Here is a 72,089-nt window from a genome sequence, read left to right as displayed (position 1 = left end):
GTTTAACCTTTTCTTCTTATTTCCCTTCTTTCTAGGAGCTCCGGATTCGAGGCGGGCGTGGCAGAAGACTGGATGCTGGACTGACAGGCACGGTGAGCGTTATGCTGCAGGATGCAGAATAACGCGAAGCGTGTGCTCCTCATCGGGCGTGGTTTAAATAGCCTCCAAAGTAGTCCCAGGTAAGAAGTTCCCCAAGACCACACCTGAGTAAAAAATAGTCCCTGAAACAAAGTAGTTCCTTTCAGGCCTCACGTTGGCTTGAATTCTTTGCAGCATGGTCTGCATGATGTAAGTTTTTTCATATGAGCCTGGCGCCTATGGCGCCAGGACTGCTCCCATATATGAGCCTGGCGCCTACGGCGCCAGGACTGAACCCAGATAGCCCCTAGGCGGGGTGGCTGGGTTTTCAATAGGTGTCTGGATGCCTGCTCCCTGGACTGATGGACTTGTTCTGGATGTCCGGGGGTAGGCATCATGACACTCACATGCACAATGAGGTATGTAAATACTGGTAAGATAATGGATCCTAGGTTGTAAAGCCCAGGAAGGTGGAAGGTGTGTATATTAACACATTATTTTGTCGATATTCTTGCTCATTTCAAAAAATGTTCATTATGACAATTCAAGATCTTTTCTTTTATGAATTTCTCATGACATCGGCGTAAAGTTAAAATTGGTATTTATTTTCAAAGACACAGGCGTCCAATGCATTTCGGTCATCACAATCTTCAGGGACCCAATTTTGTCTGCTGTGTCAGTTTGTATGCAACTATCACTGACTTTATTAACTGCAGAACCAAACATGTAGTCTACGCAATTGTTTGTGTCTGTCAAAAGATTTATGTGGGAAGCACAATCAGACAGTTACGAATCAGGATAAGGGAACATCTGTCAAGTCTCAAGAAACAAGACAATCTATTACCACTGGCTAGCCACTGGCAGGAATGCCATCAAATGGATAATATGGAAGATATCCGGTTCATTGGATTAAAGAAGGCTACCATGGGTAAAAGAGGTGAAGATCTCAAGCTGAAACTTAGACAGATGGAGTCCAAACGTATCCGTAACCTGTGCTATGTACTTCACGGTCTAAACACGGATCATGAGATGAATGTTTTTTAATGAAATTGTATATTGACATATTGAAGGGTATTCCATGAATGTTGGCACCAGAGTCCTCAACTATCATTCCCCGTTGCGAGACACCAGGTATGTCATTTCAGTGTTTATTTCTGATCTGACTTACCAGCCATTCAGCATCTTTGTGGTCTTCCCCGTACTTTGTGATTACAGGTTTCTAGCCCTATCTATAGGGCCATATAATGATTTGTTTTAGTATCATTACGAATAGTTTTCGTGACTCCCTCTCATTGCATTATCATTAGTGATCTCATTTCAGCAATTTGATCACACATTCTATTTAGAGGATTTCCTAACAGTATTTTACGAGTTATTCCCACATATATGGTTTCCAATCCTTTGATTGGTGCCTAGTATTTCACTTCTATACTCTCTCCTCTAGTACTATTATTCTAGTCCAGATTGGGCTCCTCAGTTTTCTGACTATTCTTTTTGAGCACCTGTTCTTTAAAAAAAGTATTTCTTCTGTCTCCTAACCTGCCGCACACAATTTGTCTGCCAAGATGTGAATATACAGATCAGGGCACCCCATTAGATCCACCACCCCTCATCCAATTCTGATCTCCCAAGAGAACAGCACAACACATTTACTTTAGTCCCTACCTCATCTACAATTTTTGTATTCACTCTGATTTCCCTGCTATCTAAAAGTGGAGTCAATATTTTGGAACACACACCCTGCAACAATTCGTTTTCTATGTTTTCATGACGTTTTACCATCCCATATACTTTACTATAGAGCATATCCATTTGCTGCCAATCCCGGGCCATTGCACTTTATCATTCTTTCTCCAACATCCAGCCCATGATGTCAAAATCATTATAAGATATGATATGATATGATAGTTTATTTATATAGCGCCTATACACAATGTGTTTCAAAGCGCTTCAAGGCAAGGGAGGGAACAAGGGAAAAAACAATGACATTCTTACAAGCCATGAACAGTAAGGATGTGAAATTAACTATCGTACTCGGCCTGACAACATTTCAGATAGTGCAAGAGCTAAGACATAGATAAGGAAGGGAGGGGGAGTGTGGGAAGGAAATGGAAACAGACAGGCGACTACCGTACTAGGCCTGATGACATTTCTGGTAGAGCTGGAAAAAAAACAATAGGTGAGGGAGAGGGGTGCAGAAAGGGAGGGGAGGAACAAAACAAGCGACTATCATATTAGGCCTGACGACATTTCAGATAGTGCTGGAGGGGATGTGGGGAGAAAAAAACCAGTAAGGGGAGGCAGGAGGTTACAGACAAGGTTGCTATCAGACCCTAGGTCCAGGGACAATTCTGATAGAGTAAGTGCATCGAAGAAAGTAAGGGGAGGAGATAGGAAAAGGAAGAAGGGAAAGGAGGAGAGAACAGAGAGTCAGCAGCCAAAAGAGTGGAGAAGCAAGAGGGGAGAGTGAATACAATTGCAGAAGTCAGTAGTAACACATAATGTTGCAAGCCAGGATACAAGATGAAGATGGGAACAGCATGATTCAGGGCCACCATGAGTAGAAGATGCAAAAGAAGTTCAGCATGAGAGTTGAGAAAGGGTGACGCATCATGAATGAATGAAGTCCATAAAAGTCAAATCCATCATTGTCCACAAGACGATGATGGTGAAACCAGAATGTATCAAGACAGACTCCTGCAGAAGTAGGCTTGAGTGCGGTGAGAGGAGAGCAGGGTAGAAGAATCAAGGAAAACAGGCAACACCTGTGTGCGAGAATGGGGGGCACAAGGGAACATCACGGGGGGACCAGAGGGAGTAACACATGTTGGTGCATGCTTACCTGCTGTCTGAGCAGGGGGTCGGGCCCTGGGTCCTCCAGGTCCAAACAGGAGCTCCCCTTGAGCAGTTGAGAAGGAGGGAGAGCAGGATGACAAATATATGCAACAATGCTTTGCCTGAAGGTCAAATGTTTAGGGTTTGCGCAAAGGACTTCCAAAATAATTGTATGTGTTAATACTCCGACGGACTGGGGTGGTGGATGTGTCCCTGAATCCCCAGGATTACTCTCACCCCTCCAGATTCTAAGCCTTACCCCCCCTCCCACTACACTACCTTGACTCAGTCGACCAAACTTTAGTCTTTCCTATTCATCATAAAAGGTTGGTCGCTCAGAATTAATTCTGAAAGTCCATCTTAACATCTCTCTAAAAAGAAACAAAAAAAAAACCAAAACACATGTAGCAAAGACTGCATATAAACATTTGTAAAAAAGGACATTGTCCAGAACACAGCTTCATCAAGGATGTGCATTTGGGTAAAGGATTCAGTTCAACATTGCCCTTCCCAAAATTCTCCATCTCCAACAAGAGCATCTTGCGTATAAGCATCTAAAGTACATAATTGTTGGGAGCCAAGTCATGCATAGCTTCTGCCCCTCCCCCGACCCAATACCCCACAGGTGAGAACTCACTGAGGCAACTGTACCACCCTTATCCCAGGCAGGTACAGCAAGACAGACCTTTTAGACTGAAGATAGAAAAAGCAGAAAATGACACAGTGAACAGTAATAAGCACACGCATAAGACACGAAGCTCACATGCACTCCACATGAAGAAACGCAGAAATGAGGTAAAATCTGCATTTATAAATGACATGAAGTACACTAACAGAAGCAAAGTACAAGTTATATGCAACATGAAAAACATGCAAATATAGCTAACTAACACAGAAGCAGCAGTATAACCAGGCAGCCATCTTCCAAGGCATAAAACAAGCAGTGTCGCATAGCAATTTGCTATGCAATTGTGTAGGTTTGCTAATCAAATGTGCACTTGTGTAGCAAAGTTAGCCATTTAAGTTGCCCTTGTCAATTAAAGCACCACTTGCCCTGCATTGCTCTCTTGTCCTCTGTGCTCTCTTCGCCCTTTTTTCTCTGTTCACTTCAAGTGCTAATGGAGAGAAAGTGCAGCAGTAATCACCTCCTCCACTCTTAAATACCAAAGGCATGTGTGGAAGTGCTAGACAAGAATTTCTTTTTCAAATAATTGCAAACCAGAAGTAATCAGGGTGATACTTATATTCAGCTTTCAATATCCTGTCTGGCAAAGACCACTATGTGTCAACTTTATATTTCTTTCTTTAAAGAATCATTTAATGCCAGTACTAAAATGTAAGTTGTTACATAATGCATAATTACAGTATTGATACTGCAAAACAGTAGTCCCGGGAGGATAGCTCAGCGGCAGCGTGCGCGTCTTGGAAGCAAGACGACACGAAGCAACAACGTTTGATCCCCGGGTCCGCGCTTAGAAACCTCTGGGTGTTTAAGCGCGTTATAAATACGTAACTAAGAAAAAAAAAAGCACAATTACGCAACTAATTCCTGTAACAGCGCCTCGATGCCTGCGGGCTGTGTGAGCGCTATATAAATGTAAAATAGAAATAATAAAATAAAAAACACTGCATCATCTCGATGGGGTTCCTCATATTGGAATTGCCTAGATACACGGCATACATAAATGTATAGAAGCCATTGGTTGTTTACTTTTGTGATGTCACGGTCACACTACACGCACGGACGTCATCACGTACGTGCGTATGATGTCACGCGCATGCGCGTGACATCAGACGCCATTTTTCCTTAGCGCTATTGCGTTTACAGAACTAGACACTTCTGTAGCAGCGCCAGGGAACCCACGCTCCTGCAGTTCTTGGGCTTCTATCCCATATATACTATTCCTCGGGTATGGACTGCTCCTTATTACTTTTGTTATATATTTATTATTTTTTGTAATTCTCTCATCAACAATGGACTATGGACCATATGTTTATGCTACCCCTATGGACAGATGATGGCTCAACATCACATCATTCCATGAACTTGTTCCAACGAATTTTAGTGCAATTTGAATTTTCTTCTGAATATACTTTTTATCTGGTACTCACTTATGTGATACATATTATTTAATACACCAGATGACTCAGGCACTCAATGGCTACTACTGTTTATATCATCCATTGGTATTGTTACCTTTTAATAATATGGCATCTGAAATATCCCACTCAACTAGATGACTTAAGAACTGAATGGCTACAACTAATTTGTATTACCGGATGACTCAGGCACTCAGCGGCCAATACTGTTTATATCATCCATAGGTATTTTTACCTTTCAATAATTTGACATCTGAAATATCCCACTGAACTAGATGATTTAGGCTCTCCATGGCTACAAATATTTTTATCATCCATAGGTCTTGACACCTTATATTTTATTGGCATCTGAAATATCCCGCTGAACCCTACTGAAAGGCTTAATCTTCGTATCAATGGGGCTCACACAGCATACCCATTAGGTAAGCATAGTACCTTTATGGTACTTTTTACTCAACATAAGCTTTATTTACTCCCTTATAATTCACCATATTCAATTGAATACTGATCTATTTGTTTTTTCATCACGCAATTTTTAATTAGCCATTCTGCTTTCCAGGTATCTGTCTAGGAGACACATGTTTGTATTCCTGGATTTATACAAATACTGTTCTGTTGAGGGACATATCCCTTTTATCTCTTGGTAAGTGCAACCAATTTTATCCCTTGCACTAGTTTCACGTGACTTCTTTCACGGGCTCACCTTTCGCCATATCACAAGTAACTTCTCTGGATTTGACACATCTTACCTCTTTTGAGTGGCACCCTTTCTAAGCATCTTGTGGGAATCACCAGTACATGGCCTATTTAGGGTAACTCACCTCAGAAATGGCATCTGGTGGGTCCCTACACGGACTACTTGAAAAAAGTGCATATTAAATGACACAAAACACTAGTTAATAATTGTGGGTAATGACCCTTTACTAAGTTTACCTCCCTGTCTTCTCTCCCCCCCATCTGCTCACTGTATCCATCTGACTATTGGACTATGAATTGGAAATTGGGTATGTACACCCACATTGCATAACTCATTATTTTTGAATGTTTAATTGAATGAACATGTGCATTTTTGATATTTTTGTAATATATTTATGATTTGTTATTCGATTGGCTTTATGTTATATGCTATGCCCTCCTTAACCCCCCCTTTTTTGTAATGTCCACGGACACTTTTCAACATATGTAACATCCTTGAGGATGACCCCTTGGGTCGAAACACGTGTCGGCTGTGAACACAATTAAAATCTCCATTCACAAATCTGGATGACTGTGTTTTCGAATACTGAATGACTTGGCGACTTGATACTTTGAACTTTATGTCCTTTGCGCAGTAGAACTACACACCATTTCTGTGTTTGTAAAATGCTATGTTATCATGGACATTCTGTAAGCTTTCTGCTTACTTCAAATCGAGTGCTCTTTATGACGTTGGCTCTTCCCAAATCATCCCGGGCACCTTCTCCTCTCCTACTGCCTTCTCCACCTGTGGTTTCTCCCAGGGTTCTATCCTCTTCACCTTGGCTCTTTAAAATCTACCTTACCCTGCTTGCACACCTCATCTCCTCCTTTTCCTCCAACCTCCAGTGTTAGACAGACTACACAGAGCTCTTTTTCAAACTTCCTGCTGACCCTCTTGCACCCTCCATCATCCATGATGCCCTATCTGCCATCCGGTCCTGGTGTACCTCCAATGATCTCTGCCTCGACACCTGTAAAACTGAGATGCTTGCCATTGGGACCCCCACTCCCTCCTTCTTCCCTTCACTCTGGCCTTCCTCTTTGGGCTCTCCCCCTGCTCCTTCTTCTGAAGCCAAAAACCTTGGAGTCATCTTCGAATCCTCTCTCTACTTCCTCCCTCACACTCAGGACATTGCCAAGAAGTCCCACTTTCAGCTCTTCCTTCTCAAAGCAATTCTATCTTTTTTCACTTCCCCCCAGAGGCTCAATATTACCTGAGCCCTGGTTTTCTCTAGGCTTGACTATTGCAATAGCCTCCTCCTAAATCTACCTTCTTACACTTTGTGACCCCTCTAGCTAATCCAAAATAGGGCAGTGAGACTTATCCTTGGCCTTACGCCCAGGGACTGTATCTCTCCTGCACTAAAAAGTCTTCACTGGCTCCCGGTTGCTGCATAGATTAAATTCAAATCCCTCTGCATCATCCACAAGGCTGGCTGGGCCCGGGGACCACATTATCTACAGTTTTATTTTACTAAATACTCTGCCTCTAGACCACTACGTTCCTCTGGCACCAACTCTTCGTGTGTAAACCGTTTTGCTAAATGGAGGGTAGGTGGTCGATCACTTTCCCCAGCTAGCTCCCTTCTATGGAACAGCCTCCCCCTGCCTCTGCGCCTTGAGCAGGACTTCCTTAAATTCCGGAAGCTGCTCAAGACTCTCCTCTTTACATCATCCTTCCTTACTTCTCTTCTCTGCTAATTTCACAGTTGCTGTCATTGGTGTCCGGGGCCCTTATGCATCCTCAGACCCCTGACCTCCTGCACCCAAACGGCCCAGCTCCTGTCTTCCCTCAGCACTTGCCTTGGCACACCCTCCACCCTGGAGGTTTCGCACTTACCCCTAGCATGGCCCCTGGCCATGTAGCACTCAACAACCCAAGAACTTCATCTGTGGGTCACCCATGAGCCCGGACTCTCCAGCACTTACACCCTCTTCCCTCTTCCTTGCTGCACTTGCACATTCTGAATACTCACAAGACATAGTAGGTTTGTGCTTCCTTCCTTTTTCCCTCCACTGCTCTTATTATATATCGTGTTTTGTAATGTATTTCCCTCCCTTGTTCCCTCCCCTCGCCCTGTGGGTGCTTTGAAATAGTATTATACTTGCTGTATTAGCACCTAACATGCAAATAAATAAATAAATCAATATATGGCGACTTGTTCATGTTCTGTCTTTCAACTCCTCCAGTGGTATTAATTTGCGTGTGGTAATACTTGCTCCAGCTTTACCCATATTGACATCTCACACATGAGGATTTGTGCAAATTCTGTCTTTCTGATATACATGGTCAATTTTCAAAACAAGTTCTTAATTGCTCACATGCCTGTCGGTACACCCTAGGGTCCCCAACATCTGTGGGCAGACTCACCGGAGTCTGGTAGCATTCCTGACCTGTGGCACGCTGCTGCAGTGAAGCTTTCTCTCTGGGATGGCGTTTCCCACTCTGCAGACCTTCTCTCAGCTCTCCCGCCGGCTCTGCATTCACCTTCCAGTAAGACTGCTGCTGCTTGACACATCCGTGCCCCCGGTAGCTCTGCTGTTGCTGCCGGCTCCCCAGCGGTTCTCCCACAGTGCCTACTGTGTCTCCTTTGGCCTCGCGCCACGCCAGTAGGTAATGCTTATGAGCAGCAGCTTGGAAGCACCTGCCTTCTCCAGCACAGTCTGTTCCCGTGCTGCTGCCTTCTCCCTCGGTTCTGCATCCCACTTTGTCCGGTCTACTTCTCTCTTCTCCAACTCCTGTTTGAATGCGAATGCCATTTTTAAATGCCCCAAGCTCTCTGGCTTCATTGCAACAACTAGTCTGCTTGTTCAGTTTGGTGTTTCCTTCAATCCACATTAACTCCTTATTCCTCTTCTTCATCTCAGTACTTGAAGCTTTATGGGAGTTGGAGTCCATAGGATTTATAGGACTTCTGAAGTGATATTGTTTAGGATTTTTGTTTAGAACAAATATATCAGAGACATGTGATGTTAAATGTGTATTATTTGTCTATGAGGAATGAACGGTATTCTGCTCAGAGTGTTTTGCAGCAAACGGGTTTTGGGTTTTGCAACGGGAGGGATTTGTAAAGTGACAACAAGCCATCAAGAATTTAGGAATTATGAGGTCTTCTTCTCTGGGAAGGGAAAAATACTGCGTCTCCTCCTGATGGGATCACCACCTTTCTCCAACTGCCGTCTCCTCCCATGTGATCCTCCCTCATAATACCACCCCCAGGGTCAGTATCAGGTAGCGGCTGCCGTCCCGTAGCCACATGGGAGGATATCTCTGGCTGGGGATCAGCGATCACACCTACTTTACAAATCCTGAAAGGAAAACTATAATTTACAGAATGCACAATATTGAAAGTCTGAAGCATCTCCTATTTTATTGAACACTTCTGTCCATTTACAACGTTATGACACACACTAAAAGAAGTTGTGTAATAAACGTTGGTATGGAGCTTCTTTTTCAACAAGCGTCCAGTTCATAGCCCGCTGAGAGCTTTGCTACAGATGATAGAGAGCCACACTGGGCTCTATGCCAAATAATATTCAGACTCACTCTAACCTCCTCTGATAAAACACAGCCCAACTCAGAGCTTTACTCATGAGAATATTCAGGTTCTGCAATATATGTGCTCAAGATTAAAAAAATAAAAAAAGTGTTTCACTCTCAACCGACAAGCACGTTTACTTTCTGAAAATGCTATTTCAAAGTGCTCCCCCTGAATATACATATTCTCTATGCTTTGCGTGTGTGTTATGGTCAGATGAGGCAGATAGACTCAGCGCTTGATTGGTCTTGGATGAGTGCTGGGCTTGCCTTACTTTTGTGCTTCAGGCAGGCTGGTGTATAGTGGTTGTGTGCGCTGCTAGATTAGGCTAGGCTGGGATCTGGATTTGTTATTGGTTGGGCTGGACTGACTTTCAGTCTTGGGTTGACTAGACTCCCCACTGGGCTCTAGACAGAAGGTGGTAGCTAGACCATGATGTGCTCTAGAAAGGATGAGATTTAAACAGTTTGGATACTTACCAGGGCTCGTTTGCGGACAGACTGCGTGCCAAGCAGAGCTCTGTGCAGGACTGGGCTGTAGGATGGGTTAAACCCTGAGCAAAGAGCGAAGATGTTCTCTGAATGGGGTGTATGTTGTTTCCTCAAATAAGCTTCAATGAAAATGAGCAAAAACTCTCTAATTTAACACAGAGATTACAAAATCCCACTTCAAAGGTGACTAAAGTATAGATGATGACACGGGAAAGAGATACATTGATGGGGGTGGGTGGCAAGTGGGATAGCAGGCAGAGTGTGGAAGGAGAGCCCCCATTAATGCAAGTGGTGAGGGGAAAGCAAAATCCTAACAAATAATTTTTTGAAGTAACCTGAAGTTGAGGCAACCACATGCATGAAAGTTGGGCTCCTTACTGGGCAGGAATCAATATGGGGTGCGGTCCTGATTGGCCTCCAGACAGTCTAAGTCAGGCAATAAACCCCAAACTTGCAGAACTCATCTGTCAGCGCCAGGTGCCTACCTCAGCTCAGATGACAAATGCTTTTCCATCGGGAAACGATTGATAAAGCTGCACTTTGAAGGTCTGTGCTGTCTGTTTCCCGTATTCAAGTCTCCTCATCCCAAGTTGGATTTGAATATTGTCCTGAAGGCATTGTGCCACAAACCTTTCAACGCAATGGCATCCTTGGATATCAGGCTGGTTGCCTGGAAGACGGCCTTTTTGGTGGTTTTAACTTCAGCCAGGAGAATCAATGAAATAAAGGCCTTAGCGGCGGACAAACCATTTACTACATTCCATCGAAATAAGGTGGTGTTACCCATACACCCATACTTTCTTCCTAAGATTGTGTCAGAATTTCACATCAATCAGGAAATGTGTCTTCCGGTGTTCTCTGTCCAATTTTGTTGCAGGCACCGCCTCCCTAAGCCTCGCCTCCGGCCCTTGCCCTTCAGTCCTTTTTGACGCACCTAGGTTGGGCATTTACTAAAGATGGCATTTTTAGGGTGATGGAGGGAGGGCATATGGTGAAAATGGGACTGTGGACTAGGAGTACAGCAGTAACTATAGTGAGTAACGTTTCCTTACTCCTACGTCTCGTCCCTTTTCCTCCATACTTGTAGGAGATTCTATAGCACATGTCTCCCAAGGGGCGGAACGTTTTATTTATAACCCTAACTGAAGTGGATCTTCAGCACTGCCTGCCCAAACTGAGCCTCCACTCCTGGGCTCATGTCCAGGTAATAGTGCTTGCAAAAGGAAGATATTGAAGCCCGTGTTGCTGCTTTTGCGATAACACCCCAAGGGACATGCTTTTGAAAAGCTACCAAGGCTGCTTTTGCCCTGAGTAGATGAGCGTGAAGTCTCTTCGGGTGTAGCTTTTTCTGTACGGAATAACTTTCTAGAATCACTGCCACAATCCATCAGGCAATGGTTGCTTTAGATGCAGAGGAGGCCTTATTTGTGCCGCCAAGAGTCACGAAGAGCTGAGGAGATTTCGGAAAATCCCTGCTCCTATCCAGGTAATACTTTTGATTTGATTTTTGATTTGATTTATTATTTATACCGCGCACAGGGTATCCGAAGGCTTATAGGCGCCACAAAAAACAGAACAATGTTACATGATACATACAGCTAGACATCTTGGCATGAGATCCAAACAGCACGACGATTAACAAGAAGCCCAAAACAAAGATAGAGAAGATACAGGAACAATCTGCGTACCAGGAGAAAACCAAGTCAACGAATTCCATCTGAAGGAAACCAAACACTATGGCGATAGAAAGCAGACTCTTGGCAGAGACGACTGTATAACATACATTAAACAGCAGAATAGCAATAAAGGGAAAGACTATGGCATTTAGAGAATCAAATTGCATTTCGTGGCACCTTTGGGCAGATATTTACAGCGTTTAAGAAAGGTAGGTAGGGTGCTATCCCCACATCCAACTAGGATGCAATCACTATTAGATTGTGAGCACCAATCGCTCTGATCTATCTTCCGTGTGATGATTAAGTCCAGGCGTCTAACCACCCCTGTTGCTGTTCTTTGACGTAACCAGGCTTGAACCTTGTTACGCAAGGCTTCTTTGGATTCTTTGCCTTCGATCCTCTGGACATTGGTTATAATAAAGTTTCTATGATCTTTTACGAAATCATGTAGATTTACGTCCTTTATTTTTGGCATTTGTATCTTATTCTGTTGTAGATTCCTAAAAAGGGTTCTCTTCAGTTTGGAGTTCAGATTTAATGGCTGACTTTCCTCTTTGTGTGCGATGTTCGACTCATGTCGCGGCATCGAGGGAGAACTTTCCAGTGGACCCGCTATTTTAGGAATAGGGACCTTTTCCTTACAGTCACTGACTGATCCAATAAGTTTGGGTGTGTCCATATTACCCCAATCGGTTTGGGACCCTTGGTCTGTTATTTCCTTTTGAATGAGCTTTAGAGCCCTCTGGACATTACTATGGCATTCTGAGGTCAAAAGAGCTCTTGCTTATTATGTACTGAGCATTTTGAATATATGCATGATAGGTGATTAAAAACACAATGGGTGCATAAAGCAGCATTATGTGTGACACAATGGCTAAAATCAGTTGCATTTTGTTTAACTGTGCTTCTTTCCAGACCCAGAAGTGATTATTTAAAAAACATTTTTTTAGGTTTACTTTAATCTGCATGCCAGTAATTCTGTTCAGAATGGGGAACTAAAGCAACAAGCATACTCTTTTTGTTCAACTGTGTAGTCAGGGTGGTTTAATAAATTGTTTGCGCCTTTCAAGTCATCTCTCTAAAACATAGGGCCTCATTACAAGTCTGGCGCTAACCGTGCCAGTAAAACCGGCAGGCTGCCACCGGACTTGCAAGATTTTCTGGCGCATGGCTTGCCGGATTTACCAGGGCATTACAGCCCTGGCGGTCCGGGAAGTCAGGCGCCAGAAAAGGTAAATCCTCAATGGGAATGGGGAGCATGGAAGCACCAGCACCGTGTGCAACAGTGCTGGTGTTTCCATGTAAGTCTGTGAGCGGGTGCCGTCCCGCCCGCCAGGTCAGACCCGGCGGGCGGGACGGCAGCCGCTCACAGACTCGGAGTGTGCCGGTCTGGTAACAACGACCAGCACCGTTGTTACCGGACCGGCACACTTGTAATGAGGCCCATAGTGTTATTTTATTCCTGGGTTTTTACACGCTTACCAAAGCTAGCCATGACTCCGCCCCTAACCCTGCCCTATCAATCCCCCACAATCCCTCTATACTCCGCTCCACGCTCCTCCTCTCTCTCGGGAGCTCCTGAGTAATTTCTACCCATGTCCGGCGCTGCAGGCAGTGCAATCAAGCAATAGGTTTCTTTGGGTGAAGGGCAGACTGCTCAATAAACGCCTGCTCTCCTCTTATTATAATGTGAAAGTCAACCTGACCGATCCGAATTCGCAACCATCATACACAGTATGAGAGGGAGTCCCTTCTAAGTACTTTACACACAGCAATTAACCTCTACAATACTGCTGTGCATGAGGCTTGCCCCTTATTGAGCCAGGTCCAGAAATCAAACATCAGCTGGAAATAAGGCACGTGTGTGTGCTGTGCAGCCAGCAGGGGCCGCCTGTGTGGTGGAGGCACTTCTCTCTCGTCACGTGCTTGCTCTCATCGTGTGCACTCCACAGTGGCCTCGCAAACTTTCAGAGTCAGCGGCTGTGCTGAAATTCTCCTGAGTTGCCCATAATACAGCGACACAGCGCTTTGCCGCTTTCTGATGTGTTCAAGGTATTCTACTTGTGTGTTTGTGCAGTTAGATGTTTATACAGCACCGGCCCTGAACAGTTTGCGGGAGGCATCATTATTAATCCAGTGTGATGTGATGATGGGGTACTAGGTTCAAAGGTCGAAAGAAAAAAACGACTACCAAAAGGGGTACTGCGAAAGGTCGGCCGGTTCAAAGGTCAACATAGCAAAATATTTTGGAGTCAAAAAGTCAACAAAAACGCCACAAAGGAGTAGTATTGGAAAAAGAGTCAAACTTAATAACACATTATTTACAAGCTAACCATGGAAACACACGAAGAAGTTAGATATAGGGAATGGTGGTCATGGGGGACCATCATTTAAAAAATACCAGAACAATCTAAAAACAGGGTAATGCACTGGCTCCGTGTGATTTCTTTGGAGGTAGTGCATTAACATCTTGTGGTTTGTTGCAGGAGGGCATTGGCTTGATGTGAATTTTTGCAGCTAGTGCATTATGTATTGGAGAAAGTACTTAACCATGTGTGTTAAATTGGTGTTGTTTCTCTGCAGGCATGGTGGAGAAGGTGAAAGCCCCGATGACCGGAGTTGGTATACCCGCCCTGGATGACGTGCTCTGTAAACCCAGTGCCAGCTCTAACTTTGCACCGGCCCACTGCAGTGGGGGTGATCCAGGAGGAAGCCTGCAGTCTCCCCCAGTCCCAGGGAGCAAAGCCCCGGGGGCCGTTGGCACAGACAGCATGGGGAGACCAGCGGCAGCCAATGCAGCCCGGGAGAGGAGTCGGGTGCAGACCTTGCGGCACGCCTTCCTGGAGCTACAGAGGACACTGCCCTCTGTGCCCCCGGACACAAAGCTCTCCAAGCTGGACGTGCTCATCCTGGCCACTACCTACATTGCCCACCTCACCCGTAGCCTTCAGGAGGAGACTGACCATGAGGATGGGGAGAAGGCAAAAAGTCACCCTGCCCCTGGAAGCAGCGGCCTACTGCAGGGTGCCCTCCAAGGTGACGGCTACCTGCACCCAGTTAAGGTAAGCAAGGAGCCAGTGATGTCTCCTTAGACCTGTACCTGTCTATGCCGGTTCCATTTGATAATATCGCCTCAAAAATATCGCCGTATTTTTGCGGCGATATTACCCCATGGAACCTGCGGGGGACACCCCCGCAACCCCCATACATTTTAAAAGGGAGCGCGGGATACCCCCGCAAACCCCCCATCCATTTACCCCATAAATTATCCCCACCAAAAATATCGCCTATGGCCGTTCCCGACGACCATATGTTCGGCGATATTTTTGGTGGCGATAATATTACCTGATACGTCTATGCCCTTCTCTCTGGTCACCATACCCTTCCGTAGCAATCATGGCTCTCTCTTCCCATCTCATGCCTCTCTCTCCCTTTGATATTGTCTCTACTTCTAGGCAACCTGTCCTCCACTTTCTCCCCACCAGACAATATTACGCACCAATGAGTATACCCGCTACGCCTGGTGCTCTACCCTAGCTACTTTCTATACCTCCATGCGCACCCCGCTGCCGATATTTATTTTCGGACTCTCATTTGCCCCTGTCTCTGACATATGTAACCCAAGAAGTGCTTCATCGAGAGGTGGCTGCACACTGCTTTTGCACAGACTTACATTCTCCAAGAACGTTTTTCAATCATAATTTGATATTTTTCCATGGATATTTTTCTGGATACTCAAATAAGGGGATACCAAGAGAACCAAAGCATTCAATCTTTATGGAAAGATTGTAAAGGAAAGGGACCACGGAGGCAAAATCAGTAACTGGTTTCTGAAAGGCAGAAACAATAGCAAATGAAGAGTAGAGATGGACACCAGGGAGGTAGGGAAATGGGCAAATCAGACAGGCTTCGTGGCCCGTAGTAAAATTATTTAACCCATTGAAAGTAAAACTTATATCATTGGCTTTGTATAATTTGTGAAGGGAAACTAGACATGCGCAGGCAAACACACCCACATACACACACGCATCCATATATTTCGGAAACTGTGTCCACTCAGCACGACTGAACAATGCGCTGCCCATGTCATGTCTGTTTGCCAACTGCTCCAGCGCCTCTACCACATTTGAACAGGTCCAAACGTATGAATACACAACGTCCCTCCTTTTACCGAGATGACAGTACTCTTTCTGGGCTCATTGCCCTGGTGCCAGCCGAGAAACATGAGCGACTATTATCTCAAACTATAGTCTTTGAGCCAGGGTTCTGCAACCTTTGGCTCTCCAGATGTTTTGGAATACAACTGTCATTAGCCCTATCCAACATAGTCAATGGTGAGGGATCATGGGTGTCCTAGTGGAAAACACGTGGGGAGCAACAGGTAGCAGACCCCTGCTTTAAACTTTGCAGGTGCTTAGTGGTGTTGTGTGTATGGTATTACCCAAATTGGTCGTTTCGAATTGGCCGAATAGTACAATTGGCCGAATTCGGCCAGTACTATTTGGTCATTTCGAAATGATCAATTGGTGTAATCACTGCCAAACATGGGGAGCGGGAGTTGCAGGGGTGTCCCCTGCTCTCTGTGTTTGGTAGTGATTGCCTTTGGGGGTAGCGGGGGTGTCCCCCGCTTCCAGAGGTATGGAGGCAGGGACAAAAAACTTTAAAAGAGAAGCGGACCCTGCGGCGTCAGATCCGACCCGTTTAGGAGGGACGTATCCGACACAGCAGGGTCATAAAATGCCCGTGTGGTGACAAGGTAAGTAGGGGATGGGTGAAGGGGTGTGTGGGGATGGGTGTTTTTTTAAAAAATAGGGCAGTGTTGGCCACGGCAAAATTGGCTTTGTGGCTGATTTGACCACGGTCAATTCAGCTGCGACCAATTGTGCCACGGCCAAAACATATACATCCGTGTGTACGAAGGTTATATATCTTGGCCCTTCGTTGTAGGTGCCTGGTCACTGCTTTCTAGTAATGGTTCTAGTTTTGTTCAGGCCCCTTTGCTGCTGGAGTCCCTGATGTGGTGATCGGCTGGCTGTATTTAAAGAACTTCACATTACAACTCATTTTGTTCCCTACCCTCCATCGTGGTGGTGCTATGGAATCTGGCTGGACCACGGGCCGTATGGCCTCATAACAGCAGACCCAAGGACTTTTGTCTGCATGTTGTTATTCATTCAGATAGGGGTCTCGCCGTGGGTCAGTCCATTCACCGCTGTGTACTAGTTAGAGGTTGTATGGTTCGTTCAAACAAGGGATGCCCTGAGTCAAGGTAGAAGGAGAAGGTGGCAGAATGGCTCCCCAATACAGATAGATATGCCTAGAGGGTTGATCCTGAAAAGGCTTTTTTGTCTTTTGTAAACCTGCAACAAAATTGCAGATGACCTAAATGCCTCAAGAAGGATTGATACGCACCTCTGAAATTTGGTAACCCTTTGAAAACACTAGAATGTTACAAGAACATTGCCATTTGTGATTGGTGCATTGCCTAAGCCTGTGGAGGCACCAATAAGGAATTCAAATTTGCCAGGGGGCTGGAAGACAAGGTGAGCAAGATACTCGATTGGACATTTTCTGCTAAAAATGTTCAGTGGCAACGGATGATAGGAGCACTCATGAGAAAAAATAGGTGCTCCATATGGCAAATGCTTGCCAGGGGACCACAGGAAATCCAAATTATGAGTTCACTAAGCAAGAATACATGGCTCAGCTTCATTGGGGATAAGATGAAGAAACCTGAACCTATAACCCAGCAAGTTGCAACGGAGATCGTGCGATGGCCTTTAAATACATCCCTAGATGAGATAATAGCAGCGATTAACAAACTAAAAAGCTCCAAGGCCCCGGGACCCAGTGGGCTTGCAAATGTAGTTCTCCAGAAAGACCCTGTAGAGAGGGCAAGTTATTTGGGAGTTTTATTTGATATGGTCTGCGCGGAGGGCATTATTCCTGAAACATGGCGACTGTCTGTATTGTTCCCTGTTTATGAAAACGGAGACAGGAGTCTCACAGAGAACTACAGACTGCTGACAATGTTAGATGTCACCGGGAAACCGTTTTTTGACTCGTGTATTGAAAGAGCTACAGTCCTGGGTACAGACAAACAATATACTCTATTGTTTTCAAACAGGTTTTCGCCTTCGTTCATCAACGGTCCACAACATTCGACTGTTGGACCGCCTGATACATGAAGCAACTGAAAAAGATGCAGCTGTTCTATATATTACATTTGTAGACTTTAGATCATCCTTCGATCCAGTGAACCCGATACTTGTGGGACAAACTGGAAATGTTAGGTTGCCCTGGACGGCTGCTATACATCATAAAAATGTTGCACAGAGAAACGGGGGCTAGAGTGTGCCTGAACAACAATGGCGTGGTGACTGCACCACTGTTGATCAACATGAGAGTCAAGCAAGGTTGTGTGCTGGCTCCCCTGATGCTCAACCGCTACTTGGTGGACCTACCAGAGTGGCTGTTGGTTAGTTCGAACTGTCCTCCCAAGATTGGTAGGACAAGGGTCCCCTGTATACTATATGCTGACGACCTCGTCCTTTTTTTTATCATACCTAGATCTATGCTAACAGAATTGGTTAATTATGCCGAGGAGAATGAACTAGAAATGAATGTGGAAAAGACAAAAACTCTGCTGATCACATCCAAGAAAGTCAATAGAATCGCTCGTCGACTTCCATCGATTATGTGGGGCACTGTTTCTACTTGGGTCTGGAAATGAGTGCTTTGAAAGATTATAAAAACATCACAGACACAGAGACGAGAAAGGCAAGATTGCTTTCCCTTGTTTCCCTTCTTTTTTGCAAGTTTGCAGTAAAGACAGCGGGCATACTGACTTGATATTAACAATGCTTTTGCCCTGCTGTTCTGTATGGGTTAGATGCATTGACAATGAGAGACTTGAGCTGGCTTAATCGTGTAGAGGGAGCCTTTTGGTGGAAAATGCTAAAACCTAGACCCTCTGTTCCAATGGAACTTTTACGATTAGAATTAGGGCTGATCTCACTGGGAGGCCAGGCAGAACGTAAGTGGGTGAACTTTATTTAAAATCAAAGGTTGCACCGGTGTGCCCCCTCCTGAAGGTATTGGGATCAAATTGTGGTAGAGATCATGTAAGCAGAGGCAGTAGCTTTGATGACCTTAATATAACAACTTTTAAGGCAATACATTGGTATCCAAACTGGAGTGCAAGTGGAGGCTATGAAACATTAAAGTAGTCCTTCAAGAGGAAATACGAGTTGTGGCACTGGAACAGAAATTACGATCATATAACCACTTTAAAGAGCTATCAACATATATCAAATGTGGGTACATATGTTCAAGCGACCACAGTTGTATATCCCCCAGAGTCCGAATCCTACGTCCTTTGTTGACGTATGAATCAGCTGGCCCTGCTTGCCGTTCTTGGCTCACAGTCGATACTGCCTCATGACAAACGCTATTGCCGAGTCTGTAAACTCCAACACATTCCAGAAACAGCAACACATCTGTTTATGGAGTGTGTGAAACTGGGCTCCATATACATGTGTATCTATGAAGGTTTAGTAAATGATTACGACTGGATTAGGTCTGTTGATTTCTGGAACTATTGCTTGAATTCTGAATGATTATCGCTGCATGTAGGACTTTATAGACTATGGGCCTAATTCACAGTAGCATCTCAATGGCAAAACGCAATTGGAAAACGCTCTGTGAATAAGGGCCTTTGGCTATAAATAGAAGAACAGACAGCCCTAGGAGTACTAGCTTGACACGCTTACTTGCACATTGCATATTTGCACATTTGGCGATTGTGATTATCATAATATATCTATACTGAAGTGTTTTTAGTACGTTTGAATATAATACCATCGCTTTACTTATTTCTTCTGTGGCTGTTCTTTTGTTTTGTTCCCCTTATGTTTAGCTATGTGCGGCCTGGATATGATACTGTATGTTTGCAGATAGTATAATATCAAAATTGTAAAAGGGACAATTATTGTATGAATTTTATTGGGTTTTAATATAATGATGATTTTATTGAAATGCAATCAACTAAATCAATGATGTCTGTTGTATCTATTCACAAGTCATATATGTTATTGAGTTTTAGTTAATCACTTGTATATGTATATGAATAATGTGTAAAAAGTCTGACTAAATACAATAAATAAATAATAATAATTAGGGAGTTCCACTTGGGTTTTCCCATCGGAAATGTCTTGCCCTGACCTAACAACACAGAGACTAAAAAGTGGATAGGAGGATCAGACTCTGGCTGCAGTACCCCTTCACTGATGCACAGAAACTCACTCTCCCCAGAATTCTAGCCTTAGGGAGGAGATTAGGGAACGTACAGGGGAGGGTGATTAAAATAGATGTGTTTCCCAGCACAAGAGATGCCTAAATCTACCCACCTGTTACACCCACGCACATACACACAAACATTCACATTCTCACACACACACACAGGATGCCCAGAACTCTATGCAAAAAGAAGGCCACTTACCTTAAGCATAGTAGAATTGAGGAAATTAAAGAAAATACTGTAAAAGTTAGGTAGAGCTGTTACCTACCACCTCAGCTGCCATGTATGCATCCCTGGGGAACCATTACATGAAGAGTGAGGCGCCCTGGCTATGTGTAACTGGATATATTTGAATGTTATTTTATAGAGTTATAAAGGCTGCTTTGGGGCAGAAGTGTTATAAACACAGGTGTAGAAGACTGCAATAAACAAGAATCTGGGGAGACAGTATAAGAATGAGGCAGATGGATGGTGGGGGAACAGCAAGAACAAGCCCAATAACAAGTAATACATGACAAATAAGTCAAAATAAGGCTTGTTTGGACAGCCTTCTGAAAGGGACTGGTGATGAAGAGTGTATGTCGTTGTGCCAGAACAAAGTGCAAATGGAAGTCAAATCGTAAGAGCCGGGAAAAGGTTTTGTGTTGAAACCTGGAATATGCTGTGACAAGGTCACATGCTGGAGGCCAGTGAATGGGGAGTGGGGGGGGGCTCTGGGACCACCAACTGCTCCCTATTACAGACCCTGAAGGCTTTATACAGGGGATCCACAGGAACCCCTATTCCATCCATAGTCTCTTGTGTACATGTGCTGGATATCTCCAACTGCCCCCCACATCCCATACCACAGAGGTATGCGCTGTCATCTGCAAAGAAGGAATTTGGGAAATGCAGAAGCTGACACTGAAATTCATGAATGCAGTGCTTTTCAAACCACGAGCTGTCAGGAGAGAGTGTCAGCTGGTAGCAAGGAAAGGGTACATAATGCAAGCTCAGCCCATAGCAAACTGCAGGAACTCACGATCATCCAAGGGAAATAAAAAACATACCCTAGGAGAAGATAAGACATAACAGACGGCAGGCAACATGACCGTCATGAAGCACAGGAGACAAATGCTATTTGATTCCAAGATGGGGTGCTCCCCTGCATAATCCAAATCACGTGGGGAAGTTGTAGGCCACACAGCCTCTGACCAATCACAAAGCCCACTCATACCACATGCACAGCTGCATCTCACCCTCACAGGGTCAATCATTCTCCCCACTAGAATAGAAAAGAGTCAACCAGAAGGTAGGTGAGGGAGTGAGTCTGTGAAATGGCAGAAGAGGAAGAGGTACAGGGAGCAAGGAGAGAAGACGGTGAAAAGCAAGGCAACATGGGAGTAAGAAAGTAGGAATTAGAGGAGGAACACTGGCAGACAGAGGAAGGGAAGGGAGAGAAATTATCAGAAAGGGTACATAGTAAAGGACAAGGCATAAGTGGGGAAATGGAAAGATGGAGAGGAGGAGGTGGAACAATTAAGGAGAGTGGAAGGAGTGGAATTGGGAGAGAGACCCCCAAAGGGGGAGGAAGGAGAGGAGGTTAGACAAGCAAGCAGTGGTGGGGGATCAGAATTAGGCTGGAGAAGGATACCGAGAATGATAGTGTGTGGGGGGCAGTATGAAATGAAGGGGGAAGAACACAGCAGAAGAGAGGGAAAGGAACAAGGGGCAAAGGGGAGAATGACAGAAGAAGAGGCATACCAAAAACAGGAGAAGCAAGGAGGTCTCAAAAAAGGGGAAGGGAGTAGGACTTGGAGGGAAGTCAAAGGGGCTCAACCTCTTTAATAGTCAAACCAAAGAATAGGGACTTACGTAGTGTCATGAGTGTGACAGCATCAATAAGCAGGCAAACACAAAAAATGTAAGTTGAACTAAAGTTCTTTATTTTTGGGAATGTAACACAAGGTGGCCAACATTACAAATGGGCACTATAGGTAAATCAGGGAAAAACCTAAGGGAGTTTTTCGATACGATAGAACACACCTCAGTGCTCTCAGTGTTCCTCACTCCCCTACCTGAATCCTACTCTCTAGCTTAAGAGATTCCCACGTACTTCTTCTCTGTTCCTGGTTACCCTTGAGCAGTCTGTCATCAACAGGTATGTTGACCTCTCATTCTGCTCTTCATAGATTTTGCCCTATCTCCCCCATGAGAAACAGGTGCTTGTTGGGGGTATTTCCTCTGTGATCAAGTTGACTGATCATCCCCAGTTGAAGTGAAGGCCCAACAGTCCTGATCACCTCCTTCACCTAGGGTCCTGATATCCCCCCCCTTCCGCATCACACTACTCCTGAACTGTTCCTGAGCCTCCTCGGTTCCCGAGCCATGGGGACATTCCTCCACCCACTATGGGATTTACTCCTTCCGATTGGGTTTTCACCCCTACCACCTGCCTTCGGCCAATCTTTCTCACTCATGCCTTCCTACTCTGGATTGCTAGGCCCTCTGTTGCTGCTTCCTGATCTTCACCAGCACCCGCCACTAGACATTCACCTCCAACTACCTCCTCAAATTCTCTGAAGTTACATTCTCATGTTCATCTAATTCCACCTCCCGATGTTCACCTCCCACCACCTCCTGATTTTCACCTCCTTTCTTCTTTTGGTGTTCACCTCCAAACTCCTCCTGATAGCCCCCTTGTACCACATCCTGATATTCCCTTTCAACTGCCTACAGATGCTCCTTCGCCCCGTCCCATCTCTAGCCTTCTCTTCTCTTCCTCCTTCTGCCTTTCTAGACTACCACCTCCACCTTCTTCAATAATCACCAACTCACTACAACAACCTGTCCTAATCTCATCCTCCAAACTCCCACCACGACCCCCTTTAATAATTGCCAGATTGGTCTTACCACCATACATAATTTCCTCATCCAAACGCCCCCAAACCCTGACTGAGACGCTGACCTTATAAAGCCCTTTGACACCTCCACTGTGAATTAGTTCTCTGTGAGGGTCTGCACCTGTAATTGTAGATGAATAAGGACTGGTGATTGGCTGCTGCTGATGTGTTCACTGTTGTGTTATTTGGAATCTGGTTGTTGAACCAAGCTGTCATAAGGGGATGGTGCCATTTTGAACTTCACTCCCACCCCTTGGATGCCCACGCTGCAGGGGAGCGAGTGCAGCATGCTTTGTCCTTGTAGGTTCACACAGTGCTACTGCAATTTGATGGGGCTCAAAGCGGGGAAAAATCTGCTCCACTCTTTGTTCTCTGCAGATAGTTTAGCCATTTCCAACATGCCTATGATGCCTGAGTGGGGCTCTGACGTTTAAAATTAAAAAAGGAAGATTTATATGTTAAAAGCTTGCGTTAAAGCTGGGAGCTCCATTCCCTTAAAAGTACAGCGTCAATAGCAAGATCTGTTTGTTTGCAAAATAATGGGTTATCTTTGCGCCCCAGGGAAAGATTGTAGCTCTGCTGCTCCTTATCTTTGTGGTTCTCTGCATCAGAGCAGAGCTTTTTAAAGAGATAGGGCCTCATTACGACCCTGGCGGTAAGGGGTTTACGCCAGCGTTAGCTGCGCCGACCCCTTACCGCCAATTACGAGGTCCCCTAGCGCCATGGTGCTTTTAACACCTGCTTTTAGCAGGTGTTAAAATCCATGGCGCTAAGGGACCATGGAGTTAATTACGCCACCGTAATTTACGGTGGCGTAATTAACGCCTTCCCCACTCCCATTATGCCCTATGGGGCAAAAATGGGAATGGGGAAGGGTAAATGGGGATTGGGGACTTACCGCCCCGCCAAGGTCGGAATGGGGCGGTAAGTCCGCCAACCACCATGGCGTAAACGTAGTTTACGCCATGGTGGTAAAGTCACGGCCCAGGCGGTAACTTACCGCCTGGGTCGTAATGAGGCCCATAATCTCTAAAGCTTCCTGCGCCCCAGAAATACCCTTAGGAGTTTTGGGAAACGGAGCACAGGTAAATATGTATTAACTGGTAGTTAGGTCGTACAGGTATCAAGGTTTGCTTCTGTTAAAAGGGCAATGTTACTGACTGAACAGTATGTTGGGCAAAGCATTTTGTTGAATATAATGTCCTACTAGGGTCAACCTGATGAGGTTTACAGAGGAAAGCCGCCCGTGACCATCCTCTGCCCTATTACAGGGTTAATTGAGGGTGACCTGGGGATCCTCCCCATATCACTCCCAGGCCAATAACCTGCTAGCTTAGGGAGGCACTTGGTTCCCATAGTCACCATAAGGGAAGTCCCCAGAATCAGACAGGTGCCTTTTTCACAATGAAGTGACCTCTTTCACAAGCCTAAACTGAGAGGCTGGATGTTTGAGACCAAAGAAGTGGAAAGGCTGTAGAAACCTGGGGTCCAACTGTTCTTGCCTTGCCTGGCCTGATGCCGGACCACTGTCAGACAACCTAAGGTTGCCCACTGGTGGTCCTTATAGCTGAGTCTAAGAGGAATAATGTAAGAGCTGGACGACCCCTGCAGCAGCCAGCAAAGAGGAGTTCAGTACACTATGTAATAGCAGAGGCTGTAAATTACTCTCTGAACCATCTTGGAGGTGACATTGAAACAAAGGAGAGAGGGAAGGCCTGATAGAAAGTTAAGGATCTGAAAGGGTCCCATTCTGGTTGTCCTACTGTGGCCATTCCCATCAGTCTTTTGCACCAAGTAGAGAACGTCAAGTTAGTCTTAAATCACCTCTTGATCCCCCAGCTGCCACAGTGGCTAGTCAGCTACTAATATATACTGGACTTCAGGGGTGACACATTCCATCTTACATGAGATGTACTCAGCCACGGGGAACCAACATAGAGATTTCACTACTTTCCTAAAATGGTCTTCTCAACTTGTACATGACAACACACAATCAGCATTGCTTTGAACCCCCAGGCCTGTGAAGCAGATTGCAGTTGTATGGCTTTGATCAAGGCTCTAATGTGTAAAGCAACTGGGCCTCCCAGCACAAAACCTTGGTGTCTCAATTTTTCTATATTATAAATGTACTTTAATCCAGTCCAAGTGGTTTATGTTATGTTAATTAGCTTTTATACTGTGCACCTCACTACCATAGTGGTCTTAGAGCGACAATACCTTGTCCGTGTGGGGGAACTGAAACCCCACCCCGGGTGGAAAGCAGACCCTGGTCTGTGAGGTGAAAAAGGAAATGAGGATAGAGGTAAGCAGGAATTGGGAAAAGCTGTGTGAACTCGGAGATAGACCAGAAGACAAAGGTGAAAAGAGGAAGTGAGGATAACAAGAGGAATGGGTGGTAACGTTAGCTGGAATACATGTACTGTAGTATGAGTTTGACCAACATGGTTGTGGAAAGAGTAAGGAGCTGTCCATAATGTGCAAATCCATTATCTTGCCAGTAAGGAGCGCAATGTGTTGTAGGTTTAATTATAAGTAAGGTTATGGATGTATGATGGCGTTGAGATGCTCAAGAGTTCCTGGATGCTTAGGGTCCAGATAATCATCTCGTGTCCCTTATGAGGAGTCCCCGCGAGACCTGGTGCTACTGGGCCTGCTGACAGAGGTGTCAGGACCAAGAGTTGGCTATGTGCTGAAAGAAAAGTTGGAGGACACAAAAGGGCAAAATGACAAACGCGTCTCCCCCCACTTGGAGCCATACTCTTGTAGCGGAGGTCCCAGAAAGGGCCTGCATCCCTGGCCGCCGTCTCGAGGTACCATGAACGTACTCGTCAAGGTACGTGACACATGAGGAGCAGATGAACCAACAGAGAGCTGCACTGGGACTCTGCCCAGTGTACATCAGAAGAGCCATACATGTTGAAGCGCCCATAACCAGACAACCCTGGCAGCACGGTACCCAATTAGATGACCATACCAGCAGTTGATACGAAATGAATAGTACCCACAGACTGTCCACGAAGAGACCCAAAGAGCCCTGATGGAAGGCAAGTGTTAGTGACACAAGGGCCCGGACAGATTCGCATATGAACGAAAACGACAACCAAGGATAACACGCCATTGCAAGTAGCTATGGAAATAGATGCAATGGACACAGAAAAGGAAACATTGGTGAAGCGTAAAGGAAACATTGCTGTGAAACAAGATGAAAGTGTCCAACCAGATAACACGAGTAAATAGGCTTGGAATGCAAGAAGCTGAGAAATCGATACTGGTTGCAATGCTTAGTAGAAGAATAGAGCGGCAAGCGCCAACTATATATCTACCTCAATAAAGCACACTATACAAGTGCAACTCCATTTTGTGAAGCAGAAGTATGCCCAGGCGGCCTGAGGCCTACCAAGCCAGGTTTCATATCCCGGAGAAAGAGCGAAATCGAAACTCAACAAAGAAGCAGCTCATGCCTGGGAAGTCGAGGTCAACCTAAGAAAGGGAGGCGGGCAACAACACTGAGGAATCGAAACTTCAGAGCATACCAGCCTGCCCCGTGAAGGTCAAGATAAGGAGGCCCAGGCAGGTGGCGAGGCCGAAGGAGAATTAAATACACTAGAAGCTGGAAACTGAAGCAGCTTCACGGTGAACTAACACGTGACCAGCCAGGCGCAAAGAGGTACTACCGCCTGATGTCATCCAGAACCCGAGGATGCCATAACTTTTCCTGATAAGAAGTTGCAGTTTCGAGGCCATCCTCAGCCAACTAATTTACACATAGCCCTAAAGTACTGAATGATGGAAAGGAGGCAGGGTGAACATTGGGGCACTAGGCACCTGGGTGTCCATTCTGCATGCTGCTAATTAAAGTGGAGATTTATGTCTAGGGATGTAACCTACCCAATCACAATGGACCGACTAATCTAGGGTCCTATAGATACTAGAACCAATAGGACGTTGTACTTGTAGTGATGTCTATCATGAGTGATGTATAGGGATGGGCGTAGACGCCCACCCGACAAGAATTATCCAATCCGCATGCTCTATTACCATTTACAGATATAGCACCTATACTTAAGTTACCTTTTCCAACCAATTATACTGCATGACAAACTTGTAGAGTTAGACGTCAATGATGATGAGTTCTGGGTATAAATGTTACTGTTTGCATAAAGTTCGAGGAAGTTGAAGCCAGGCAGGTGATCGCAACGCTGCTGATTCCCAATTGTTTCCCTGTTTGATGTACTTGTCATTAAACGGACTTCCCTTTGACAACCTATTGAGTTGTCCTTATTGATCGTGTTGGAGTAAATGAATCCTGCACCCCCATTCCTCACAAGGTGCAGCTATCTTGTCTTACAGGTACTAGAGGGTGAGCACTGACCTATGGACCCGTCAGAGGACGCTCCGCCTCTCCAGTACACTCTGATAGTATCCCGTGGCGGGGAGAGAATGAGAGTGCAAGCATATGTAACAGGAAGGACCTGAAATTAGCCTATGCTCTTGGGGACCATAGGAAATATAAATGAAAGGTGTGCTACTTTGCCATGTTCTGGCGGGTGTCGTAGATAAATACTAGGGAAAGCCTGTGCTCCATGTGGCTACAGGAGCTTTCTCGCAGGTGGGCCATAATGCAATATTCGTAATAGTAAACCTTGCATGGGCCTTGACATAAACATTGGTAGAAGCGTAGTATGGACCGTTAGCGTGTCACATCTATACCAGTCAGAAGGTAAGGCTAGGTAATGTAACAGCCAGCAGGCAAGCAGAGTAATATAACTAAGTGGATGAGTAGAAAGCGGAAAGTTTGGTCCCTAACATAGAAGGCAACCCTGTGGGTCAAAAGCAAAGGCCTCAGGTCTTGGAGAGCTTATATCTATTCTAAGTAGATTGCTGCTTTAAGATTTCAGGTCCTAAACTGCAAGAGAATAACAGTTCAGCTATTGTATATTCTACAGATGCACAGCAACCTTGGGGTACCATGCGAAAATGTACAGAAACCATAGGAGGCAGCTTAGAAACATCTGTAGGTATAAACCTTATAGTCGGTGATCGCTCACAATTTAAACTGTCCTGTTAATGCAATCCTCAAAAGCAAATATCTTAAAACCATAAAGTGAACATACTAGAAACCAGGCCAGTTAATAGGAAAAGGAGAAACAGCCCCACCCCACATAAATCCTAGTATCGGCATAATCCATGTAAGCCCACAAAGATATGTTTGATGGTAGTCCAGGCCTAGCGGTCTGAAAGTGCTAGGCTGTGCATGTGAAATACATGCATTACGCTCGCTGTCCCTCCCCTGAAGGTGATACAATCCAGACAATTACATGGATAAGATATGCCTGAAAGTGCAGCTCTCATGCAATTGCATTAGAGAAGAAACCATGCAGCCCTAATGGTAAAGCAGTTAGTGCAAGAGGCGAGCCCCCGCTCCCCTCCATGCCTTCCCTCCTGTCCCTGAGTGCAATAGGATAAACTGCTTCATATGGGCCTGGAGAACACGGCGCAGAATGGCAAACCCCAACAACCTGGTAAAGGAGCCCATTCCCCATGCCTGGCGAAGATCAAGGGTCTGTATGTGCAGCAAACGTGTAGCTATGCGAACGTTGAGAGACACATGCATGGCAGAAGTACAAAGCATCATACAGCTAAATTGGCACTACCCTCCCTCTAAAAAACGACCAAAATACCCTGAGAAAAGTTGGACTCTCCAGGCGGAGACAGTGGCCCTGGAGCCAAGAAGGGAACCCTTCCTCCATGCAACAAAAAAGCACAGTCTGGCAGGTGCGCCACCCAGGTGTGGCCAAGGGGGGCCATGCCCACCCTTATAAAACCCGCCCCCCCCCACTGGACCATTCAGTTATGTGTTTGTTTTGGTGCGCCACCCCATGGTTTCCAGTGACCTCATCAGGCCACTCCTATGAAAAATGTCTGGGGGGCGCCACTGCAGTCCGGGCGCGGCTCCTCCCAAATAGAAATTAGGCGGCACTAATCTGACTAAAACGTCCGGCTGCGTATGCTGCATGAGAGAAATAAACAAAGTCTGTCTTGGAGGGGAAGCGAGAAAGGAGGGCTCCAGGCAGTTCAGCGGATGAAATGCGCCATCTTGTTCCCGAAAGCATGTGGAACAGTTCTAAAGTATGAAAAGTAATCACTGCCAGAGTTAACACGCAGACATGCGAAACTCCACTGGGATATCTTTGCAAAAGGAATAGAAAGGCTGGAAGGCAATAGGGATACATTATACTGGAGTGACGGTTCATTTATTACCTTTTACAGAGCTTCTGTGCAGTGTTACCAAGCGGCCATTTCAGATCTTCCCCGAAACCACTCAACGCGCTGCGGAAAGAAATTGCACCTAGCATGCCAATTGTTTGCTCTGAACTGTATAGTCCAACTCAACGCCTCCAGTAGCTAACCGTCAGTCGCCCCCTATGCATCTACATCCCCCGCAGGGCTAGGTCACCATATCGCGCCATGATAGCATCACAATGAGTAAAACTCTTGGCCCTCAAAGTGGCAAACAGTAGCGTTTCGATGTATGCTCAACATCACCAGATGTAGTCATGCTCATTTGTAGCTCCTCACACATGTTACGTAATGCACTGCTTGATTGTCTAATGTAGTTTTGGTCTAGAATATTTCAGCTTTTCAAGGCCATAGCAATGGCAATTAAAAGCTGTACGATTGCTGCATAACATAGAATAACATATATTCTGCTTAAGTGGAAGATGCCTTGTTTGGGAGCCAGCCTTGAAGCAGACTCATTTTATGTGCTGGCAGTTTATAATGCGATTTGGTTTTTTCAAGTGTATCTACTGCCCAAATCCACATTTCTTCTGCTGCTGGAAATGTACCTCGTCTGGGTGTCCATTTTGGAGAAAATTCATTTATGTTTCAATCCCATTTTCTCCAGTTTGGGCTTGATTACTGTTTTGCCTCAACCACATTTTCAGTCTATTTGAAAATTCCGGCATTAACAAAGCATTCACTTCCCAGTGATTCAGTGTAATACACCAAAACCAATCCTAGGGATCAGCCATTTTGTTTCGACAGTGATCAACTCCCCTTTTTACTACCCTCTTCCTCTTTCATCCTGTCACAACTTTGTTGGCCAGTTCAGTGGTGTACAAGTAGCAGCTTTTCCAGTAAACTGACCTGTTTTCCCAAAGTGATCTGGGCTGCCCCTAGTGCCCCCTGTTAACCTAACGAGGCAACTGCATACCAGGGAAGTGGTTCATAAATCTTGGTATACATGCAGATTATTCGCTGAGGACCCCATGAGCCGCCTGAGATGGGCCCAGTCGCCACAACGCCCGAAGGAATCTCCATAGGCTTCCTGGCAGGGATAAATTCCTGCCTGAGCAAGACTGTATTCTCAGCAGAGAGCCTACGTACTGAAGGCCACCATAACATGCAAGTGTCTTCGAGGTCACCCACTTATCCCTTCTCTAGGGCTGGTGTTTGTGGCCATTTAGGGATGAGGGGCGCTCCTTCTCAAATCTTTGGACCCACTGGTGCTTACATTGTTTTCCTGCCGCTTCAGAGGGACCCTCACCACTACACCCTCACTGCCAGGAAATTCACTTTATTATACATGCAACAAGGATGTCACAACCTTATGTGGTGAAAGTCATGTAACACACACAACACCTGGAACACTCAGACTAGATATTGCAATATAATAGATTATTACACTATTCCGTCCCACTGCACCCACCCATCAGTGTGTGCGATACAAGTGTGGCGCTGCAGGGGACGGCCCACACACTTCATTTCTCTTCCTGTGCGTCCACCTCATTCGCCTTGTACACAGTCTACGGTTTGGTGAGTTTCTTACATATCAGCTTCTTATGCCCAGTGACATGTTTCTTTATTCTGTGTTGGTTATGTGTTGCGCATCTGAGAGAAATTAGAGGGAAAAACCCCAAACTCTGCTAATGACAATTTGATCACAATGGGCTCATCCACCAAAGTGGAATCAGATAATCAAAAAACTGAATGTTTTGAATCAAACTGTGGCACAGTCATTTTTGAGAGACAATCAAATTGTACACAGTCTACTCTGGGTGCTGTCAATTCTGAGAGTCAGTTGAGCAATTCCAGATTTTTCTTTTTGGGGTCTTTCAGGTTACAGTAACACCTAACGGGCAAACGAGCCACAACACATCAAGGGTACTCTTGGGCACATCTCAATCCAATCAGTCAACCACTTACTGACTAATATCAAGCCCTCCCTGTAAGTAATGGAAACTACCCTCCTGGGTGCAAGCCTGTTCGCAGGCGCATTAAGCATGCGCCCTTTTCGGATCACTACTTGCTTTGATCATTCTACACTGACTCTACAGACATGAAGACGATCACAACCTCCATTCTGACCCGTAATTCCTTTTCTCACCAGTACAAAACTTTGATTTTCATTTACCATTTCCCCTTTTGCACCTTACCATCCCCTGCTGCCCTTGTTATTCTCTTACAGACCAAGGTCTGAATACCCTAGCTCCGGAACAATATGCCACTCTGTGTACACACCTTGGCAATACGATACTCCACTCTCTGTACAAGCCTTGGTGCAATTAGACCACTATGGAGGTGACCTGTGATGTATACAAAACATTCTTAACATGATATGATATGATATAGTATTTATAACTCGCCTATACACAAGTGTTTCGAGGCGCGATGAGGCAAGGAATGTAGAACAGACGGAATACAAAGACAACGATCTTACTAGGCCGGATGGCATTGAGATCGTGCAAGTGCATGGGGGTGTGTGGGGGAGGGGGCAGTGTAATACATAGGATCAACAGTAAAGAATAAATAAAATAAATATAATAATTAGGTAAAAGTGCGGCCAGCAAGTGGCAAGTGCAGGGGTGAGTGCAGACATCAAGTGTCAAAACTGGGGGTGACTGTAAGGATACAGAAACAGCCCCCAAGTGCAGGGGTTGCCATGGAGGCAGTGCAGGTGTGCAGCTGGCAGGGGAGGGGACCTGGCCCGAGATCAGAGGGTAGCCAGGTGACCAGTGCAGTTTCAGCCAGGAGTTCAGCAGGGGCGAGGAGAAGAAAAAGTAGAAGCAAAGAGGAAAGTCTTCAGTTGCTTCAGGAACCGGAGATGGGTCTCGAGGCTGTCCAGAGGGAGGCCCCGGCCGAGGAAAGAGATCTACCACCATTATGAATTATATTAATAGAGAATTTCTACAATATGAATATTTTCAATCGTTGTGTACATTTTACAATATGCCGCACTATACATTTTTTCGAACTACTAAAAATGGATACATGTACGACACGTTCTAGAAATGAGATGCAATGGTACTTCGACTATGGTAGTCTACTCGGCAATATATGTTTACATTTATAATCTCCTTATCAACACCCTTACTCCTTCTTGTAAAATAAGCCCCACCTTATCACACATGGAGTTTGGAAATACCGAGGAGCATGTGGAAGGAGAGGCCTTCTAGTGGGCAAAGTGTGGGAAGAGTAGCTGCTGTTCTATGGGCGTTCGTTGTACTCTACACAATGCTAGCAGCTAACTTCAAGCATGTCCTGCCACATGGCAGATTTTCTCGCAGATTTCATCAACGCTAATTTCCATACTCCTCTTCTTTCCAGAAATGGCCAATGCGGTCCAGACTGTACACAGGGGCTTCCGGACAGTTTCTGAACAATTCATCGCAAGCTGAAAACAGGAACCCTGCGAAATCATCCAACCCGTCGCGATTCTAAGACTGACCTTCCGTCTCCGGGACTCCTTGCTGGTTATATTTATTGCATCTGACGTGGATCATTCCAAAAATTGCCCATCATAAAAAATGAAAAATATTTAATCTTGCTTTTTTAGTGTTGGGAAATTGAAATGTAAACCAAAAACTGCACCTTACTAAGGTGTGTAAAGGTTCAAGCGAGAAGTCCCATACAAACAAAAGGGGTTCCTAGCCAATGGAAGTGTCTGTGGGATGGACACATAGGCATTGCACTGGTATGTTACCGCCTTATAGAGCTTTCAGAACACAGCGCAACATCAAATAACCCCCACTGGGCAGTTTACACAAGCTAGCTTGATCTGTGGCCATCTTAGATTGTGGCAAGGTGCGACCTCCGAGATGGTGCTCTATGGGAACGCAAGCACGGCACGAGGCACAGGAGAAAAGGCAACCTAGGCCAGATTCCATGACTTTCACCTACACCTTATAAGGCCGTCCTTATAATGCATACTAGAGTCACTCTTGCCTTATCATATTAATGTGTCTACACTACTGCTTGGGGACCCATCATAAATGAAGACGATAGGCGCCCAGTAAGCACACATTTTTCTCAAACAGTACCTTCCACTTATGCCTGTCAAAGAGCCCTCCTCCATATGGGAGCACTGATTTTGTTTAAACCTTTGCCTACTGCCTCCCTCTTAGAATTCAGTTGTACCTTTCCATACCAGTGCATAGCTGGATGATGTCTCTAGTCGGCGTGCAATGTGCCACCACCTGTTTGACATTTGGATTGTCAGTCTGTTGTAGAAAATGTATAAAAGGTGCTATATTGATTTATAAAAATGCATTATTCGTTTGCTTGTACAGCTTTGAATGTTGTGTCTGTAGTTATATGTAAGAGAGCCTACTTATGTACCTATATAAGTGGCAACTTCCTGCATGATTAGCTTTTAGGCTGCAGCATTAGCAGGACGTGCGACTTTGGTTTACTTGCTGAATGCCACATTTGTGGAAGTTATTTACTTATGTCTTTATAGAATTGTGTATTTGTAGGAGAAACGAGCTTTCGCGCTTGGTTGGATGGTTATGCACTTTCAGTACAAACATTTGCACTAAACGCATGCAACAATAGGCAAGCAAACCGTCACGTGAGGGGCGGTGGCAGACGCCAGCCTCCGTCGGCGGACACTGCCTTCAGACTCTGAGGGCTCCTTATTGGCTGCACAAATGAACCATGACGTGGCCACTGGAATGCATCAACTGCTGAGGAAGATGTGTGCACAAAGCTGACGTCAACATTCCTCCTTCCTACCAGAAAGATTATTTTCTGGCTTATTTCGAGAGAATTCTTCGTGACGCAGTTGCCCTATTTAATAGGTTGGAAATAACACAACAGTGCGCGGCTGTGAAAGGAGCGAGTTCCCATGAAACAGCAAGGGGAGGGTTATGCTGCAGACATGTATATAAATGAACAACAACCTGCACTATAAAATAAAGGTGAATTGACCAAATACGAGGACTCCTTTCTATGATTTCTATCACAAGATTCCTAATGAAAAAAGTCAAATCACAAGCAAAGGGTGCTACGTAAAAACCTTATCGAACAACGTCTTTCTCAAGAACACTTTCTGAATGTGGTCTTTTTAGGCTGTTTATTTATTGTTCTTTGTCCAGAGCCGGCTGGTGTGCCGAGGGGCTGCCCCCACCCTCTATCCCCTTACATTTCTTTTTCTGTCACTCAGCCGTAAACAAATATTATGTTTTTTTGTTGTGAATCCTTCCTATTAAGTGTTTGGCTCCTAACATTTTCCAACTCTTCTTTCAATCTCAAAGTTACACGTTTGAAGCTTCTCCGACACTTAGGTATGAAAAAAGCGTTGTTATTGTCTTACCTTCAATCTGTGGAGTGGTGGCTAAAAAATGTACTTCCGGATCAATGCAGCAGGAAATGTCCTGTCAGATATTGGTACACGGGAAGCAGTGCACAAACCCCCTATTAACAAAGTGAACCTGTGCACATGTGTATGCGTGTGGCCGACTATTTAATGATCTAGACTAGAGGTTGGTGGGCTAATCCTTAAACAAAGGGCGGTGCCCGGTTCCGGCTGGAGCTTGGTTGAATGGTCCTTAAGCCAAGGACGGTACTCGGCTCAGGCTGGTTATCATGTAACCCTGTGGGACCCACATCAGTACAGTTGGAGTTGTCCCCTCCATGGCACACAGTCACAGAGCCATCCTTAGCTTTGGCAGTGCCCGGGCGAGTCAACAAAATTTGGTGCCACCCAACCGGGTCCCAGCGGGGTGCACATTTTTTGTTGCTCTGCTAAAGAGAGTGCTGCCGCGAAACCAGTAGCGGCGCTCTACTTAATTGAGTGCTTAATTCCACCGGTCCCATGCAGGAGTGGGGAGGTAATCACTTGAGTGTAGTGCGGCTGTCAAACCAGCATGTGACTACCTTTCAAAGGCTGGCTCATGCTGGTTTGACAGCTGTGCCCTATTGTAATAAAACGCACCCTGTTCTCCTGCTGGCACGCCATATGTGCCAGCAGGACAGCGGGGCACATTTAATTACAATAGGGTACCTGCTGTGCCTTCACACACCACACCAGCTCTGGGGAGCCCTTGAAAGACTCCCCCGAGGTGGCGTGGCAGGTGGGCTCATGTGGGGCCGTGGCAGTTGCCCGGGTGTCATGGGCCTAAAGCTGGCTCTGAAATCAGAGATAACCTTGGTGTCTAATGCGCATTCAATTACACCAACCCTAAGTTGGTGTAAGTAGTTTGAGGGCCAAGAGGGAAATGAAATAACAGCACATATATCCTGTTCTATGTCAATTGACGTTGTTATGTAGGAGTAGCTTCAGAGGGTCAGTAGGAGAAAGAAGTGTTGCAAGTCATGAGATGAATAAAAACAGGTTACACATCTTGCTGCATCCTGTCAGTTCTGCACGCCACACATTACGATGGTGACGAACAGGAGTTCTTCTGCACCTGCTGCCTGCGGCCATTTTTGAACTGCGGGTCCTCCTCTTAAACCCGCACTCACCAAACACTGCTGAATGTTCCAGCCACAGCTCTCCTGCTGCGGGCCAATGCAGGTTCTACCCATATTCAGTGAAGATGGACATATCTTATCCATCATTGCTGAATATGGGTTTGCGAATCCCCAGGCCCCCTACTTGGCCACACAGCAAACACTAACGACCAAAAGCGTAGTCTACTTTCTTTATTCAGTGTTCGCTACGTGGAGTCAGGGATTGGAGCGGGTTCACAGAGGACGTACACGTAAGGAGATTGATGGAGAGGGATTGGGGGCATGGCAGGGGGTTGAGGGCACTGAGTGTGGTTAGAGAACCTGGGGGTTGGGTTGGGGTAGCAGGTCAGATTGCACCAGATGGGCTGTGTTTCAGGGTGGGAGGGGCACGTGGCAGAGCCCCCCATTAGGTGTACAGATGAGAGGGAGGGGTGGGGAGAACAGTCAGTGGCATAGGGGTTGAACCCCTCCATTAGCGAGGTTTGCAGGTGTCATGGGTTTGGGGGATCCGGCGAAAGGGGATTCCGCAGGTGGGACGCGGGAGAGGGCTTTGGTGGCCGGGATCAGGTGGATGGGCCTTCAATAGAGAGGCCCAGCACAGCGTGTCCTCCTGCCAGATTCATGAAGGGAGGCTGTGAAACTGCACAAGCTGCATCTGCTTTGCCCTGTGAACATTGTTTTATTCCTCTATTCACTGGTGCATAATGTCCAGTTCCCCAGAGAGAGCCTATGTGTCATGTGTGTGCCCATGTTGTGACATGCCAGCAACAATTTAACCAAGGGATACACCACTCTGCAAAATAAAGTGCACTGCTTTCCTCCTCATGTGTGCATGCTCGTGTCTAGTAGCTTCAGGCCACCTGCAGACACGCCCACTGCGGTGTAGTGGTGCCGGAGAAAGTCATCGATTTTCTGTTTGTGGCACTGTCTGATCCTCGCCTCGCATTTCCATGCCAACCATGGCCCTTTCCAATGTCTACGACAAAGTCTCATCCTCCACCTCGGTGGGGCCGCCAGCTTCCGCCCACATGGTCTCTTCCATAAACACTGCACAGATACAGTAACCTCTCCACTGTGATTTCACTGACTCCAATAATTCGGCCTTCGCTGGGAAAAAACTTGGATGTATTTCTAGTGAGAATGGAATTGCAAGATGCCAAATGCATGAGAGGTTTAATCACACACTCTGTAAAATAGGCATTCTGCAACATTATTTACAAATTAACAAACAATGCCACAATGGCTTTACAAGGTCTAAAGACAAGTCTAAATTATTATTTTGCCCGTCAGAAAAGTGTTGACTCTGAGTGTCACATTTGTCACACCATGACTCAAGCAAAATGTCAGAGCATTGATGATTCTGTAATGCTTCTGAGAACATACATCAAACATTGTGATTTCCGTAGATATTTGAATGAGGAAGCATATTTATGTATTTATTTGTATTTGTCCATTTGTATAGTGCCAGAGCCCACAGGCATCAGGGCACAGAGAGATGGGGGAAGTAAGGCGTGGAAGCCTAAATTGAAGCATCATCAGAAAACCATAGCTATCCGAAAAGAAACGTTTTCAGGCGTTTTCAGACGTTTTCTGAAGTTCAAAAGATTGGGTTCAGCGTGTAGTTCCTTTGGGGTTTGTTCCGGGCCGTAGCTGCCTGTACCGTGAAGGATCTGCTGTATCTTCTAACCCGTTTGCTGCATGGGACGATCACGTGTATTTCATCACTTAATCTAGTGGTTCTTTTAGGGACATGCATTTCCATGCGCTTTTTTTAAGTATTCTAGGGCTTGCCCAGAGCAACATTTATACTCAATAGTGAGTGCCTTAAAGCTAGTCCTGGCCTTCACCAAGAGCAAATGAAACTTTCTTCTGTGTTCCGAGATAGGCTCATATCTACGCACATTTTTCACCAGGCGCACAGTGTCATTTTGCGGGACCTGCAGGCAGCCTAGGCTGGCCTTACTAGCACCAATATGTAAGCCGCTACCGTAGTCGATCCTGGGCATAATTAATGCACGAACCAGAGTCGTGCAGTTTGTTTCTGATACGTAAGGTTTAACCAGTCACAGCAATCTAAGGTGATACTGGGTTTTGTTGACTACATTATGAATAATGGCTTCTGGATTGAGAGATGCTTCAAAAATAACTCCCAGGGTCTTCACCTTAGTGGTTATGGGAATGAAACCTTTGTTTATAGTGAATCCAACATAAGAGCCCTCTAGCTTCCCTCTAGACTGAGATGACCCAAAAAGCAACAGCTCCATCTTAGCAGCGTTCAAACAGATAGCATTACATGTCATCCAGTTCTGTATCACATTATAGATCAGTGTCACTCTCTCAGTGTCTTTCTTGTATGCTCCACACCGAGCTGTGTGTCGTCTGCATAGTTAGTAAAGCAGACTCCTAGATCATCTAACAGGATACACAATGGTTGACAGTAGATATTAAACAAGCATGGAGAGAGGCATGCGCCCTGCAGAACACCGCATTTCAGCACTTCAAAAGGGGAACTGGCATCACCCCGTACAACGCCGGATGTCCTTTTTTCTAGAAATGAGGCGATCCAGGCAGCTGCCTCATCGGAACATCCTCCTGCCATCTTTGTCCTATTCACAAGCTTCTCATGGTCCACCAAGTCGAAGGCTGCTGATAGATTTAATAACATCAGCAGCCACGCTTTGCTTTTGTCCATGAGCAGAAGCATTTCTGTCTGCAAGACCACTAATTCACTTTCAGTGCCATGGTGCGCTCTCAAACCGGATTGCCTCCAGTGCAAAGCCTGTATACTTTCCAGGTCTTCCTGCAATTTGGGCGTTGCCATCTTTTCTATTATTTTCAAAAGAAAAGGAGCATTCGAAATAGGTCTAAAATTTGAATAGTCCTTATGGTCCAAATATGTTTTTTGTATCACTGATACCTTTTTTAGGGAGCTAGGCACTTTGCTGTCTCTGAAAGAAGCATTCATAATACGAGTCAGAAAAGGTATAAAACGTTTGCTATTCGTGAGGATGATTTTAGAGGGGAGAGTTTCATCAGTGCAGATCGATGGTCTCATGGATTTAAGGGCTTTAGCCAGTTCTTCATCATCAATGGGTTTGAAAGAGAACTTGGGTTGCCCTAGTTGATCTTGTTGCTTCTTATTCTCAGTACATATTTCTACATTGAGTCGTTCCGTATTTTTTGCAATGTTGGCATGGACTTTAGCTATCTTGCCTGAGAAGGCCTTCTGAATGTTTTTACAGTCAGAGTTAGAAGGTGGGCTGACATATGACTTAGCCCTAGATCTAAGGATCTCAAACAATTTCTTAGAATCATTTTTAGAGCTAGAGATTTGACAATTGAAATAATGTTTTGGGCCAGCAGGGTTTCTGCAGAGTAAGCTTTCTCTAGTGCTTTCCACAGATCCTTATTAATCTGTGAGGGATTTTTTTCCCCCTTAATTCTGCCCTTCGTTTTTCTTTTTTTTTCGGTTGGCCAGTGCTGCTGTGTACCATTTATGATTGTTAGTGTTTTCTCTAAGGATCCTGGTTTCAATAGGTGCTACCTGGTCCAAGAGATTAGTTGTCTTTGTTGTATTTGGCTACCAACAGTTCATGTGGATCTAAGTTTGATATAGTGCTCATGAGGCTGGGTAGGCTATTCACTAAGTCTTCATGGCTGATTCTATTGTAATTCCTGATAGCCACTTTCTTCAACAGATTTTTTAAAATCTCTTATGAGAATGCTCAAACTGAATGAAATGAGAAAATGGTCAGACCAGATACAAGGACCAGTGACCAAGGGGGTTATGGCTAGTATCTTGCTAACAACCCAATCTAGGATATTACCTAGTTTGTGAGTAGGGTCTTTATTATGGACCTCAAAATCACATGTTATGAGTTGTTGAGCTAGATAGGTGGCTTCCGTATCTTGCGGGTTGGCAGGGGAACTCAGAAGCCATGGCACTGTGTCCGTTATCTGGAATTTAATGTGACGCATTGCAGCAAACCTGAATCCTCATCCAGTACATATGAATACCCATCATTTCGAATTTCTGAAACACACAGGGTAATCAGTAGATGGTAATGGTGAATAGGAATATTCATCATTCAAGACAAGGCCGTTGCTCTGACCATCGTCCATTGATATTTATTTATATGGATTTTACTCAATTGTGCCCTGCTTGGGCGTGTTCACAGCATATTGCACATACAAAGGCCAGGCCTCCAAGACTGACATGGACAGCTTTAAAACTGAACTGTAAATTAAATGAGATTCAAACATATCCTGCACCACCATATACTTAGGCTGGTGCCTAAGTAGAGTGTAGTGCACTCTACTTAGGCACCAGCCAAGAGAACCTGAACAAACTCCAAACTACCCAGAACAATGCCATTCGAGCTGCCCTAAACATCCCCCGCAACCACCACATTTCAGAATCCAGAATTAACCTAAAGTGGCTACCTGTCAAGCAGAGAATCTCACTCAAAACACTTGCCCTCACGCACAAATGCTTGGCTAACAAGGCCCCCATCTACCTCTGTAGTTGGCTGTCTCGCCACCCGACCTCCTGTCCTCTAAGAACTGGCCAGACCCACTGCCTATCGATCCCTAGGTTCAAACTTCAAAAAGCGGGGGGCACTAGCTTCCCTGTCCTAGCCTCTAAGCTATGGAGCTCCCTCCCCGTTACTATCAGAGCCGAAGACTCTTTCAACACATTCAAGTCAAAATCTTGGCTTTTCGACCAGCACTAAGACATGCTCTTGTCTTACATACTCTGGCCCGCTGACCTCTGTCATTACTTTCTGTACACCCTATGGGTATATCCACTGTAAAGCCTTAGTGGCACTGCAATCACTGTAATGTATGTAGATAGAAACTCTGTCATTATTTGGGTATGTAATTTTTATGTCTGTACATATGCATTAATGTAATGTAAGTCTTATGTCTGTATATATGCAATATTGTAACTTTGTACAAATTGCGCCCTGATGCCTCCGGGCCTGATGGTTTGCGCGTTATAAATAAAACAAATACAAAATACAAATACAAATTATGTATTTCATCCCCAATGGTGGTATGGTCCAATAAAACAATGTCATCAGAATATACCATCCAGGGGACATGCCGATTAACAAATTTTGGTGGAAAAGCATGGACCTGGCCAAGGGCATCAGGCATATCTGAGACATATAAGTTAAAAAGCAACCCTGCTTTAGGCCCACGTTAGTTGCCGCTAGATTAAAGAGCCTTCCAAAGCTATCCAAGCGAATCTGGACTGTGGTGTTATTATGTAATCAGTAGATCAACTTTAGTAGTCCAGTAGTCCCAACGGGATGCCTCACTTAATTAATTTGGCTCAGAGTTTGCCTCTATTTTGTCAAATGCCATGCTAAAACCAACAAATGTTACAGAGGGGAATGGGGGGGGGGGTCTTTGACCCATTTTAGCTCTGCTTATGAGCTTCTTAAGAACAAAGATGTTTTGTATGGTGTACAAATTATTTCTGAAGCACGTTTGCATCATATGCAACAATTGTTGATCAGATGCCCATTAATACAGTTCCACCTGCACTATTGAAGCCAACAACAACTTGCTAGGAGAATCTAGCGTTTCTAGAAGCCTATAGTTCAACAGCTCCAGTCTACTCCTTTTTTATAGATGGAAATAGTAACAGACTTTTGCTAGGACACTGGAACCAAGCCCTATTGAATCACCTTGCTAAACATTCTTCGCAAAACAGGTAACCACACACCAATATTGGCTTTTAAATGTAATGTTATAAAATAAGCCATTGGGACCAGGGGCACAGGAACCTTTTAATTTCTTAATGCGCATTTTAAATGAGCTCTCATCTAAGATGTAAGGTTTAACATGATCAAGGTTTAGGTTGGCCCTAGCAGTATGTTTATAAAATGACTGATGCAGAAAAGAAGACCAAATAAATTCCTTTATATGATTTATTTGACCAAAATATGCCTGGATATTACATTTCCCCAACATATTCCAGAATTTCCCGCTATCATGCTGTGTTAACACTCAAATCGAATTTCCCAGTCAGCAGTACGAGATGACTGGCGATACCGCCTGAGCCAATTTCTATGTGTTGTTTTAAGATTCTTAATCAATGCTCTGGTATTCCCTGAATCGTTTGAAGCTGTTCCAAGAATATTGTTAATATTATGTCTGAAATGTCTCTTCTTGGAAGCAATCACTGCGTCATAAGTTCTCATATTAGAATTAGGTGCCAACTGACAAGCCTTTTGTGTGCCAATAGGAACAAAATGTTTGGTGAAGGAACAGATGCATTCATCTATATCCACCAAAGTGCCTTGTTCACAAGGGCAAATATTGCTGCTGAGTTTCTCTGTGTGTGCTCATTCAAGGCATATATATATATGTCTAGGTGTACACACAATTCTATTGCCGCTATTGCTAATGTGAGTTTAGCCTGTTTTACGGGTAGTACTTTCCTGGGTTTTAAGATTCCGCACAAGCTTAAGTATGTAATGATCACTTAATGTCCAATCTTGGATAGACATGGACATTATTTTATTGCGATAATTTCAAGTATGAAAACAATAATCAGGGTGTGTTCTTTTAGTGCCTGCCCCCCAGGTAAGACCTCCCAGAATGTCATCACTAGTTCTACCATTAAGCATGATCAATGCCATAAAATGTAGCCAATTACTCCCTAATTCTCAGGGAGACTGTTATTCCAAACAAGTTGATTTAAATTCGAGCCATCAGAGGCTCCACACCAAGCATTAAAATTGCCCCCAATCAAAATGATTTTAATTGAATAAATAATAAAAAATGCAGTCATTATAACATTTTCAATATTACACATCATATTTTCTGTGCATACTCCTCGCGGAGGATCATATTCGTTGATCAACAAAATAGATGCCAAACAGATAATTGATATAACTGCAAGTACATATGGACAATCCACTGTGTACATCTCCTTAACAATAAAAGTGGAGTGTATACCTATGATGAAACCACCAGAAGGTCTACCAAGGGGACCACAGATGGCAGCCTTGTAATAGATAGTGAAGTTATCAACACAAATGTTTTTTGTGAGCCAGCACTCCTGGATCATAACGAAATTGTGTGATTTAAAAATATTAAGGCCATCTCGCTTATCAAAAAAATGCCCAAGGAACTCAAGAGTCCTTGGTGGCAATAATGATATTATTGATCATAGTATTAGGGACAAGATGAGTTTTGGTTGAAATATGCTAGGGAGCCAAGACCAATCGTGCTTAATAAAACTAGCATGACAGCTCACACTAAATTCATCACACTACACTTTTCCACCAGTATTAGTGTAAGATGTGTGTATACAATATTCAAAATTAAATTTCCTTGGTGCAATAGATTTGCCCTTCAAAAAGGCCACACAAAGCAAATTATATAAGTAAGCATGTAACTCATATCCAAATGTTAAATTAAAAAGAAAAAGAAAATGTAATCAACCACATGTGAAGTATAACAATGAACACTCAATCAATTAATCAATCATGCATTTGTAGAGCGCGCTGTCACCAAAGGCATCATGGTACTGACTAGATGCAGGAGAGAAAAACACTTTTGGCGAACAAGTGGGTTTTTAGACTCTGTTTGAAAAGCCCAAAATCCTGGGTACGATGAAGCACTAAAGGCAGGGCATTCCAGAGCTTCTGACCAGCAATGGAAAAGGCTCTGCCTCCAACACGTTTGCAATGATAGCCAGGAACCTTCAATAGCACAGCATCGGCAGAGCAAAGTGTGCACCCGGACAATATCACTGGATCTTATCCTGAATAGCCAAGCAGCCCTTCCCATTCAGTGCCCGATTAATAGTACATAAGGCCTTGAACTGGATTCAGGCTAAGACCAGCAGCTGCCCACTTTTGGACCCCTCTACCACCTCCGCATTAGCGTACCTCTTGCCTGTACCCCTCCACGGAAGTCTTTCAAATGTGGCAATCTGCTCAACGTCGCTACTCTCAACTCCCGCTCCGCTGTCAAACACTCCTCCAACATCTACCGACTCCTTGAAGAATTTGATCTGGATGTTCTCTGTCTCCCTGAGACATGGTTCACGGCCAGCTCTGTCTGTCTGTTTTGACACTCTCCTCCCTGATGGTTACAAGATCATCTCCAAACCCAGAACCAACCATCCTGGTGGTGGAGTAGCTCTGATCTTTCCGGAGTGGATTACTTCTTCTGTAATTCCTACGCAGGCCTCCTCCTTTGAATGTCTGGTCTGCAGGCTCTCTATCTCTCCTGGCCTCTCTCTTACTGTGGCCACCATCACCAGGCCAACAGGCCAGGTTGCCCTCTTCCTCTCTGAGTGGGCTGACCTCTCCTCCTCTCTCCTTGCCTCTACCTCTCAACTTCTCCTCCTTGGAGACCTCAGCATCCATCTGGATGCTTCTAACCCCTTCTCAGGGCTATTTCCAATCTCTGCAACACTCTCTCTCTTTCGATTCTACCCTCTGGCCTGAACTCTCTGCCGGGCACGCCCTGGATGTTCTCATCTCTTCTGATATCCCCTCTCTAACCCTCTCACCACTCCTCTCTCTTGGACTGACCACTTTCTTCTCTCTTCCCACCTGACACCGTCTGTCCCCCAGGTGAAACCGACCCCAGCACTGCCACCCACCTTCTCGGCCATCTTGGCCATGAAGCGTGTGTCAGTGGAGGTTTTCGCCACAACTTTCTCGCCTGCTCCTGCGCCTACTGCTGACTCACTCTCTGACACAGCCCTCTCTAACCTGCATCTCTCTATCATTAACACTCTTAATGCCCTTGCCCCTGTCATGAGGATCCGTTTGAATCCCACCTCCAAGTGCAACTCTTGGTATGACTCCAACCTCGCCACCCATAAATGCAAGTGCAGCGTGGTCTAGAGGAAGTGGAGGGCTTCAGGCGCATCCTCTGAGAAACTGGCCTGTCGCCTGCTCCAAAGGTAATACAGGCTCACTGTCCTGTCCAAGAAGAGAGTCTACATCCATGCCCACGTCTGTGCAGCCTCTGACAACATGGCCGAACTCTTCAAAATCAGCAAAGAGCTGGCCAATCCTGCCAATGTCTCACCTCTCCTGTTCCCTCACAGGCCCTCTGCATGGCACTGGCGTTTCACTTCACCACAAAAACTCTCCCCTTCCTCTTCTTCTCCGTCTACCTCTCTTGGCCCCTCCCCGGCCGCCTCTCCCTCTCCTCCTCCATTCCCCTCTTTCCCTGTGCTCATTCCTGATGATGTTTCTAGCCAAGTCCGATCTATGAAAGTATCGGCCAATCAGGGGCTCCCCAGCTCCTCCAGAACCATCAAGGGCCACATCGACACCCTCACTCCAGCCTTGGCCGATTTCTGCAATCACTCTTTTGCCACTGGAACTTTGCCCTCCCCCCTAAAGCATCCTTTGTGCATCCCCTCCTGAAGAAGCCTTCTGCCGATCCTTCCTCTCCAGCAAACTACCGCCCAATCTCTATCACTCCTTCCCTGGGCAAACGCCTGGAAAAGCTGGCCATTTCCCAGCTTACTCACATACCGAATTTGTTGTGTGTCTCCATGACCATCAGTTTGGCTTTTGAGCAACCAGAAGCACGGAAACTGCTCTCCAGAACACCCGTAAAGACCTGCTCTCAAATCTTGACTCTAACGTTCCTTCTGTCCTCATCCTCCTTGATCTTTCCTCTGCTTTCGACACGGTCAATCACACCATCCTGATTAATCGTCTCCATAACAACCTGGCCATCATGGATCAGGCCCTAGCCTGGTTGACCATCTTCCTCTCGGATCGACCCATCCAGGTCCAACTGGGGTCCTTTCTCTCCACCACCTCTCTCTCCACTTGTGGTGTTCCCCAAGGCTCGAACCTCTCACCCTGGCTCTGCAACCTTTACTTGGCATCTCTGGCCCATCTCATCTATACCTTCTCTCCTAACTTTCAGTCTTATGCAGAGGACACTCAGCTCTCCTTCAGTCTCCCCTCTGCCTCCTTTCCTCTCTCGCTCATTCCTGATTGTCTATCCACGATCCAGGAATGGCTGTGCCTCTAACAATCTCTGCCTGAATGCCAGTGAGACCGAGATCCTTCTCATTGGGACTCCTGCTCCCGCCTTCCATCTTTCACTCTGGCCGCCCTCCTTGGGCGCTCTACCTGTGCCTTCCTGCAAGGCAAGAAAACATTGGTGTCATCTTCGAATCCACCATCTCCTTCTCTCTAAGAGACATCTCTAAGAAGTCCCACTACCAGCTGCACCTCCCCAGAGGTATTCTTCCTTTTCTCACTTTCCCCCAGAAGCTCACTGTTTCTAGAGCCCTGGTTCTTTCTAGACTGGACTACGGTAACAGCCTCTTTCTAAATCTGCCAGCCTCTACTCTTCACCATCTGCAACTAATCCAGAACAGGAATGCAAGATTTGTCCTTGGCCACAAGCCCAGGGATCATATCTCTCCAGCCCTGAAATCTCTTCCCTGGCTTGCAGTGGCTGCAAGGATCAAGTTCAAAACCCTCTGCATTGTCTACAAGGCTTTCTGGGGTCGGGGATCACGCTACATCCAACTCTCTCTTCCTAAGCACTTTCCTTCTCGCGCCCTCCGCTCATCCACCTCCAACTCTCTAAGGGTCAGACGCTTCTCCAGACAGAGAGTTGGTGGTAGATCTCTCTCCTCGGCTGGTGCCTCCCTCTGGAATAGGCTCCCTGCCTCAAGACCTTCCTTTTCGCTTCTGCTTTCTCGCTCTCGCTCTCTCCCCTGCTGATGTCCTTGTCTGCTGCACTAACTGGTTACCTTGACTCCCTCTGAAGCTTATGGGGACCAGGCTCCTTCATGACCGGTAGCCCCATGCACTGCCTCCGGGCCTACCACGCACTAGGGACTGTATTTGCAACCCTACAGTCCCATGCCTCCTTGCACTTACTTAGATCCAGCCACCCCAGCAGCACTTACTCGAGCTTTGCTTGCACTCTCCCTTTCCCTCCCCCTGACACTTCTCCTCTCCATTGCCCTTGCACAATCTGAATGACACAAGGCCTAGTAAGATTGTTTGTTTTGTTCCTCTTTGTCTTCCCCTTCCTTGTCTTGTCGTGCATAGAAACACTTGCGTTGAGGCGCATTATGAATAAAATATATCATATCACTTGATAGTTATTTCTCTGCAGCCCGCTGGGAGTGGCTCCTCCCAACACTCACTGGTACTTGGGCATGCTCCCCGGTGGCTTCCACTGCATCCAAATCCTTCTCCGGTCCATGGACCGCTCCTGCGAGGTCCGCTCGCACACCGCTGGCACTCATGTGCCTGCCAGTCCCTTTGCGGTTCTCACAGGGACACGGATGGCGTCTTCTCTGTCCCGCTCTCTCACAGCACCAGCTGCTTCTCCCAATGAAAGGAGGCTCTCACACCTGAAACAGCCCCACAGCCTTGCTTGCCTTGGGCTTCCCAGGTCATGTGGGATCTCGGGCGGCATCCTGGATCCTTCTCCTGTCCCACCATGGCTGCCTCCTGTCAGAAAGGGTCCCCTGCTGCCTACACAGGCCTCCCTGTTGCTCCTCATACTGTTATCTGGTTTTCTATTTGTACGCCTGCAACCACTCGACAGGTTGCAGGTGTGCATTCTCAAGTGGGCTTGCCTGACTATCATTAAAGGGACATGCCTGACCCTCACATTACTCTACGGCAATCTTCCTCATCCCAGTACCAGAGTGGTAAAATGTGTTTTTAGTGTTCATCACTCTTAGTCGCTTCTTCCTCGTCTCAGTGCTGTTAAGTGTTACATGTTGGGAAATGGGGGGAGCTGGCTTACAATAGCCCATAAAGGTCTGGAAAGGGTTAGGTTGATCGTCACTAGGGAAAGAGGGATACCATGTCTCACCTGTGTGCACCCCGCTCCTAATCCTCTAATCCTCAAGGACCCCCCACCCAAGTGATCCACCCTCGCTTCTCCACCCCAAGTGTTGGAATCCAAGAGCGATGGCCTTTCCCTGGACATCTGAGCAGAGGATCCAGGGGGAATAGCAGTAAGAACACCCTTAGGTTGCTCACAAAGGGCAAAGGTCAAAGGTGTCAGTGACATAGCATTGTGGATGGGTTGCCTTTTACAGTGGAAATGCTGTGCATGCATTCTATGGGTATCATAACACAACATGTCTGACAATCACAGTGCTAGCATTTGGAATCATTCATTATTTGCATTGTCATGTGCCACCATGCACCCAGCTCACAGCCAGCAGTGGTCGCTTTCAGGGACTGTGATTGTCATGGCAGGATGCCATGTTGCCTGTTGGGGGCCTGTTCGTTACTCTCATGCATGTGCCCTGATGGTTGGAGAGGTGTACCTCAGCAGGTTTCTGTTGTCTGTGTCTATTCCATGATGGTGATATATACATTACTACTGCCAGTGTTGAATTTGTTTTGAAGCAGTGTTGTACTTTGTGGTGCAATGAATAGGGATCTATGATGTTGCATTGTGGTATCTGTAGACATGTGTGTGTGTGTTGGTAGCCTGTTGTGTATTTGCCAATTCATACAGCATTGTCCTTCATGTCCAAGTCCTGTGGGTTGTAGGCTGTCATTTGTACGGTGAGAAGGCAGGTCCTGCATGTACAGGGCCTCCTCAGGGCCTTGACAGGGCATGCATTTTTCAGTTGTGGCTATGCAACCCCACCCTCTTCACATTGCTTCTCTGTAGCGCTGCAAGATGAATTTGTGTGATGGCACTTGTACTCACCCAATATCCACGTCCGTTGGCCTCTGTGCCTCTCCGTGTATGATATGATATGATATGGCATTTATAACGCACCTATACACAAGTGTTTCAAGGCAGTGTGCTGTTGCGCAGGACCATGGCATTGTGGGTTGATCCAGGCAAGCGGGTACAGCAGTGTTGGAGAATGTGGGCTGAGACATGCCCTGCAGCATGGCCATGGAGTGCTGGAAGGTTCCAGGCACCAAGAATTGCAGGACAGATACAAGCTTCAGCAGCGGGGATACAGCTGTTCCTATGTTTATCCTGCTCTATTGGTTATTCTGGATTAAGGTGAGCAGCTAACCTATGGTCTCCCTGCTCAGCCTATACAGGGTGACCAGCTGGTTGCCAGTCAAGGTCCAGGGTGTGGGCCTGACCCGAGGTATGGGTACTCACCTTACATGGCATCTCCTCCTCCTCCTTTCTGCCCTGTGCTTTTCTTCCTGCCATGTACTGGTTTGCAATGACTAGTACAGCATGGTATTGGAAACCCTTTGTTAAAAACACTTGCCTTAAAATATGAGTTGGTATTGTCAGAGATGGGATTATAGGCTGCTAATGCTTGTTGTTCCCAGGACCCATGAAACAATAAAATATCTTCAGCCTGAACAACTATAGGTTCTTCAGTATGATAGAAGGCTTCACCTGTGAATATGTGTGCCTCATCTTGAGAGTATACTAAGTTCACAGATGGGACCATCAGGGTCTTACCCTTACAGTTGGGGTCCCCCTTCACAGGATGAGCATCCCCACAAACCGTGCATTTGCCAAATACTTTCTCGTATGGGAGCTTATGGTGAACATACTCCTCTTTGGCAGCTGAAGTTTCTCTTCTTACTGAACTTCCTTACTGAAGTGGCTTACTCCCTTATCACGATGTGACCCTGTTTGGAAGAATTTATATCGGACCCATCATTGTCTTTCTGCTTATAGCCCTCTTCATACCTGTAAGGAGCCCCTGTGTCCTGGTGTGATACTCTGTATAAGACCCATAAATCAGCAGCTATTGCCAACTTCTCCAACTTCTCAGTCTACAGCTCCTTTGAATGAACCAAGTGCTGATTCAACTCAGGGGTACATGAATACAAAATATGTATGGCAGAGTAAGTGAATTTCTCCTTCTCCACTCATGATCCCCGCTTCCTCAGTGAGTGATCAATTGAGTTTTATTGAGCCTCCACTTGCCTGGACCGACTGCTGGGTTATGTAGTCCAGGGTCCTCGTCCTTTGTTTCCTAATAGGGATGATGGATGATGGGAGTGGGCCTGCAGTGACCTCACCCTCCCGAGATGATATTAACTATGCTACGACTGACCGGTGCACCCGCAGAAGCCAACGTTCATGGTGCGGCAAAGCACTGACTTCACCCAAATGTGATTGGGGAGACAACACGTCCCAAATCCTAAAGGGACTCTGCTCCACCACAATCTCTGGGAGCGGGGACTAAAAGGCCTGCTTCAGAAGAGTGCCTGGACTCAGAGCGCCAGTTGGGCACTGCTCAGGTCTGTCAATCAGCAACTGACCACTCAGGGACTACTAGGGTTTTCCGGCCCTGGCTCATGAAGAGAATCATTTTTGGGATGACTGGAGAACCCGTTTTGAGTCTGAACGTTTTCGCTTTAACACAGGAATTCCATGGGATTGCCACAGGCTTCTCAGGGAAAAATCACGAGACCTGCTGAGAAATGAAAGTGTGCCACAGGAAAGAGCGGGGGAAAAAGGATTATAGGAGAGGATCAAGAGGGATTTAGAAAGTGGGGTGAGGGTGGCAGAGACCTGAAAAGTATGAAGGGTGCATACATAGTGTGACAGTGGCGATAAGAAAGACTTTTAACATTTTGAGTATTTGCACATTACTATGGGAATTGGAAAATTCTTTGTTTCCGCAGGAATAATTCTCGCCACAAAACACAGTGGCATTAGGATGATCATAGTTAGGTGAAACAGGCACAGATAAGAGATATTGCTTCTTTGCCTTTGGTAGTAACATTGACCAAGGCCACGCTATACTCTTAAGAAAGGTTTGAATGTGAGACAGTAGCAACTCAAACAGCAATTGTTTAACAGTCCAAAATAAAGGAATGATCTATCAAGGTTCTATAAGAATATATATACTTTAATTCAACAGCCCAGTATGCAATAACATCTGTACTAGAAAAAACAAACAAAGACCACCCCTGTAAAGAAAGACAGAGACATACAGAATGTAATGATGCCAGCCCTGTGAATACTAAGCGGGGAGGAAAAGGCAATTCATTACTATATTGTTGTCAAAAAGGATCAAAGGAATATGGTTTGAGGGAAAAGGGGGGCTTACCCAGTCTCTAGAGTCCCATCAAATGGAGCAGAGAAACTGAAGACTTCTAACAGTACTGTAATCAGCATCAAACCAGACTCCTCAATGTTGTCCATGCAGGTCAAATCAGGTTTGGATACGGCGAGTCACAGTGATCGCGTCGGGGTGCAGGCATCTATCAGGTTCGATGTGGGGTTCAAAGGATACAGGTCATGAGGCTGCCAACATTGGTTCTGTGTTCGAGCTGGGGTTGATGACATGCCCACCTAGCATGATATAGATGAAAACTGGTTCAAGGAGAAGCAACAGCGGTTCTAAGGGGTTCAAAGAAGTGCCAAAGGCAGCACTGTGGGTCCTGTTGGTTTAAATGTGTTTGAACGAGTCTGACGGAGAATAAACGTGGTAGAATGCAGGAGACCAGCTGTTTAGCTTATTCTAGTGGAATGTCTCAATCCAGTAGCTCACGGACAAGAGTCCTTATTCTCGTGCTCCCAAGCTGGGGTAGGCTGGCTTACACCTGCAGGAGTCCTTAATCTCCAGTGAGGTCCTGGGCACCAAAATAGATTGCAGAGAGGCAGGTCTTTCACCAGTAGCAGTACCTCCCCAGGGTACCCTTGGGATGTGTAGGGATCAGAAATTGCCCCACCCCTGAAACACACCTTCTTCACTTTACTGGTGGGGTCTTTGGAAAGGTCTGCTTTCCAAAAAGAGAATCACAGAAAGAGGGAGAGAACCCTTCTTTACAAAGTTAACAAGTGGCAGGGATTGATCAAAGACAAGCCTGCTTTAAGGGGTACAGTCCTTGTTACGATAACTTGTGCCTTTTTGCATCATTTCCAAAGTTGTTTTGTATTTTATTTGATTTATATAGCACTTTACACCAAAGCGCTTGTACAAGAATAAGAAATTGGTACAGTCAATATGATCAATACAATCCAGGTAATAGAGAACAGCAAAGGGGAGTGAAACTAGAGTCAGTTGTATGAAGGAGTGGATATGAGTGGGTTTTTAAATTGTTTTGAAAGATACAAAGAGGAGGAAGAACAAAGAGAAAGAGGCAGAGTGTTGTAGTGCTTTGGGGCAAGTAAGTCAAAGGAACGGAAGCGAGAGAACGCAAAGCAGGGTTAAGGGACAGCAAGACGAAACTGATTCTGAGAATGAAGAGTGGTAAGGGGGTCGAGTCCATGGATACATTTAAAGACAATGGTGTGTAAGTGATAAAGGAGGCGAGATTCGAAAGGGAGAAGAGATATAAAGAGTATAGAGGACCTAATAGAAGATCAAGAGGAAAGAGAGAAGAGGAGACAAACAGAGGAGTTAACGACAGAATAAAGAGGAACAAGATTAGTGGCAGGAAGGCCGAAGAGAAAGGCTGAACAATAGGCGATGCGAGCAAAGACTAAGCAGGAAAGAAGAAACTTGGTGGCATGGAAAGAGACAAAGGCCGGAGCACGGCAGATATTGAACATAGCAAAGCAATAGGATTGGGTAGTAGAAGAGATATATAGCAAGAAGTAGAGATACGGGTCAAAGATTATGCCCAAGTTGCTAGCGGCAAGAGAAAAGGGAATGGAGGAGGGAGGGAAAGAAAGGGAAGGGCAAACAATAGTGGGAGGAATTGTAGTAGAAGAACAAAATAAAACCTCTGTTTTCGAGGGATTGAGGTGAAGAAAATGTGATGTCATCCAATGTTGGACTGCAGAGAGGCAGTTACAAATAGCAGAGTGAAGGGTGCCAGTGAAAGAGGAAAAAGAGAAAGAAATATGGGTGTCAGCGGAAAAGTGAAAGAGACAAAATAAGAAATAAGAGCACAAAGCGGGTGTTGTATAAAGAGAGAAAACCAAGAGGCCAGGGACAGACCCTTGAGGGACTCCATAAAGAAGGGAACAGGGGAAGAGACTTGGCTAGCCCATGTCACTGAGTAAGTGTGGTGGGAATGATAGGAGTAAAACTATTTAAGAATCGAACCAGAGACCAAGGGTGGAAAGGCTAAAAATAATAAGGGAGTGAGCATCAGTTTCAAACACTGCAGAAGGATCAAGGGGAATAAAGACAGAAGACCGTTTAGAGTGTCAAGCTGTGAAAAGAGTTTTGGAGACATGCAAGAGGACAGTGTCAGTGAAGTGGGATGGTCAGAAGCCAGATTGAAATGGAGGCAGAAGAGATGATGATTGAGATAGGCAGAAACACGAGTGTAATGTGAAAAACCAGAGAGTGTTTCACTGCCTAGACCCCAGGGATCCCTTATTCAGGTTACCAGGGCATGACCATCGCCTTTGGATCCATACCCTGGGGGGGGGGGCCAGTGCAGGAGGATCACTTGGGTCAGGGGTCCTCGGGGAGTGGGGGAGGAACACCTGATGGCAAGACATGGTATCCCCCCTTATCAAATACCCCTGTCCCATCCTATTTTATAGGATATTCCAATTTCCCAGATCCCCCCCCCCTTTCCTACACAAACACTGAGCCGAGGAAGAGGAGGTCTGCAATGCATTGGGAATGTTCCACTAATAAGATCAGGCAGGGTCAGGCACTTGACCTTAATTACAAACACCTGGTACCTATTATCTCTCCCCACAATGTTAAAAGGTGGAACACTGAGACACACTGAGCAAGGCCATGCACGAGAAGGAGCAGTTCTTCCAGGGCGACGGCGAACCAGGTGGAGCAGAGCGACAGGTCGAGGGCTGGAACCAATGTACGGAGAAACCTTGGACACCCTGGCGAGAGATTGTTACCTCCAAAGGGCCTTGAAGGTTGCACAAAAAAGCCCAGCCAGAGAGAAGAGACCAACCTCTTTTGTGTTTCAAGAATACCAGCCATCCTCCCGGGTGAACGGAAGAGTTGGGGAGGTGCAGCGGCAGTTGTGGTATTGACTTCAGTATGAAAGCCACAAAAGACGAAAATGAATTAACACAGCCAGTGAGTTGATGAAAGCAATGAAAGTCCGGTCTGTGTTAAATGAAACTTCACGGCAACAGTATCCGACGTTATGAAAGTTGCTGTAGAAGCGGCGGGAAGAGAAAGAAACTGAGAGGCAAGATTTGAACTATTGTTATGTTTGATCCCGGCAGAAGGAAACTTGGATGTGAGAGATGTCTTTGAATTGCTAGGTTTGATCCCGGCAGAGGGAAACCTGGTTGTGAGAGATATCTCTGAACTTTTAAAAACGTACTGTGCTCAAAACTACATTTACCAAGAGGCCTTGGTGTAGGAGAGAAAAAGTGACGTTGGAGGAAAGAAGGTCAAAGTGGTCATGCCGAGGTAAGAGCAAAAGCCTCACAGTTTTGAAAGTCTTCGATAGCAGAAGGAAAGTGAAAGGAGGCTTCAGCCCAACAGAGGGAAGCCTATGAAGGTGTGATTGAAGCTTAGGGAAGAGAACCCCCTAGGCTGGAGTGAGAGAAAGCCGAGAGGTCCAGCGGATAAACTAGTGACTTTTCGTGGAAGGCCAATTGGGCCCTGGTCCACGAAACAAACTGCATCCTTGTGTCCAAAGCCAGTATGTCTCAAGGTCCAAGTGTGCCACCTTGCCCCTTGCTACAAAAAACGTGGGAAAGGGAGTTTACTCAGCCATACTGACATTTCTTTTGAACACTGATTTTCCTTTTTGCATTGCACATTCCCTTTACACATGTATTGTATTAGAAAGAGGGCAGGCATTAGGTTCATTAGTATAGGACATTTTATTTTGACTAAGGACTGACTAGGACTGTATTTCCCTTTTGTTTGATGGTCGCGAATACTCCCATCTTAGTTAAAGGGCAAGATAGGAGTTTTTCAACCCCTTTGAAACCATCAATAAAGGTTTTGAAACTTGCAGATCTTGTGTCAGTGTCTTCTTGTGATACCATGCCTCCCTCACAGTAGACAGCACACTCAATAAGTTTAGATAGGAAGGGAAGAAGAGAGATGGGACGAATGTTAGCAGGAACAGAGGGAGCATGAGATGGTTTCTTCAAAATAGGGAGGATGAGAGCATGTTTGAAAAGAGAAGGAAAGTAAGAATTATTAAGGGATGAGTTGAAGAGACAAGTACGATGAGGGAGGAGGTGTGGATACATTTGAGGGATAAAGGGAGAAGGAAAGGGGTCAGAAGATGAGGCAGTGGGATGGGCATGCATGAGAAGGGCAGAAGTGTCTAGATCAGAGAGAGAAGAAAAGTATAATGAGTGGGGTGGTGGAACAACAGGGGCTGGGCGTGAAGTACTGGTGGTAGGAAAAGATAAGCGGGGAATCACAGATTTATAAGTAAAGTAGTTTGCAAAATCAGAAGATGAGAGAGAGGAAAAGTGGGAGGAATCAGGAAGTCGGTGGGAGAGAATAGTATGAAGACGTTGGAAAAGGCCACGGGGATGATGGGAGAGGGAAAGCATAAGTTCAGAGTGTTAGGAAAGCTTTCTCTTAACTGCACCTTTCCTTCCTTCTTTATGGAACCCCCAAACATTTTGCTTTTATTTTTTAATCTGACCTGTAATTTTTGCAGTGCAGTGAAGCCGCAAGCTTCACTGCACTGGTTTTTACTCATATGTGATGGGGAAGCTGACCTGCCCTTCAACAATGTTTCCCTTAGTCGTGTTACTGTGTTACCACTTTTGGTTACTTTTGTATCACTTGTGGTAACTTGTTATCATTGTACAGTGCAACTTACACTGCAGAACAATGGGGGACATTTTTGTTTTTCCCTAGACTAAAATTCAGACGATGTGTGGTTACTCTAGGTGTGCTAAAAGGATAAGCTGGTGGCAGCAGTGATTTTTCTCACTTTTTGGGAATTTTTGTTTTAGCCTTACAGCGTTTACCGCGTTTGGCTACTAACTGTGGCTACTGGTCAAATATAGCCGTGCAATGAGATTTTTCGCATGTCCTTTTGCAATCTTGTTCTTTAGCCTTCTTCCTGGCCTTAGAGGCCAGGAAAATCCTTATAAGGAATTCCAGTGCCCGGGAAAGCAGAAGCTTTTGGCAGGCTACTGTTTGCTGGCAGGATGTGGGCTGGGACTGTCTGGTCCCAATCCAACAACTGGTTTCAGTGTGTCTGAGTGGTATGCATGAATGTTCCCGCCAGTGGTGCTGATTGGACCACTGCTGGGGTGTGTGTGTGTGTATGGGCTAGACCTGCTATTGGCTAGTGGGAGTTTCAGCTCTTACCTGCCATCCATTCCTGACGTCTGCTCGGTGCCTGCCAAAGGAAGCCTTCGGAAGTGCCCTGGAACCGTCCTGGGGCTGACCAGCTTCGATTTTGGGCTACTGTGCTGCCAGAATCACTGTTCTGAGCTTCGGCCTGAAACTTGGGGGATCCTCAGCTGGCCATACAAGGCTAACCTCTGTGAGAGTTCCTGTCCTAGCATCGAGGGGACTCGAGATAGGAGGAAAAGCACAACAGTGGCTGCTGAGTCCTTTTGTGTCGCTGTGCTGCGGTGACCACTGTACAAAATCACTTTCCTGACCAGAGTCCAGTACTGAGAGCGGTCCTGCATCGAGTTTTTCTGCATTCTTCAATCGAGAGTCCTTGCAACAGCGAAAGACGCCAACCAGAGATCTGCTCAAACCTGCAACCCCTGTGATTTGAGGACTGAGACTTTTGGCAGGAAAAGCAACCTTGGACCATTTTCCTTTGTCCTGCCAAGACTGGGGAAGAATCGGAGTACGGGGGGTAAGTCACAGAGCTTCTAACCTACTCCTATACTCCCATCATAAATCAATGGACTTATAATAAACCTAAATTCTAATACCGGTTTTGCCATTGCTTGCTTGCGCAAGACCTCTGAACGTTGGGGCTACTTTTAGGAATTAGTTTAACTTGAACACTAACCCTGAGAACCCTTCACTGGACCCCACTGGACCTTACCTGCATTTTTTTTCTGCTTCATAACTAAAAGGCCTCAGACAACTTAGGCTCAACAATTTTAGTTAGGAATCATCCCTGTGAACCTTAAGTGCCTAATACTATTCTAAACTTTCCTTTGTAGGAGTTTCTGAGATGTATTATGCCCCATAACAAAGTAAATGTATATATGCATTTAGTTTAATAGTGGTGTGTGATAACTCTACTAGCTAGGAGTCATTTTTCTATAGTGTGTTTTTGGCCAATAAATAATAACGGTATTTGCATACATCCTGCCTAAGTGTAATTTGTGATTCCAATTCTGTGTCCTCATTGTGGACCCCTTACAAGTTCACCACCTCTGAAGAACTTAGCCTAGACCGCCTATCACTGCTACATAAACTGGTTTGGCTACAGCTTCCCAGAGTTGTCCCTATCACAATATAGGTTGGCTTTCTATACATCTGTCCACCAGGCCAAAGTATAGAAATTCAGTCCTAGCAAATTGGTGTACATCAGTGGGATGACCCTCTCCACATAACATATGGGTGTTTTGTTGGTACAGCAGTGTAGATCACTGGTGGTGTGTTCAGATAATACTTACACAGAATACTGTAATTTTTGATTGCCTTACAGAAACAAGTCACCTAATGTACTAGATATAATGGAAACAATCACTTTCACCACTTTAAGTGCCTCCAAAGTGGATCAGTGAAGAAGGGTGTGTGCTGACAGTCACAGTCTCTGGCACAGTCTTCTGGACTTTGAAAGAAATAAGGTTGTGCCTAACTTAGCAAATGGTCCTGATAGTGGAGCTGGGGCTGGACCCAGCACCAGTAATGTAGTTACTGCCACTGCAGTTTCAAATGTTGAGGATGAGGAGGAAGAAAGTGGATCCTCTGAACATTTGGCTTTCACCACTTCAGACGCTGAGGCATTGTTCAATTTGAAAAATGAGAAACTTAGGCTCAAAGAGAAAGAGCTTGAGTTTAATGTGGCCAAATTGGAATTTGAGAGGGTTGAAAGGCAGAAAGACAGGGATCACCAGCTGGAGCTTGCCAAGATTCAGGCTTCACAAGGTTCTTCCAGAGGATCTGGAGATGGTTCTGGGTTCTCTTCACATCCTAGGTTTCCAAACGATCTCTTAAGTATGTATGAAGAAAAGAATGACAGAATTGACTGGCGTGTAACTTTTGAGTATGCATGTGAGGTACAAGTGAGTGATGCTGACAGGATTGCATGGTTGATCAGCAGACTATCCGATTCTGGCTGCAATGCCATTATGGAAATGTCAAAGGGTGATAGATTAGAAAAGAAAGTATGAACTATGTAACTTTTTTTGCCGATTCTTTACAAAACGCGTGTGGCTGGATAGAGGGCTATCAAGTAACCTCCTTTGAGGGTATGATCAATTTGGTCATGCTTGAACATATTTTTGCCTCTTGTTCCCCACAGCTTAAGCAACATTTGTCTGACTCAAAGGAGTTAAATCCAAAGAGGCTAGCCATTGCTGCTGACTTATGGGTATCACATAGAGTGTCCCATAAGGAAAGATCAGAAAGAGAAAGAGGGTGGGTGTACTGATAAAACCATGTCCAAGAAGGCCCACAAAATGTTTAATAAGGGGAATCCATCAGAATCAGGTCGGGGTAGTGGGACAAACCCTCCCAAGCATGTGAGTGGTTTCTCTAAGCCTCCCTATGTGTCAAGTTCCAGTGGGACTTTTTACACTTGGAGAGTAAGTGCCCACAGAAAGGGGGACCCAAATGTAAGGGTAAAACCTTGGGAGACCACTCTGCCAGTTTGGCATTCTCTCTGTATGAGGAAGACAAGATGGCAGGGGTGTCCCTCCCTTTAGACTGCATTCCCTCAGAGGAAGAGTCTGGAGTTAGTCTAGATTCCTTGTAAACTAGCAGTGCTGGAGCACTGACTGTCATGATGCCTACCCCCGGGCATCAGGACCAAGGCCCTCAGCTCCGGGAGCAGGCATCCAGACATTTGTTTAAACTTCAGCAGCCCCGGCTAGGGGCTGTCTGGGTTCAGTCCTTCCCCTTAGGCGCCAGGCTCATCATAGAAATCAGTCCTGGCGCCATAGGCGCCAGGCTCATAGACTTTACTTACCTGATGCAGACCATGCTGCAAAAGAGTCCAAGCCTACATGAGGCCTGGATGGGACTATTTTGTTACAGGGACTATTTTTTACTCGGGCGTGGCTCTAGGGAACTTCTTACCTGGAACTACTTTGGAGGCTATTTAAGCCACACCCGAACAGCAGCACATGCTTCGCGTTATTCTGCATCCAGCAGCGTGACGCTCACCGTGCCTGCAGCCAGCATCCAGTCTTCTGCCACACCCGCGTGCCTGCAGCCAGCATCCAGTCTTCTGCCACGCCCACCTCGAATCCGGAGCTCCTAGAATAAAGAAGAAGAAAAGGACTAGGTTAGAAAACAAACTTATTTCAAATTCCTCACCTAATTCCGGAACCATTTCATCTCCGGACCTGGAAAGTACATCAGTCCTGCATGCGTCGCTTCACCAGCTCCAGCACGGCGCCATACTCACCAGTTCTCACAGCATCTTTCGATCCGGCACTGTCTCCATCATTTCTTCGCCGTAATCCGGCACCTAGGGGACACAAGAAAAACAAGGTGAGCCAAGGGAATCAACAAATACAACCTCTTACCACCATAGACTTACCTGATTTACCACCGTAGGTATTATTCCATAACTCTCCACATTTTCATATGCCATCTGTAAAGAGGGAGAAAAACAACACGTTAACGCATGCAATAGTTACCGGACAGCGTTGGGTAACACAGACTCTTACCTGAACGCCAACAGCAGCTACGAGACCTTCTTCTCACGAACTCAGTTGCAACTTAAGGAAGGAAGGGGACAAGAGTGAACATCGGACACATTGAACTCTTTGAACTTGATACTACCAATCCCGCCAGGGACTTCAGAGTCAATACTTACCGGAACACTCCCAACGCCTTCAAACCAGTGAAGTAACTGCTATCTACGCGCCCCTGCAAGACACGCAGGATGGAGAGCTCATCTTTTACGAACATAAGGTGAGGTTACTAAGGGGATATCGGAGGTGATTAGTGGGGGAGAGCGAGAACAGTTGGGAGGCCATCACTAAAACCCACAGGTGGTTAATCCCTGTCCCCACTTGCAGGAAAATACTTCTTCGGGTCCAGCAGACAAGACTAGGCGGGCCAGTCCAGACAGTCATCTCTGCACTACGCATCACGTTGAAGGAGACCGCAGCTGTCTGGGTCCGATCAACACCCCTGTGGGGTCCAGGTGAGCGTAACACTGGCTCCTATCCCAGTCCTATTGCATAGTGATAATTCTTATGAGAATAGTGTTCAGGTAGGAGGTCTAAATACCTCTACTGTTAGGAACACGCCAGAGTTCCTGTGGGGGATATTCAGTTGGCTGGTAGGTGTTCTCTTAATGTCCCAGTAGCACCTGTCATTCAAGCTGTGAAAAGAGAAATGGTCAGGGCATCTGTCAATATAAGGGGAGTGGTTCCTAGAAGAGTGCTGGGTGAGTTGAGTCTTCAAGACGTATGTCGTGATAGGCCCTCACTAGACCCTTCAAGCACTAGATCTCAGAATCAGGCTGTTTCAGCCAAGCATAAGAGAAAGCCTAGGCCTAAGGGGAAACCCATGGTCAGAGGAGTCAGAAACAGAGGCAGAAGAAAGGAGAATATTTCCCCTGCCTTACCTACACCATCTGTAGAGGTAGTTGTAAGTGTTCCTATTCCTAGTTTGGAAGAAGGATCACCAGAAAACCTTGAATCCTATGGGCCTCCTCAATCGCCTAGTATACAGGTAGAGGAGAGTCACAGGAGAGAGAGAAGTATGGGCCAACAGAAAAGGAAACCATCATGGTTAGGCCTATGGAGAAAGGCCTGCTTCCAATGGGAGGACTCCGCACCAGTAAGCAAAGAATTCAAAAGGAAGGTGGGTTACTACAAAGTAATCCCACAGAGCTCACCAGAGAAAACCTTGAGAGGTTGGAGGTTACTCAGGTTGTGAGGCCCTTCGTCCTACAGTTGGCGTGTGACATTCTTCTGGTGACACATCCTACTGTTAGGCTATCACCTGTGTGGTCTAACACACATTCTTGCTGACCCATGAATGGGGTCCCAGAAGAAAACCATTGTAGGAGCCTCACTCTCTGTCACCAGGTTGACAGGGCTGAGACAGGAATTCAAATACTCCAGAGTTCACTTTTAGGAGTGGGCTCCTTGCTACCAGAGACAAGGCCTAATTTGATTAGCAATGAATTTCTAGGTTCGGGAAGGCGTCTCGCGCTCAAAATACCCTGAAGTTGAAAGAGTCCATTAGTATATAATTTATATCATTAAAGTGAGTCCGATAATAGAAACATGTTCATGTTGTTTACTCTTGAAATTTTAAGACAGCCGACACGTGTTTCGACTCCCCAGTCATTCTCAAGGCTGTTAAGTAGTTAGCGCATTATGCATAGTGATTTAAATAATTATTTAAGACATAAATCAATACCAAATTGATGTTATACAATGGTCACATAATAATAAACATTGGAAAAAGTCAAACAGAATATGGACATTTCAATTATTGCAAATTTGAAGCAGATACCATATAGTTTCATAGGTCGGGTCAGGGACGGAGGAATGGAGTCAGATGAAGAGAGGTTGGTTGGTAAACAGATGATAAAAAATGAGGGGAATCACAAATTAGAATCACTGACCAAACATTTGGTCCACTATTTAAAGGAGTAATGACTCATCTACAAATTGTAAAATAAACTGAAACAAAAAATCTATAGATTTTCTAGGTTGTGCCTGTTAAAAAGCATGCATAATAATACAAGATAAATCGTGTGAAGCCATTCTGCCTAGCCCGTAGTCATGTGAAAGTGTATTTGATCCAAAGAATCTAAGGTTTTTGTAATACGCGTGACATGAAAGAGTTCCATGCTATGATGCAGTGATGGAGTATATTTGACTATAGCAATCTTAAATATGCACACTGCTTAGCCGTGAAATTTCTTCGCAAAAAAACAAAATATTGAAGTGATTAAGTTATTTTAAAGGAATGTGAGGGATTAAGTTTATGCAGGCTTAACCCACACAATGGTCAAAAAGTTCTGGTCCCTTGAAAAAAATCAAAATATAGTGTCAAACGCTGATTTTTGTGCCATTGGTCATGAATTACATTGGTTGAATCAGATTGAAATATCCTTTCTCTAGAAAATGATCAATGAAAGAGAGAAATAAAATCCTCATTGTTCTTTATTAGCTTAAGAACCTGCTGAAAGTCCACTGTATACTGTGCTAAATGTCAGGCTCACCTGTATTCCGTAACTCTTAACCATAGAGTCTTAACTCTGGATATGGGATGCGAGGAGTATCCTCACGGATGTCTCTAAATCAAGCTTCTGAGAATATCAGAACCTACAAGGAATATATATAAACAATAACTCAGTATAGTCCACTAAATTGGAAGATCACAATGAATCGTACCAAATTCCAAAGAGTGGGTTCCGTGTCGCTCTGAAAGTATCTGATATTGATATGGGCAGATTTATGAGAAAAGTCCTGTAAATACCAGGCACAAAATACGTTGAAAACATTTCCCCTTACACAGAAAAAAGACTTTGCCAATCCTAAATGGCACTGATAAGGGCTAAAGTATCGATATAGATATTGACGAATTAATGAAAATGATCCCGCAAATTTCAGGCACACACTACGTTGAACTCGGTTCCCCTTACACAGAAAGAAAACTTAGCCCATCATAATTGACAATGATAAAGCCTTTAAAAATACCTGCTATAAAGTTGCTTGAAACTTAGTACGGGATAAATCCCTCAAAGTCTATACTCTCGGCCATTGCCTGGACAAAGGTGCCTTTCAGCTAGTATAGAGATCAGATTGCGCGATCTGTTGTGAAAACAATGGTGTCCCAGACACGATGACATCATGCGTGAGTCTACGCATGACATCAGATGTCAATAAAAGCTTTCAAAACGTACTGTCGTCATGTGTTGGTTTGCCCTTGTCATCAGGTAAGCAATGCTTTCAAACGTATAAAAATGTATATGCCCTCCTCATAGTACTAATGTCCATACCCGGAAAAAAGTCCTAAATAAGATTAAACACGGCTGGTATCCAAGTGAATGGATAGCTCCGTGTGAAAGACGTGCAAAAACGTGATGATGTCATGCATTGCTCTATGCATGACATCACATGTAAACAAAGTAGCCCCAATACATGGTTTGAGAAAATTGTAAGTATAATTTCTTGGCAATGATAGTCTGAATCCTCAAATAAATAAAGTCAAATAAAGAAAATCATCAATAAAGATGTGGTTTTGAAACATGGCCACAGTTCGTGACACAAAATTTTTTTGTCAGGAATGACAAATCAAAATTTGCTGCATGGTATTTGAGACTAGCAATAGAGGTATTCATAAACCTATTTGCTTGTTAGACAATGGGTACATTAAGTGAAGAATTCTTAAACTTGGAATTTTAGAAATTACCACATTCACCACAGATATATCAAAACAGTCCAAAATGATTAGGGGAGGCGATTGACAGACCTGTGCTGGATGTAAGGATACATCCAAATATAGCTATATACCTAACTTGAACAATGTCCTCAATGCAGGTTATTGAGATCAGGAAAATCCCAATAAAATGTGTTGGTAATTGTTTGGGATCGGTAGAATGGCTTCACATTTTAAAAATAACCTTTACACAATCATTCAAAGTTTCCTTCTTGATATTGCATCCTCTAAAAGAACAGTCATAGCCTCAGATGCAACTTCACAAAAAGACATGCATCTCATGGTCACAGTTGAGACCAGCCAGAGTGCATCTCAGGAAACAAATTAGTTTACATTCCATTTGTCTTAGTTTGAGCCTAATATTGCCACCTCTTTTCCCCTTCTTAGCTTTCATTAGTCCAATAAAAACGAATGTCTTCTTTGTTGTTCCACTGATGTTGTTCCTGCCAGTGTATGGCCAATGGTGACTTAGGGTCACTGCTTATCATACTCGCCTGGTGTTCCCTAATTCGAATCCTCAACTGTCTAATAGTGCTACCAACATACAGATTACCACAAACACAAATAATAACGTATACCACGTAGCATGTTGTGCAGTGGATGAATCCATTTATCTTGTTGGTGGTACCTGAAGCAGCAGTAAATGATTCACAGTTCTCATGGGCATATTTGCAGTAATTACAGCTACCACATTTGAAAAAGCCTGTGCTTCTACTGAGCCAATTATCATTGGTGCTGTCATCTTTGGTGTTAAAAAAAGAAGGGCTCCGTTTCTGCTTAATCGTCTGAGCTCCAGTAAAAGTACATTTTGGTTTGTCAGACAAAAAGGGTTGCAGATCCTTGTCTAATTTCAAAATATGCCAATGTTTGGAAACCAATTTATAAAGAGTGGAGGAATCTTGAGAGAATTGAGTAAAATGGCAATGGGTTTTTGTTCTGGTTTTGATTTGGTAAGGTCACAGAGCAGATCCGATTGCTTAATCATAGTGTATTTATTCACAGCTTTGCTGATGCTGTTCGGATGATACCCTTTCTTAAGAAACCTGCTGGTTAGTACATTGGATTCTTCCAAGTAATCACTATCTCGATTACGGTTCTCATCTATTTACCAACCAACCTCTCTTCATCTGACTCCATTCCTCTGTCCCTGACCCGACCTGTGACACTATATTTGCAAAATTTTCAAATTTGTAAAAATTGAAATGACCATATTCTGTTTGACTTTTTACACTGTTTATTATTATGTGGCCATTGTATAACATCAATTTGGTATTGATCCCTGTTATAAATAATTATTGGAATCACTATGCATAATGTGCTAACTACTGAACAGCCTTGAGAACGACCAGGGGGTCGAAACACGTGTCGGCTGTCTTAACATTTCAAGAATAAACAACATGAACATGTTTCTATTATCGGACTCACTTTAATGATACAAATGATATACTAGTGGACTCTTTCAACTTCAGGGTGTTTTGAGCGCGAGACACCTTGCAGAAGGGTGTTTGATGGGAAGTTTGAGGGGAGTGGCTCACTCTCTGCCACCCAACGTTTTCTTACAGATTCTTCCCTTTTTTGAGCTATTGGTGTGAATACATTAAACACGAGGGTGGAAACCAGCGCACATCCAATAGATCGATCCCACAACAACAGTCAACCTAATTTGATTAGCCCATTGACTCTGGAGGCCTCAGACAATAGGCTGCACTTGGTGATTGCTGATCCCAATCCCACGTGCCCTTATGCCACCCCACAGAGAATGACTGCCAAGTCAGTCATTGACACCATGCTGAAAGACAGCTACAGAGGTAGCTCCTCTGCTGTGCTCAGTAGTGGTCAGACCCAATGGAAGGATGGTGAAGTGACCTGTCAAGTGTCACTGAGTTGTCATCCACAGTAGGATGGCCTGAGAGAGAGAGAGCTGTTAGTTCTCTCCTAAGTTTGATTGGTGCCTTAAGTGAGCCCCAGAGAAGGAGCTGCAACCTACTCCTGTCAAACATATGTAAATCCCTGAACACTTGTCAGTGGCGTGGGCCTTGCCATGTTTCACAGCGTGGTGAGGTAAACTATTCTCAAGGCTTTGGTGAACCTGGACAGGTTTCCATGCAGTTTTCTAGGAGTAGTATGTAGGATTGTATCTTGAGAGATACAATTGGAGCCCTGCTTATGGCTATAGAGTGGGAGCCAGAGAAATCTGTGTATCTCCCTGCCCTGTGCCAAAGCAGCCCTACTAATGGCTTCAGTGAGGGTGGCCTAGTGTCTCCTCACCTGACCCCACATCAGCAGGGTAAACTGGAGATTTTGCTGAGGCAACCTCCCCCCTTGTTGTCACTGACACCCTTTATAACAGGATGGTGTAAACCAGACTGTATTCTGGGAGTAAGTGAACCCACCAAGTTTAGGTATTGTGGTGACTCAGAACAAAGAGAAAGTCCTGACAGTTGATGTGAGAGATCCACCCTGTGTTGGAACAAAGGGTGTTTGAGCATTGCAGCCGTCTAGAGTCCAGTTCGGAGGATCTTGAGGCAGATACAGGTAATGCCATTTGTGTATTCTGTATGGACACTAGAGCTCTGTATTCTGTCCCCAAGACAGAGACACACTCTTCACTAAGAAGAAACACCTTAGTGGATCAGCTCTGTACAAAGAAGTACAGTTGCTGCTGTGATCTCTCTGCAGGCTATGACAATATAACCCTTTCAGTCCATGCTGAGGAGGAGACAGCAGTTTTGGCCTTTTCAGAGCCTTCCTTCAGTGTATGGACTTCTGGATTGACGGCTGCAACTGACACCTGTCAAATGAGCTCAGCCCCTGTTCTGAATGGGAAAATGGATCTCAGCAATACATGTCTTGATGACATGGCACATTCAACCCACACTTGGAAGGAACTGGGTCTGACTCAAGAGACTGGGTGTCAGGACCCTCATCAGGCCAACTTGTTCAGGGCAGGGAGCCAACCATGTGTCAAACTGAACAGGAGCCATCGGCCTTCCTCAAGCATGAGGTTGGTGTATGTGCGGACAAGATGCAACCTCTTGTTAGTGAAGTAATTCATGTACAGAACTGGGCAACCCCCACTACCCAAGCCCAAGTGAGGACGTTCCTGGGCCTCACTTGGAAACGCAGGAGCAAAGTGGCAGCATATAGCAATATAGCTGTTCCTCTGACTGCCCTCACTACTCATAGGGGACCTAAAGAGTTCTTATGGACTCCTGAGTGTGAGAAGGCCTTCACTGGCCTGAAAGAATCCTTAGGTCAAGCCCCTGGGTTAAGGGCACCTGATTGGAAGAGTCATTTCTTAGTGAAGACAGATGCCTATGACACTGGGATAGTTGGACAACTTTCACAGCTTAATGACAAAGGCGAGGAACATCCTATATGTCTAATCAGCTAAGTTTAGGAGTGAAAAACTCAGTTGGCCCCAGGTGGAGAAGAGTTGCTTTTCCATTGTATGGTGCCTTAGGAAGTTGAGCTCCTTCGCTGTGAATGCTCACCCTAAGCCTTTGAAGTGGTTGATAGATGTTAAGGGAGAGACTCCGAAGTGGCTCAGATGGTTTACGAGTCTGCAGGCCTTGAACTTCACTATTGGGCATAGGCCAGATGCCAAATGTAGCAATTTTGATGAGCTGTCCAACAGGGATAACCGACTGGAAAATAGGACCCTTCCAGGGGTGGATTAGTTAACCCGTCCCTTATTCGGGGCTGGGGGATGTGTGTTAGGAAAGAATTCTCCTTACTGCTCCTTTCCTTCCATCTTTATGGAACCCCCAAACTTTCTGCTTTTATTTTTGAATGTAACCTGCACTTTTTGCAGTGCAGTGAAGCTTTAAGCTTCACTGCACTGGCTTTTGCTCATATGTCATGGGGAAACTAACATGTCTTTCAGGCTGTCAGTACTGGGAAACATTGTTTACCCTTAGTCGTGTTACTACTTTTGGTTACTTTTGTATCACTTGTGGTAACTTTTTAACATTGTACAATGCAGCTTACACTGTAGTACTATGGGGTAAATTTGTGTTTTGCCCTAGACTAAAAGGATTGTTGGTTACTCTAGGTGTGCTAAAAGAATACGCTGGTGGTAGCAGTGACGTTTCCCCACTTTTTGAGAATTTTCGTTTCAGCCTTACTATGTTAACCGCGTTTGGCTACTAACTGTGGCTACTGGTCAAACATGGCCGTGCCACAAGATTTTTCACTTGTCCTTTTGCCATCTTGTTCTTTAGCCTTCTTCCTGGCCTAAGAGGCCAGTTAAATCCTTATTACGATTTCCAGTGCCTGGGAAAGCAGAAGCTATTGGAGGGTAACTGGAGATCTGTGTGTGTTTGCTGGCAGGATGTGGGCTGGGACTGTCTGGTCCCAATCCACAAACTGGTTTCAGTATGTCTGAGTGGTATGCATGAATGTTCCCGCCAGTGGTCCTGATTGGACCACTGCTGGTGTGTGTGTGGGGGGGATAGTTCTGCTACTGGCTAGTGCTAGTTTGAGCTCTTAACTGGTTTTTAGGATAGGAAGAGGACCCCTGCACCCATTCTTCAGAGATCCTGGAGAAACCTGAAGGAGCCAAGTATCCTATCCAGCTGTGAGACCCGCGAAGAAACCTGAGACCTGACTGAAGAAGGCCTGGCAACCAACTTCTCCTGCTGTCCCGGAGGAGCCCTGTCTTGCTCGTGATCTTTAGCAGTCCTGCGAAGGAGCTGTGATCCTTGGAGTGGAGGGACATTCATTCATGATGTCTGCTCAGTGCCCTGCCAAAGAAAGCCTTCGGAAGTGCCCTGGAACCGTCCTGTGGCTTACCAGCTTCGATTGTGGGCTACCGTGCTGCCGGTGTCACTGTTTTAAGTTTCAGTCTGAACTTTGGGGGATCCTCAGCTGGCCATACGGCATCCTAGCTTCGAGGAGACCCGAGATAGGAGGAAAAAGTCCCACTGCAGCTGCTGAGTCCTTTTGCATTGCCGTGCTGCGGTGACCACTGTTTGAAATCACTTACCTGACCCGCGTCCAGTCCTGGGAGGGGTTCTGCATCAAGTTTTTCTGCATTCTTCAATCAAGAGTCCTTGCAACAGTGAAAGACACCAATCAGAGATCAGCTCAAACCTGCAACCCCTGTGAATCGAGGACTGTGACTTTCAGCGGGAAAAGTAACCTTGGACAATCTTCCTTTGTCCTGCCAAGTCTGGGGAAGAATTGGAGTATGGGGGGCAAGTTACAGAGCTTCTAACCTACCACTATACTCCCATTATAAGTCAATGGGCTTATAATAAACCTTAATTCTAACAATATTGGCTTTGCCATTGCTTGCTTACGCAAGACTTCAGAACATTGGGGCTACTTTTGGGCAACTTGAATCCTAACCCTAAGAATCCTTCAGTGGACCCCAGAGATCCTACGTGCATTTTTACCTGTTTCATAACTTCTCTGGAATGTTTACCTGAACTATTGGGCAAAAGGCCCCAGGCAACTTAGAGCTGGACATTTTTAGTTAGGAATCATCTGTGTGGACCTTAAGTGCCTAATACTATTCTAAACTTTCCTTTGCAGGAGTTTCTGATATGTATTATGCCCTATAAGAAAGTGAATGTATATATGTATTTAGTTTAACGGTTTTGTGTGATAACTCTACTTGCCAATAGTCATTTTTCTACAGTGTGTTTTCGGCCAATAAATAATAAATTTATTTTTATAAATCCCGTCTAAGTGTAATTTGTGATTCCCATTCTGTGTCCTCATTGTGGACCCCTTACAAGTTCACCACCTCTGAAGAACTAGACCGCCTGTCACTGCTAATAAACTGGTTTGGCTATAGCTTCCCAGAGTTGTCCCTGTCACAATATAGGTTGGCCTTCTATACATCTGTCCACCAGGCCAGAGTATAGAAAATCAGTCCTAACACAGAGAAATAGGATTTGTTTGCATTAAGCAAAGCAGGATCATAGGAGGAATGTATAAAAGAAATCACTGAAAGATCAGAAGTAGACCAGAACTTTTTCCAGCAATGTTTGGCTATGTGAAGGCTGGAACAGAGGGAAGCAAGGAGAGGAGTAAACCAGGGTTGAGGGGGTTTACAGAAAGGGGAAAGGGGCCAACAGGATAAGTAGAGTCAAGAGTAGACAAACAAGGAGGAGTGCAGCACCATCAGGAGAGAGAGAGAGGAGAAAGAGTAAATAGGGGAAGAGAAGAGTACGATGAAGAAAGAAATGAAGTGGGATTAAAAGAGCAGAGATTTTGGTCAGTGAAAGTAGGGGTTGAAAGCGGGGTGGAGACAGAGGGGTAAGAGAGAAAGTGAGAGTAGAAGGTGATACGAGAAGTAAAGGGGATGAACAGAGATAGTACCCAGAGAAGGGAGTGAAGAAAAGACGAGGTCAAGGCTGGAGCCTGATTGATGGGAGGGGGATGAGGGAAGGAGATTTAAAGGATCAGAGTCAATGAGTGACCGAAGAGGAGAGTGGATAGAGGTGGAAAGAAGGGGAAGATTAACGTCACAAGAAGAAAAGAAAGGGAAGGGGATGGAAGAGGAGAATCAAGATGGCCAGCAAAATCAGTAGAAGAGCCGGGAGGTCGGTAGCTAGTGAGGAAAGAGACAGGAAAGGGATTTGAAAATGAGGAAAAATGAAATTCAATAGAAGTAAAGGTAGGAAGACCAGAAGGGGGAGATAATAGAGTCCAAGATTAATTAAAGTGAATCCCAGTACCAGTGCCGTGCCCAGAGGGGTGAGTGGTATGGGAAAAATGAGTAGAAGAAGTGTGAAAAAGGCAGGGGTAGAGGTATTGTCAGGAGTAATCCAGGTCTCAGTAAGAAGGAAGAAATGAAGATTAAATCGCAGAAAAAGATCAAGAATGGAATGAGTCTTATTACATGCAGAACAGATGTCAAGGAGAACAAGATTGATAGAAGGGAGGCAGTCAGAAGAAACAGAAAGATTGGAAAGGTTGCAAGTGCGGGTAGGTGAGAGCAAGGGAAAGAAGCGATGGGAGACCCTAGATGGGATAGGGGTAAGCATGATGAATACAGGAGAGAATAAAAGGGGAGTAAAGTATAGCAGGTAAGGAAAGGTACTGACGCGCATGAGCCGGTGCAAACAGGGGTAAGCAGAAAAAAATACTGTCCTTGCACAGGTCACACTTGGATTGGGACACCGAGGGCAGGAACACCCAGAAGAGATGGATTAAGAGGGACAGGGCAGAGTACGTGATCCCCACGTGGCTGCTCCGGGTGGAGGGCAGCAGAAGCAGCAACATCATGGACGCAGGAAGCAAGCAGGAGAGTTCCAAGCGTCAGTGCTGCTGATGCGAAGGAGGACCTCAGGCAGCAATCTCAGGTGTAACTTGGAGCCAGCAGGAGCAAGATGCACACAGTGAGTCCTGCGATCACGTAATCCCTCACGTGACCACACCGGGTGGAGGGCAGCAGCAGCACCAGCAGCATCACAGAAGCAGGGGCGGTCCAAGCGGCAGTGCCGCTGATGAGAAGGAGGACCTTGGGTGACAACCTCAGGTGTAGCTGGGAGCCAGCAGCAGCAAGGTGCTCACAGTGAGTCCTCGATCACGTGATCCCTCACTTGACCATGCTGGGTGGAGGGCGGCAACACCAGCAACGTCACAGATGCAGGGAGGAAGCAGGGGAGGTCCAAGCATCAGCGCTGGTGATGAGAAGAACAACCTTGGCGTCAACCTCAGGTGTAGCTGGGAGCCGGCAGGAGCAAGGTGCACACAGTGAGCCCTCATGTGATCCCTCACGTGACTGTGCCTGGTGGAGGGCGGCAGCAGCAGTGTCATGGACGCTGGGAGGAAACATGGGAGGTCCAAGCAGCAGCTTTGCTGCTTATGAGAAGGAGGACCTCGGACGGCAACCTCAGGACTAGCTGGGTGATGCCCCAAACGTGTTTCACTGTACCAACCGAGGCCAAGCACTGCGGTGTGTCCTTGCCTGGCTCTTCAGCGGTTTTCATCTCAGCTGCTCTTGTTGCAGACAGCACTCCTTGATGCTCTGTAAAGCACAGTAAACTTATTACCAGCTGTTGTCAAGCTGATTCCTGGATTCCATCGAGCCTCTTCGGCTCAGGCAAAAGACAAATCCTTGCCAGGCCAGGTCCACCACCAGCCCAGCTCAACTCCTTACTGTTGGTCCACAAGCCTGAGTTTCTACAGTCCTATGGTTCCACGGATCCTGCATTCCTCTGCAGTGATCGGCGTCCCTCAGAGCTTGGGGGTGCTAGAGGAAAGGGCCCTCCACCGTCAGGTCTGAAGTGCTCCGAAGTAATCCGAAGTCTGAAGTGCTTGACTGAGCAGGACGTGTGGGAGACAGGAAGAAAAGAGGAGCCTACAGAAAATCAAGATGGATGAATCCTTTCTCCTTTGTGCTTTGCTGTGCCCTTTTGCCTAGACCTGCAACCTTCTATTGACCTGCCCTTCAAAGAACCTTTTTCGTGAGCAACCCCCTCTTTGTTATTAAATGGCCTATTTGAAGCCAGGCTCTCAGGAGATCTCCTGTTGTGAGTCACTGGGCCCGATTGGTAGGAGTTTCCCAACCTCTCAAAGTGTCAACAGAGGCAAGTGTCCTTGCCTTTGTCTTACTCACTGGAATGCTGACAGGCAGGCACTGGAAACCACAGTGCCTCCACTAGCTGGTCTGAGCTCAATGGGTTGACACAGGTATGCTACAAATCAGATGTGTCTTTTACTAATTATGTGAACCATCAGCCACCATACCTTAACATAGGAATGGCATACATTTCCAGATTATCTTGCCACCAGGCTGATAGTTCATGATTTTGGAACTTGGTTGCAGATTTAAATGCAGCCTCTGTTCCAGTAGCTGTTCCATGTGAGAGCAGGGGCTGCAGATTAGAATACTGATGCAGCAGGGCACAGGTGTCAACTATGCTTTTGGTGTGAAGTTTGATGAAAGGGAGTCTAGAGAGCAAACCGCCCTTCCTAAGATTGATTACCTGCATCTTTTTCTAGTTAAAAGAGTCATGGATTTTCTACCCTTAAGGTCAGATGGCAATCCTTCACACATGGCTAGTTGGCCATTATCTTTTAGCCTAATAAGTGCAATGTTGATTGTCACCACGGATGAAGGCCATGGTCACTGGGCCACCGTCTTTTATCCAAATTATTGCAGAATAGATAGTGACCAGAACCAAAAACCATGGCCAATATGCATGGCCAATGGGACCAGGTTATTTACTGGCAATCTTTCACACATGGCGAGTGGGCCATGGCATTTTAGCCTAATTTGTTCAATGTCGATAGTGGCCATGGCCAGTGGGCCACTGTCTTTTATCCAAATTTGTGTGGGGCCATGCTATTT

General features: G+C 45.5%; 1 protein-coding gene across 1 annotated transcript; it reads left to right on the top strand.

The window, feature by feature from the left end:
- The first annotated feature begins 14,042 nt into the window (after positions 1-14,042).
- Positions 14,043-32,361, top strand: TCF24 (transcription factor 24). The gene is made up of 2 exons (XM_069622122.1): positions 14,043-14,519; positions 32,248-32,361. The coding sequence occupies exons 1-2, from the start codon at positions 14,043-14,045 to the stop codon at positions 32,359-32,361; spliced, it is 591 nt and encodes a 196-aa protein (XP_069478223.1).
- The last annotated feature ends 39,728 nt before the right edge of the window (positions 32,362-72,089 follow it).

Source organism: Ambystoma mexicanum, chromosome 5q (genome assembly GCF_040938575.1).
Source record: "Ambystoma mexicanum isolate Mex_15411 chromosome 5q, UKY_AmexF1_1, whole genome shotgun sequence".
Taxonomy (NCBI): domain Eukaryota; kingdom Metazoa; phylum Chordata; class Amphibia; order Caudata; family Ambystomatidae; genus Ambystoma; species Ambystoma mexicanum.
This window is presented reverse-complemented; position numbering and strand designations above follow the sequence as displayed.

Coding starts and splice junctions, on each gene's coding strand:
- TCF24 (XM_069622122.1), top strand. CDS start 14,043: ATGGTGGAGAAGGTGAAAGCCCCGATGACCGGAGTTGGTATACCCGCC. Junction 14,520..32,247: donor GCTACCTGCACCCAGTTAAG/GTAAGCAAGGAG, acceptor TCTTCTTTCCAG/AAATGGCCAATGCGGTCCAG.